Source organism: Lactuca serriola, chromosome 2, assembly GCF_051521515.1.
Source record: "Lactuca serriola cultivar US96UC23 chromosome 2, Lser_US96UC23_V15, whole genome shotgun sequence".
Lineage (NCBI taxonomy): Eukaryota > Viridiplantae > Streptophyta > Magnoliopsida > Asterales > Asteraceae > Lactuca > Lactuca serriola.
In genome coordinates this window covers 60,052,638-60,124,726 of record NC_136409.1, presented here as the reverse complement: position 1 = coordinate 60,124,726, position 72,089 = coordinate 60,052,638, and the positions used below count along the sequence as shown (strand labels likewise).

Below are 72,089 nucleotides of genomic sequence, written 5' to 3'. Positions count from 1 at the left end.
TGCAAAAGACGTAAATGCCCTTCTCATCCTTATTATTGAAAATAACTTCATCTTAACTAGGATTGAGACTAATGTTAGAACAAAACTTCACTTTTTTGTCCCACCCAAAAAGAGGAGGTACAGAGACTTATGTGCAAAAGACGTAAATGCCCTTCTCATCCTTATTATTGAAAATAACTTCATCTTAACTAGGATTGAGACTAATGTTAGAACAAAACTTCACTTTTTTGTCCCACCCAAAAAGGAGGTACAGAGACTTATGTGCAAAAGACGTAAATGCCGTTCTCATCCTCATTTTCGAGAACAACCCTATCTTTTCTTTAATTATTGGTTCATATTCTCACCATTTTACTAATGGAAAATTTTGTTATGTATTTTTTTTTAGCTGAGAATGATCCACACGATGGGAAGAGAAAATGTGAGACACTATGGCCTATTTTCAAAATTGCACACCAAAAGAGTCGTTACATATTTGACCTTTATCATCGAAGGAGAGAAATTTCAAAGGAATTGTTTGAATTTTGCTTGGATCAAGGGTATGCTGATCGTAATATCATTGCCAAGTGGAAAAAGGTGTGCAATTTTACTACTTTGATAACTTTTTTTTAAAAAAAATGTTTTATAAGTGATTGTGATATATTTTGGTTGTGATTTTCATTTTCAGCCAGGATATGAACGACTTTGTTGTTTAAGATGCATTCAACCACGTGATCATAACTTCCAAACAACATGCGTTTGTAGAGTCCCAAAGCATCTGAGAGAGGAAAAGGTTATTGAATGTGTGCATTGTGGCTGCAAAGGGTGTGCAAGTGGAGATTAACAACTTATCTTGCATTAAGTACTATCGATGCTTAGTTGCTCACATATTGTATTATGCTTGAATTTATTTCAACTTTATCACTTGTGGTGGTGGTGTTAACAAGATGATTAACCTTTTGGTATAAAAATGGTTGTTATGTATGCTAATGTGGTTGGAAATTAGTGTACAAACATATGGACAATACAAGACAAAACACCAGTTGTACTGTGTTTGGTGTGAATTGAACTCAGACTAAAATAACTGTTGTCAATAGGACAAATATTGCAATATTTTGTCCCATTTTGTAAGGCGAAAGAAACGAGTGTTTTTACTCTATATTGTCTTTATACATATAATTAGTACAAGGAATAGCATTACTTTTTTTTTTTTTTTATTAATTTGCTTCTTATGAAAACCTACTTTGTTTTTTTTTTCCTATTACAATGTTATACATTAAAAAATCTATTGTTTTTGTTTAGATGCAAAACAATTTTCACTAATATAATTTGGTAGATTTTTCATAGTATAATGTCTCAATAAGAAAAAATATAGGAATAGTAAGAAGTATTGGAAGAATGATATGGTATCATGTTTAAAGTGTGAAATTGTACTTATGGATTTTTATATCCTTACTACTAAGAGAAGCATACATGAACAAAAGTGTCTATAATTGTATAATATGTAGATAAACAAAAATACATTGTGATTAATTTCATTAAATCTTTTATACATATATTTATATGAACTAATAATATCCACCAACACTTCTCCTTCCAACCGCTTTATTTCTACTCCTCGAAATATACGAATCAATTCTTATATTAATTTCTTCATGAAACTCATACATCTCATCTTCATAAATTGTACCCACCAACCCCAACGAGCTATAACTATAACGAACTTCATCGAGGGCAAAAACGTCAAATTCTTCACCTTTTGAAGTACTCGTGATCTTTTCAGATGTTGATCTAAGAAGGACCGATGGGTTACTTGCACAGTTACTATGATTAATGGTCCAATAATTTGAACCAAACGTGGGTGGTGGTGGAACTTGTGGTGGAAAGCCGCTCATGTTTCTAATTGGTCCTACTTTTTCATCAAGAATGACCATTTTTTCGACATATACCGCTTTTGCCCTTCTGAATAATCTTCGTGGTGTACCTATGTATTTTGTTAGATTCATTCTTATGGTTCATTCATATAAGAGTGGTAAAAGGTATGGAAGCTAATGGTATAAATAGTAAGTTGGGTATTTTGGTAATTTTGTTATGGATGGAAAACTCTAAAAGAAGGAATATTGAAGTTTGTTTGTAGGTGTGGGAGTAAGTTAAATATCCTTATCTCTTTGTTTTATAAAGATGCTCGTTCTTGAATTCTTGCTTAGTTTGACTCTTTGTGGTTCAATTTCTTTTTATTATGGGTAAAATTTGCAAATAGTTATGTATTTTTTCATTTTTTTATTTTTTTATTGATTTGGACACTGTATTGTATGTTTACTACAGTAGCAAAATATTTGCAATTTTAATAATGGAACTCAAAACCAACAAATATATCAAGTTTTGACTTTTTAATGTCATGTGTTGTGATATGTAACATTACACGCGTATAAAAAAAATAAGATGAATGTCTAATTATTTTTGCAAAAATAGAGAAATGTCTATGTTTATGAAATGAATATTTATACAAAAACACTAATTGTCCAACATATATTCATATTTGTTCATACATGTTCATAAGTGAATGTCTATAGAAAAACTGAGACATAAATATGTTCATGAATGAACATTTATACAAAAGCCATAAATATGCAACATATATACAAAACCCTAAATGTGCATATGTTTATGTATAAACATTTATACAAGAATCCTTAAATTGTTAATGTTTATACATGTTTAGTAGTGAACATGTATGAATATTCATAAAATATAATCCAATGCATTTTCATCCAAATGAAGCATCCATTGGAGAAGTACCACCAACAATCCACGAATTCAATTTATAGTCTTCTGCCTTTAAAAACTTTCTTTTCAAACACCCTATAGATGAAAATAACACCATGAAAAGTCGGTTTTCAGTAAAACACAAGAAATTCATGTATTATTAAGGAATTTTATTGTGCATAAATCCATAATATCTTATAACCTTTTTATACACATAATTAGAACTTTTATTTGATTACCATTTTGAAAATATATTTTATTCGTGAATGACGTCTCTTTTACTTTAAATTCACACCACTAATAAGGTGTTGAAAGGATAAGCATGAATTGCAGAAAAAAAATTGTTTATACCAAGTTACAATTCCAACGATTGTCGTAAAGCAAAATCACAAATTCAATTCAGAAGTTCTAAGGCATATAGTATATTGTTGTTTATTCTAGCATTTCAAGCCTACAAGATATTTACCCTCCATTATCAAATTGAAAGTTACAGATTCTAAGAGTCATGTGTAGTGTTTCATCGAATCTTAGAACAAAGAAAACTATAAATAATAAATTCATTATTGGATATCATTGCCAAAACATTTGAGATAAACGAAGATCAAATTTCAAAAATTTCATACTGAAAAAATGGAGATGCAAAAAAAAGATGAATAAAAAACAACAAAATTCAATATTTGTAGATAAAGGTAGCTTAAAACTAATAAGTTTAGGGTGCGATTCGTAAATAAAGTTAAATTCTAAGGGTTAAAAATGTAAACTGGAAAAGTAAATGTCTTTTGACCCAAAGTAGAATTAGACTGGTACAGGAGAGTTTTTGTATGCCAGATTTTCATTCTTTCTTCATATCTCGCATACATACACATACATTTCAAAAAACATTTAATTTTTGATCATTCTTTGTTTATTTCTTCTTAATTATGGTTTAATGCTTCTGTGAATTGGTACAACAATATCTATATGTGTTGGTGATTTTAGTGTCACTAAATATTTTGTATAATTGGAACTAATATTTGAGCTAAAGAGCTTATAATTTGTATTTTATATTATATGTTTGGTGAGTGCGGAATGCACACATTTATAAGATCGAATGATAAGCCGGTACAAAAAAATGGCAAAAGTCAAGGGGGCCGCACCCCCTTGCGGGGTCTAAGGGGAAGAGCACATGTCGGTGATTATGGTAAGATTGACAAATCTTTTCAGTTTTGGAAATCATTGATTATGCAATTAAATCCATGATTTACTTAACTAATTTGCAAAACGTAAACCCTAATTGTCAAGTATAAATATGGCTCTTCTCTTGAGCTATGTTATGCCCTTCTTAGTTCTCTTCTCAAAATGATCTCAGAATTCTCTGACAATTTGGTTTACGTTTCTGTACTTAGATTCGTAAGTGTTCTTTTGAATTATCCTAAACTGGATTTCTTTTAACTTAGACATATGATAGAAATGTTAGTTCGGAAAACAACCTTATGCGATCCATTGGGAATCCAAATTTCCACCATAACCCTCCCACAACCTAACAATACAGACAACAAAAAAATAGAGATGCAACAAGAATTAATCTAACGAGTGTTAAGTCGGGTGACATTTTCCACATAAAACACATGTTCAAAATGACCACCAATCCAACTTTTTTAAGGGTTCATAATTTTTTTTTTTTCTGAAAAATACATACTAGATGGATCATTTTTACAATTTTGTCATAAACATTTAACCTATATCATGTCATGAGGTAACCGGTTACAACAGTACACATTTCGGTCCTTGAATGATATGTAAATGCATATTTTGTCTACAAAACTACTTTATTATATAAATCGAAAAAGATGATAGAAGTATTATTACATATTTTATCTTTACTTTATGTCATCCACTCCTTTTGTTCCTCATGCATTTTTTTTTTTTTTTTCCATCTTAAATGTTCTAGTCACAAATAACAAATTCGTTTCTTAGGGATCTCTAATAAAGTTTTGCATTCATCGTGACATGAAAACTTTAACAAATTTATATTAACAATGACGGGTCTATCTTTCTTGCTTCTAGGCTTAATCCGAATGTTTCGAATTGCTATGATTTTGTTATAAATAGTGAAGTTTTCACTTTGCTAACATTTTTATCGAATTTGAATATAAGATCCGCCCCAACATACACCTCATATTCAAATTTGGACAGTATGAGAAAATAATGATCATATGTCGGTTGTAAGAGTGGTTAGAGTCATTTATTGATTAACGAAATAGTTAAGAGACATACTTCATGTCTTTCTTAAATGTACATGGGATCAATATATTATTATTTCCCAACCACATGCTATAGTTATATCAATTACACATGCATATTCTTCCAACTTTTTTTTTATCGAATGAACTAATATTATTAGCTATTTGCCTAGAAGAAAAAGTTTCGATCGGTTTTGGTTTTGATTATATTATGTTGTTAACGACATAAAAGGTGTAGAAAAAAAGGTAAAAAATGAGTCAATTTGGGCGTGTTTGATTGACAAAACTAGCTAGTAGCTAGTAGCGTTTTGTTAAACGCTAGGTGAGATAGCTTTTAGATTTGGAACGTTTTGTTTAAACTAAATGCTAAAAGCTTGTAGTATTAAACGATGTTTTTTGTTCAAAACGGGACATATAAGGGTTTACTAAATGCATTAGTCAATATGTGAGCTTGTGGAACTTCGATTGATGTATATTAAAATGCTTACAACATCCTACCTTGTTTTATTTAAAAATGTTTAGACAATTATTTCACTAAGAGAAAATTATAATTTAATCAATTTTCTTAATGATTTTTATAAGTTTTAGCCAAAACCTAACCAAATATCAAAAATAACCATCAAAATCACATATGATACACATATAATCTCACCCTCCTCCGTGCAACTTCAATATGTGGGCTAGGATTTTGGCTCATTTTCGTCCACATGCCTATAGTATTTAAACCCTAAAATCATAAATCTAACTTCATTTTCACATTTTCAAGTTGAAAAAAAAAAATCTCTCTAATAAAGAACGTTTTTCCTCTAATAATTTTGCAAGTTATCTAATTTTTTCTTGTTTTGTTCGTGTTTTATTAGATATCATGCATTTAGTAAACCCTTATATGTCCTACTTGTAATTTATGCTTGAAAACTTGTACCCTTTGAAACCTTGAGAGGAAATCACAGATGACATTAGCTATATGCAATGTTTTAAGTGATCAATATACAAGATGCTCATGTCACATGTGATATCATAATTCAACTTTTCAAATTCTACAATTTGACTTTGTATACCTACATCCTTATATAAGCCAGATATGAGCCGAAATCGGAGGCCATGGTGTGAAATCATTGATGAGGTTGACGAAATTGATGGTAGTGTGCCTCACCTGCGATTTTGATGACTATTTTCGACATTTGGTTAACTTATAGTTAAACTTTAAAAAGTCATTAAGAAATTTGGCTTTATTTATAATTTTCTATTTCAATAATATAATTTTATAATCATATTTAACATATTACCAATTTTGACCCATAACCCAATTAACACGTTACCAAACATTGATACTCAAAAACTGAATTACTCTTTAAACTTGTTCCTTTTGACCAATACTTTCGTGTTTTGTTTGAATTTTTTTAAAAAGATGATATATATATCAATCTACTCCAAAATTTATTCATCTATCAACAATTGGTTTCTTCTATTTTATTCTACTCTAACTTCCTTTTTACAAGTTAAATCGACCTGTTACCTTTTGTATATATAATATAGAGAAAACTAACTGTTTATTCCCTATTTTACCCTTTTACTTTTCCTATTCCTTTGATTCAGCAGCTCATGCATGCAATGTTGCATTATATATAACCAATTACATGGGATAAGTTTTGTGCGTCTCTCTTTCTCTTAGCTTACAATATCTATATATCATATATCATATACCATCATCCACCATTTAGAACTTCCGGCCACCACCTTGCTCCGGTGGCGGCTGTGGGCTGAGCTGGTGAGAAATCGATGGGTCATGTGGTGGGGATCGGTGGTTTCACAGATGATTCGAGTCAAATTAGTAAGCAACGACATGAGTTGATTGATAGAGTACTGGAGTTTGTAGATGAAGATCATGAAAAGTTTTTAAAAAGAATAAGGGAAAGGATAGATAGGTGAGACTTACAATTGTATCTTTTCCACTTCTTTAATTTTGATATTTTTGATTTGTTGGGTAAAATACAAATAATAATAACGTATAATTAATCGTTTTTTCATTTTATACAACACTTTTCCATTTTATATAAAACAACAACGTGCTTTATAATTTTCATATTATTATTAATATTGTTGTATTTTAACACCAATTAAAATGTTTCTCTTGGCAAAAATAAAGTGACAAAAGTAATTTTGTTATTTTTCATAAAGATGCATTCAGTCTAAAAAATAAATTACGAGTTAAATAAAACAAATGGTGATTTTTATTTTGTTTTGTTTATTATATTATCATCTTTGTTTCATGAATGAGAATGCCAATTTATTATATTTTTATTATATATTATCATATAGTTATTCATAAACAAACTGTAATGTATTTTTTTTATTACATTTTTAGAGTATACCTTATTTTGCATGAATGAGAATGACAATTTAGATTGCTATTGTATATATTTAATGTTTTTGTTGAACGCAATAAATACATTACGGGTTAAATAAAACAATTTTTACGGTATTTTTTTATTTGTTTATTGTATTATCACTTTTTTGTTATTAATTAATTAAATATATCTTAACAATATATAATGTATTAATAAGAACAAGATAAAACTACAAAATATAATACAATCTCTTAATAAAGAGAGTAAATAATAAAACACCTAGAACAGAAGCAAAATGCTACACAATTACACAAATAAAGTACTTGTTGCATTTAGCCCAGATGATTTCAACAACAAAAATTTCAAGATAATATATTTGATGATTGATTGGAATTTTGAATGTTGGGGTTTTGATGTGGTTGTTGCAGGGTTGGAATCGAGACACCAAAGATTGAAGTAAAGTTCGAGAATTTATCAGTGGAAGGAGATGTTTATGTAGGTCGCAGAGCTCTTCCTTCTCTCTTTAACACCACCTTCAACTCAATCGAGGTACGATTTTCTTTTGATTTCTCCCAACTTTTCATCGATAAACTACTAGAAAATTAAAGAGTTGAATCTTATGTTCATGGTGTTTACTTCTTTAGAGCGCACTGGGTTTAATTGGGATCGTCCCTTCCAAGAAGAGAAAAGTCAAAATTCTTCAGTCCATTAGCGGCATTATCAAACCCTCAAGGTATAAATTAATCTTTCTTCTGTTAAGATTTCGATTCCTCTTTTTCTTTTTCATCGTGTTCATGGTAATCGTGATTTGATGCAGGTTGACACTGCTTTTAGGTCCACCAGGTGGAGGAAAAACCACATTGTTGCTCGCGCTAGCAGGGAAACTCGATCATGATCTTAAAGTAAGTCATTTCTTTCGTGTTCTTCATTCAAATCTCAAAAAACTTCAACTCAAATCACTTAGATTTCGTATCTGGTATCTGAAAACAGGTATCTGGGAACGTTTCTTATTGTGGGCACCAACTGTTTGAGTTTATTCCTCAAAGAACTTGTGCTTATATAAGTCCTCATAATCTTCACACTGGGGAGATGACAGTGAGAGAGACATTGGATTTTTCAGGAAGATGTTTAGGAATTGGGGAAAGATCGCGTTTGCTTACAGAGATCTTGAAGAAAGAGAAAGAAGCAGGAATCGAACCAGATCCGGATCTTGATGCTTTCATGAAAGCCACAGCTGTTTCAGGTCAAGAAACCAGTTTGATCACCGATTATATCCTCAAGGTTTGTTTATGAATCTTCGATGTGAAAAGTTTATAAATTTTATGATAATATGATGGATTACTTATTTTTTATAGAGTAAATCACACGAATGGTCCCTATGGTTTGGGTAATTTGTACGTTTGGTCCTTAACTTTTTTTTAATTTGGAAGATCCCTAATGTTTGTTTTTGTTGTGTATTTGGTCAATGTCTTACCTAAAAAACTATTTTGCCATTGATTTTTTACTTTATTTAAATAAACACACCTCCAACTCCACTTTCACCTCACATTATTTTACCTTGTCTACCCTACCTATTTAAATAAATCAAAAAATCAAGGGCAAAATAGTCTTTTTATTTAAGATAGAGACCAACCACACAACAAAAACAAAATGTGGAGATCTTTCGAATTAAAAAAATAAGTTATGAACCAAACATATAAATTACCCCAAACTATAGAGACCATTCGTGTAATTTACTCTTTTTTATATAATAGATTCTTGGGTTGGAAAGTTGTTGTGATGTTATGGTTGGTGATCAAATGAGAAGAGGCATTTCTGGTGGTGAAAAGAAACGTGTTACTACTGGTATGTTTTTCAAGTTTTTGTAATTTTTAATATATGCACTTTTAGTTTATTATTTGTATAATAATATTGTATATATGTAATATTTTCTTACACTTGTTATTTAACATTACAAATTAAATTGATATCAAGTTATTATGTAAATTAATATTATAAAAGCCCTAAATTTTTAACACCTAATTGGAAAAAGCCCTAATATTTTTTTTTTATTATTGTTATGGTCATAACTTTCTTGTAGAATTATCGTCCTAACCCATTTAACAAGTTTCATGGTTAATTTTTTTAATTTTTTTGCAAAATCAGTCCAAAAAAACATGTGGTGTAATTTTTTGCAAACCTTAGGGGCCAAAATTTAACTTTTTAGGACTGATTTTGCAAAAAAATTAATTATGAAATTCGTTAAGTGGGCTAGAGTGATAATTCTGCAAGAATTTATGGCCATAGCAATAATAAAAAAAAATATTAGCGTTTTTTCCAATTACATATTAAAATTTTTGGACATTTATAATATTAGTCCTTCAAACTTATTAAAAAAGTAATTCCCATTGATCGTTAAAAACATAATATATATTTAGATAAAAACATATTTGACATATAAAATTGTTTTTTTTAATAATACAATAATTAATTATATACGAATAATCTATTTTGCCTATAATAGTCTAATAATATACTTCATAAAGTTATTGTAATAGAAAGATCTCGGTAGAATTTGTAATAATTGAAAAAAAATAACTAATAAATGTAAGGATGGTTTTTGAACATCTATGAAAGTTAGAAAAAATAGTTAATCTCATAAAAGATCTTATATTTTGTATTTTTTCTTATTTTTTTGTTTGAAAAAGACCTTGTATTTTTTTTTTCATTTTTTCCGATTCCAAAAAAAAATCGTACAATGTGAGGGTTTAGAAAGCAGTTAGAAAATTGAGTGTTTTTTTCGAAAAAAAAAAGAGTCAATGTAGAGGGTTTTTTTCAGAAAAAATGGAAAAAAATACAAGGTCTTTTTCAGAAGTTTAATCTAGAAAAAATACAAAATATAAATTTTTTAATGACCCTAGAAAAAAAAAAGGAATGTTACCTATAAAATATTCTTTTTGTTAAAACTATGTAATTGGTTGAAGAAGAACTACAATTTGCACCAAACATTACACCATTTCTATCATTTCAATACAAAAAATAATGTAACGGATTAAAGATGAACTAACAAAAGTATACATTTAGGTGATCAAAAAATTATTTCCACGAAAAAAAAGTAATAACGAAATTATGACATTTTAATTTGAAATTTTGAATCCAAAACAGGAGAGATGCTGGTAGGGCCCGCAAGAGTATTTTTCATGGACGAAATATCATCTGGACTGGACAGTTCCACAACTTACCACATCATAAAGTTCTTAAAACAAATGGTTCATATAATGGACTTAACCATGGTTATCTCTCTACTACAACCCGACCCTGAAACCTACAAACTATTCGATGACATCATCCTGATGTCAGAAGGTCAAATAGTCTACCAAGGTCCAAGTCAAAACGTTCTAGAATTTTTCGAGCTAATGGGATTCAAATGTCCCGAAAGAAAAGGGATAGCCGACTTTCTTCAAGAAGTAACTTCAAAAAAAGACCAACAACAATACTTTTTCAACCCGAACCAAATTTACCGATTTACCCCTATCTCCGAATTCTCGCAATCTTTCAAATCCTTCCACATCGGAAACAAACGCGAGATAGAAATCCACACTCCATACGATAAATCGAAATCACACGTGTATGGGTTAGCGAAGGGTAAATTCGGAATATCAAATCTTGAGATTTTGAAGGCGTGTTTTCATAAAGAGTGGTTGTTGACGAAGAGAAACTCGTTGCTTTATATATTCAAGACTTTTCAGTTGACTTTTATGTCGTTAGTGGGAATGAGTGTTTTTTTTAGAAGTGAAATGAAAGTGGGGAATTTGGAAAATGGAGGGAAGTTTTTTGGGTCGCTTTTTTTTGGGCTTTTAATGGTGATGTTTAATGGAATGGCTGAGCTTGTTTTAATAGTTATAAGGCTTCCGGTTTTTTATAAACATCGGGATTCTTTGTTGTATCCTGCATGGGCTTTTGCTATTCCTATTTGGGTACTTAAAATTCCATTATCTTTTATGGAATCTGGAATTTGGGTGGTTTTAACGTATTATACTATTGGATATGCACCCGATGCCACTAGGTAAATCATTAATTTTATTTCGTATATTTTAAATTTTGAGTTAACTTTTATTATGTCACTCATGATACCCTTTTTTATATGTTTTTTAAATTTAAAATAGCCATTGTAGTTTAAAAAAATTATCCGAATTAACAGGACTTGTAATTTTTTTGGGCAAGTTAAGTATTTCATAAAATAAAAACGTTTCTTTCTTTAAAAAAGCATCGTATTTTAAGTTGTTATCGTATTGAGGCATTGTACTTGGAACATACACCTAAAAATATGAAAGAAAGTATTTCACCAAATAAAATTAAGAAATACGCAAAAAAAATTCCATTATTTTGGGAAATTTTTTGATACAATTCTAAAAAAAAAATTGAACAGAAAAAATCAAAAATCTCTATTATTTAATATTATGTCAAAATTAACGAAAAAAATCATTATTTTTATTTTAACAGTAAATAACATATTATTGTGTAAAATTAAATATCATGACTTTTTTACCAAAAAAAGTTAAAACTTTATCAAAACATTTCCTAAAATAATGGTACTTTTATACATATTTCCCAATAAAACTTTATTTTTATTAATAGAGGAATGCATTTTTTTCTTATTAAAGAACTGAATTTAAAAAATGCACCCAATTATAGAATTGTAAATTCATCTTAATATTTTTTTGGTGAAAATATTTCGTTCTTTAAGAAAAACATTGTATTTCACAAAATAAAAGTTTCTTTAAAAAAAAAACATGTCCAATTCCAGCATCATATTTTCATCTTAGGACTAGTATTTTTTTTGCTAAAAAGTTTCTTTCTTTATAAAAACATTTATTTTAATTTTTTTTTTCAGATTCTTTAAACAGTGGTTGACTTTCTTTTCCATACATCAAATGGCTCTTTCCCTTTTTCGGTTAATTGCTGCAGTTGCAAGAACAGATGTTCTTGCAAACACTTTGGGTGCTTTTGTTTTATTGCTGATTTTAGTCCTCGGAGGATTTGTAGTGGCCAAGGGTAAGCTTTCTTTTTTAGTTTTTTTTTTCTTAATATTATGAACATAAAATCTGAAATGTTTTTTTTTTATTTGTTATAATTTCAGATGATACAGAGCCATGGATGTCGTGGGGATTTTATGCTTCTCCTATGATGTATGCACAAACTGCTTTGGTTATAAATGAGTTTCTTGATAAGAGATGGAGTGCTGTAAGTATTTTTTTTCTTTTTTTAATTTTTTTTAAATAATCAAGTAAATTACAAATTAAAATGTATATTTTCATGATTATAGATATTTTTGTTGGAATATAAGACGTCGTTTGGTTCGTAGAATGTTTTTTGAAGGAACAAGAATATAAGACGTCGTTTGGCTCGTAGAATGTTTTTTTGAAGGAACAAAAGCAGTCATAATATATTTTCTTTAGTTTTAATTAAACAGTTTTTATTTAGAGAAAATTGCAAATTTAACCAAATATGTTAATTACTTTTTGTGGAAAATAGCTAAAAGAAACCCAAATTACATTTTTAGTCACTAAAGTTGCAGATGGATTAAGCTCATCTGTGATTTTTCTAAGCCATCTTGTTCGTTGCAGGTGTTTTTTTTTTTTTTAGTTTTTTTATTTTTATTTTTCCGCATAAGTTCATCTACGATTTCCTCTCATTCCACCTACGATTTTGCGGTTTTTTTATTTATTTTTATTTTTTTAACTACGAAATTAATATGGTTCGACTATGAAACAACCTAATTATATATAAAGTTTTGCAAAAAATTATCATTTTAGTTATTATTTCTTCGGAAAATTTGTTTAAAACTTTTCTAATAAAATGAATTCTACCACAAAAAGTTTGAAAATGTTTGAAAAATGAAATCATCCATAGTGGCTCTAGAGAGAAAGTTTTCCAACAAAAAGTTTGAAAAATAAAAGAAAAAAAATTACGTTTTTATACCCCTGAAAAACGGAAAATCACAAATGGACGCAAAATCACAGATGGACCGAGTCCATCTGTGAACGTACAAGTCGTTAAAGCACCGACGTGCTTTAACGACTTGTACGTTCGCAAATAGACAGGTAAAATCGCAGATGGAATTGCGATTTTGATGGTAATTTTTGTAATTTGAGTTTGCTTTGGTTATTTTCCACAAAGTGATTAAGCAATTAAGTGTATTTTTAATTTTCTCTTTCATTTATTGTAAGAAACTAAAGATATATGGTTAAAATTAAGTAAATTACAATTTTGGTCCCTGACTTTAGCACTTTCTTTATTTTGGTTTCAAAAGGTCTCTTTTTGTAATACTAGTCCTTATTACAAGGTTTCATAGTTATACCTAATTACTCAACTGTTAGATTTTCAAAATGACAATATTGTCCTTAGGCAAAAAAAAAAAGAAGTATGTCATAGAGACCAAATTTGTAATTTTCTGTATATTTAAGTAAGGTTGATCATATTTTATATGTGCATATCATTATATAAATTTAAATTATTTTTCCATCTATATCGTAAATCTAATTATTTGTTAATATATTAATATTTTAAATTATTTTTATATTGATATAACTTGCTATTCTATAATATATTTAATAGGGAAGAAAAGAAATGGATTTGAATTCCTTCCAAACTCAAAGGAACGGTGAACTATCATGGATTCCAATTCCGTATGATGGAATGGAATCTTGAATTCCAATTCCGTTTTAGAACAAAACGTCCCTTAAGAAGCTTTTCTATAAATTATTGCAATTTATTCATCTCTCATATTTTTCTTAGTGCAGCCCAATATAGACCCAAGAATTAATGCATCAACCATTGGAGAAGCTCTTCTTAAATCAAGAAGTTTTTTCACCAAAGATTATTGGTTCATTATTTCTATTGGAGTACTCATTGGCTTCTCAATCCTCTTCAACATATTATTTATCATAGCACTAACTTTCTTAAATCGTACGTGTCACCCAACTCTTACATCTTTTTTCTAATTTTTAAAATTGGAATTTAATCTCTAAAATTCATGTTTCTCTTTTCAAAAAATGATTTCAGCTCTTGGTGATATTAAAACTGTTATCAGAGACGAAAGTGATTTCAAGAATTCCAACAGTGAACTCTATGAAGGTTTGGGCCTGTATAATTCTTTTATAAATAAATTGCAATCTAGAATTTTTCATTTTATTTTTTATATTCTTGTGACATGTTAGATGCTGAGATGACATTGAGAAGTACTTCAAGGAAAAATGGGAATCGAATGGAAAGAAGAGGAATGGTTTTACCATTTCGCCCCCTTTCACTTGCTTTCAACCATGTCAACTACACCATTGATATGCCTAATGTGAGTCATTTCCTTTAGAGTAAATTACATGAGTGGTCCCTATGGTTTAGGGTAATTTGTGCGTTTGGTTCCTAACTTATTTTTTTTTTATTCGGAAGGTCCCTACTGTTTGTTTTTGTTACGCGTTTGGTTCCTATCTTATCTAAAGAGACTATTTTGCTATTGATTTTTTAATTTATTTAAATAAAGTACACCCCCAACCCTACTAACGTCACCTTACCTTATCTATCCCACTATTTTTCCTATTTAAATAATAGTCTTTTTAGATAAGACAGGGACCAAACGCGTAACAAAAACAAATAGTAGGGACCAAACGTATAACAAAAACAAATAGTAGGGACCTTCCGAGTTAAAAAAATAAGTTAGGGACCAAACGCGCAAATAGCCCCAAACTATAAGGACCATTCGTGTAATTTACTCTTTCTTTTAATGTTATAATAAGAAAGAGTAAATTACAGTTTTGGTCCCTGAGTTTAACATTTTTGCAGTTTTGGTCCCAAAAGGAAACCGTTTTCAATTTTGGTCCTTATTTTGATGTTTCATAACGATTTTAGTCCCTCAATAATTTAATCTAACTACCAGTAGTAACCATATATTTTAAAAAATGACCATTTTACCCTTGGACCACATTGACTAAACAACTATTTCTTGCATTTATCCCTTAAATATATCAAACGAAGTTTTATAACTTTCTATGTTGTTAGAGGGGTCTTATATCGTTACATTGATTGATTAATCATGTTCAAAAATATAAAGTGAAACCTTTTACAACAGGAAATGAAGGGAAGAGGGGGTGAAAGTGGACGACTTCAATTGTTGAGGGATGTTAGTGGTGCTTTTAGGCCCGGGATATTGACTGCGCTTGTGGGGGTTAGTGGGGCCGGAAAGACAACATTAATGGATGTTTTAGCGGGAAGAAAGACAGGTGGATGTGTTGAAGGAAATATTTTTATTTCAGGGTATCCAAAAAATCAAACAACATTTGCTCGTGTTAGTGGTTATTGTGAACAAAATGATATTCATTCGCCAAATGTTACTGTTTATGAATCCCTTCTATATTCGGCTTGGTTGAGGTTATCTTCAGACGTAAATTTAAACACACGAAAGGTATTTAGTATTTTTTATTATTATTTATTATTACTATTAATCAGTTAATCACAAAAATGAAATTACCAAAAATGGGAAGGAAAATATCACAAAATGACTGTCTATTTTGCGGAAAAAAGGTTCGCTAATTTGTGAGATTGCTTTTTCTGATGTTATAGTTTGAGAATTGTTATGTCTTTTTTTCAAGAAGATGATACCATTTTCAAGAAATTAAAAAAAAATGTGAAATTGGCTAACGTAAGTTGTTTTTTGTTTTTTGTTTTTTTTGTTTTTTTTTTTTTTAAATGTTAACAAAACTAGGTGAAACATTCGGGTTCGAGTCGCTTTGAAGACAACTTTTTAATACATATTTACATAAAAATGAACATGAGAAAATTTTATAGCTAAATTTTGGAAAATAAAATAGTCATCCATGGAACACCTTAACTGATTATGGTGAGCCAAATTTTGCTTACATTCGAAAGAAATACTTATGTTACCCAATTTCGTGTTTTTTTGTTAATTTCCTGAAAATAATATTTTTCACGAAAAGTACAAAAAAAATAAATTTAGTTAAAAATTATGCCATTTTTGCAGAAATAAGTACCCGAAAAAAAAACAAAATTTGCTTTGTTTCGCTAGCCAATTTCTTTAAATTTCACAAAAAATACTCTTTATTATAAAAATTACTAAAAAGGCAAACTTAGGCGAAAAAAATATGGTGCAATTTCTTTAAAAAAGTATTTCACAATGTTTTTTCACGAAATGATAAATTTCCAAAAGGTGGTGATCATTTTGTGATATGACCTTCCTTTTTTTGGTCTTTTTTTGTGATCAATTTACTAATTCGGTACCTATTCTACATTTTTAGTCCCTATTTCAGTCATCTTGACATTTTTAGTCCCTTTATCCTCTAAATTAAACTGTTTATTTCAAACACTAGATGTTTGTAGACGAATTGATCGAACTGATGGAGCTTAATCCAATACGTGATGCAATAGTTGGGCTTCCTGGAGTAGATGGACTCTCAATCGAACAAAGAAAGAGGCTCACGATAGCAGTAGAGCTAGTGGCAAATCCGTCAATAATATTTTTAGATGAACCAACATCTGGTCTTGATGCTAGAGCTGCTGCCATTGTTATGCGCACTGTAAGAAACACAGTCGACACAGGAAGAACAGTCGTATGCACAATTCATCAACCAAGTATAGACATATTCGAATCTTTTGATGAGGTTTGTTATTTGTGTCCAAAAACTTTTAATTAAACCTTTCTTTTCATGAATCACGACATGAATTTAGGTATAATTGATTAATTGTTGGTTCTTTTTGTGTTGCAGTTGATTTTGATGAAGATGGGAGGACAAATTATTTATGCAGGACCTTTAGGGAAAAATTCGCATAAGTTAGTCGAGTATTTTGAAGTGAGTTTTGTTTTTGAATATTGTTTGAGGTGTGAAATAATATTTATTTATTTATTTATATTTGTCTTTTTTTTTTGTATAGTCTATTTCAGGAGTGCCTAAGATTAAGGATGGTTATAATCCTGCCACGTGGGTATTGGAGGTGACCTCTTTGGGAATTGAGAGTCAACTTGATGTTGACTATGCGGAAATATATTTTAATTCCTCTCTTTATCAGTAAGTTAATAGGTTTATATATTTGTTTCATATATGTGTTGGGGGGTATTTTGGTCTTTTAACATGTTACTAGAATATTTATATGTTTTTTGTAGGCGAAATCAAGAACTTATCAAAGAGCTAAGTACACCTTTAAGTGGTTCCAAGGACCTTTTTTTTCACACCGAGTATGCTCAACCTTTTCTTGTACAATGCAAAGCTTGTTTTTGGAAACAACATTTGTCTTATTGGAGAAATCCACAATATAATGTCACTCGATTTGTCACCACTATCTTCATTGCTGCTATATTTGGTGCTGTTTTCTTGAACAAAGGCAAAAAGATGTGAGTTTTTTTTATCTATATCAAAATATTGTTGAATTTGTAGCGTCTTAGAATATTTGTTACAACCTTGTTATGTTTTGGCTTTTGGGTTTTATTTGTAGCGTCTTAGAATATATAACTTGTATTAAAGGAGTTGAATTAATGCATTTAATGTTAATGGTGATTTTAATGGATTTAGGGAAAAGCAACAAGATTTGTTAAACATGTTGGGAGCTTTGTATGCTGCTGTTGTTTTTCTTGGAGCAATAAATCAAAATGCAGTGCAACCAATTGTTGCTGTTGAAAGAACGGTTTTTTATCGTGAAAGGGCTGCAGGGATGTATTCATCTTTACCATATGCTCTTGCTCAGGTAAACATAAGATCAATGAGATTTGTAAAATGTCTAAAATACCCTTTAATACTCATAACTAACGAGATCTTGTGGAACTGATTTGATTCTTTCCAAACTTGTGAAAATGCAAGTACAAGTATGCTAACTAGAATCTTGATATTTTTTTTTCAGGTGGCTATAGAGTCGATCTACATTACAATTCAAACTATAATTTACGTCTTCCTTTTATACCCTTTGATTGGATTCAAGTGGACAACTTCAAAATTTTTATGGTTCTTCTTTTATATGTTGATGAGTGACATATATTTCACCATGTTTGGTATGATGACCATGTCATTGACACCAAGTCCACAAATTTCAGCTGTTTTGATCTACTTCTTCCTTTGCCTTTGGAACTTGTTTTCAGGCTTCATTATTCCTAAACCGGTATATATTAAGCACATTTATGTTTCTTTTTGTTAATCAACCACTTTATATTAATAATATAAACCAAGTAACTAACAAACATGAACAATGACAATGCAGCAAATACCAATATGGAGTAGATGGTGTTATTGGTTAACACCTTTGAGTTGGACAATGTATGGCCTTCTAACAAGCCAAGTTGGTGAACAAAATCATAGTTTTGAGGTTCCTGGTGTTTCCAATATAACCCTAAAGGGTTTCATTAAAGAGGCGTTTGGATATGAGTATGGCTTTCTTCCTGTTGTGGCTGCAGCTCATATTGTTTGGATCCTTTTGTTTTTCTTCATATTTGTTTGTGGCATCAAGTATCTTAATTTTCAACAACGGTGATCTTCAGGACTTGTTTCTGTAGAAATCTCTTCAACTTTTGTAGAAATTAAAGAAGGAAGTTTGTTTGATAGAATCTAAGTAATGCTTCGTTCTATTCGTATGTGAGTATGTGACAAACAAACATGATTTTTTTTTCATTTTATTGTAATCATAAAATGAGAATTGAATGCTTAGTTGTGCTTAGAGAAGACGCCTCCTTTATGCAATAATATGAAGGTGTTTATTGACTTAAATAAGCCGTTTTTGATAGTTTGTTTACTTCTAACTTTGTTTGAAAGTCTTTATTATACTTGGAAACTAATTTATCTTTTTATTATTGTTTTAACCTTAAAAAACATATAGATCATAGAATTTGTTTTCATTTTTCATGACTAGTGACTTACAAACCAATTTACCCTTATTAGTTTATTGCATTCTCATACTACATAAGCTAATCTAACCATTTTTTCCTGAACTTTGTTTGTTATGGTAACCAATAAACTAATAAGCATATATATATATATATATATATATATATATATATATATATATATATATATATATATATATATATATATATATATATATATATATATATTATTAAGGATATTGCCCATTTCTTGAGAATTAAGAGGTACAACATATATAACCTCATGTACAATAATATTAAGCATATAACCAATCTTATACATATTACACTACACGGATCATATATGTATTACACTACATACTACACGGATCTTACCCTAATCTCCTAAACACACCCGCCATCAAACCAATTCTCATCGTCTCCCATCGAAGGTCCACGGCTACCGACTTCCCCCACAAAAGATGCAGTGGTCTCTCTCGCCTCTCTTTCTCTCTCTCTCTCTCTCTATCTATCTCTCTCTCTCTCGATCTTGAACATTGAGCTACTTCCATCACTGCCTTCTGTTTCTTGAATCTCTCTCTCTTTCTCTACATCTCTATTTACTTGAAAGTGGTTTATGTTTAACAATTGATGATTGATTTGGTGCTTTCAGGGTAATTTCTGAATTGATCTCTTTCTCATCCGTCACTCTCCCTCTCTCTACCCTAACTTGTTGTCCATCCCCGGTGTGGCAAGGACGGGCATTATACGAAGGATTGTCGCCAGCCCGCCTCAATTCCGAGTATGAGATTGTGTTATCACTGTGATTAGGTTGGCCACTTGAAGACCAACTGTCCATTACTTACTGTCACAACGACGTTGGCTCTCATGCTAGCTACTCTGAGGATTACCGATGGGAGGCAGGGTAGAGCAGAGCCCCTGAGGGCTCAGGGACGCGCTTTCCAGCTTACAGCCGAGGAGGCCAGGGCAACACCGGATATGTTTGTTGATATGTTTCTATCCTCTATCTCATTTATTATTTATGTTTTATGCTTATCCGTTGTACCTGTGATTAGGTACGTTTTTAGTGAACTCCTTACCTGCATTGGTTTTATTTGACTCGGGGGCGAGTCAGTCATTCGTATCTCAGATATTTAGTAGGGAGTTCAGTGTGCTAGTAGGAGAGCTAGAGTGTCCATTTCGAGTCTCTATCGCCAACGAACACGAGATTTCTGCTTCTTCGGTCTACTGAGGATGTGAGTTGGAGATCTTCGGGGTTTCCTTCCCGATAGACTTGATTCTGATTCCCATGAGGGATGTGTGTGTGATTGTGGGGATGGACTGGCTTAGTCGATTCGTTGACATGATCGATTGCGAGGGTCAGCGGGTATTAGTTCGAACCCCAGGTAGGGGAGAACTGATTGTATATAGCGAGGGCACCAGAGTGGGATCAGGGTTTTGTTCAGCTGCCAGGGCTCGATAGTATATTCAGCATGGGTATGCGAATTATCTAGCGTATGTGGTGGATATGCGGGTCAAGGATCAGACTCCAGTTTTAGAGGTTCTAGTGGTCAGAGAGTTTGCTGACGTGTTCCCAGAGGAGTTACTAGGGATACCTCCGGAGTGACAGGTCAAGTTTCGGATCAACCTAGTGCCAGGAGCGGCCCCTATCGTCAAGGCATCGTACCGATTCGTGCCACCCGAGATGCAGGAGCTATCATCACAGCTGCAGGAACTGCTAGGCAAGCAGTTCATTCGATCGAGCAGTTCCCCATGGGGAGCACCAATTCTCTTCATTGGGAAGAAGGATGGTTTGCATCGAATGTGCATTGATTACAGGGAGTTGAACAAGTTGATGGTGAAGAATCGTTATCCACTCCCGATGATAGATGATCTCTTTGATCAGTTACAGGGTGTCTCTTGGTTTTCCAACATAGACTTGAGATTTGGGTATCATCAGGTCAGGTTCAGAGAGGAGGACATGGAGAAGACCGTATTTCAGACTTGTTATGGACATTACGAGTTCGTGGTGATGCCGTTTGGGCTCACCAACGCGCCAACAGTATTTATAGACCTGATGAATCGGGTTTGCAGACCGATGCTTAACCGCTCGGTCATCATGTTTATAGATGATATCTTAGTATATTCCAAGACCCAAGAACATCATGAGGAGCATCTCAGGGAGTTATTGGGAGTTCCAGTGTGTTGAAAGTTTCTTTTGTAGTTGCTAATCATCAAACGCTTTATATTTTGGGATCATGTAATGTAAACGATGTACCTGATGTAAACAATCCCAATTGTACTATGTAATGTTTGGTGATGAATGTGTTATGTTTCATATATACTCATTGTGATGATATTTCAATTTAATTCACGCGAGCCCTCGGACGTTTCCACCGTCTGGTTTAGGGGTGTGACAAAATTCTAATTTAGCTTTCATGGATTGAACTTTGCTTGTTCTTAATTTTCTACTTTCTGGTAGCACAAGGGCCTACTAGTGCTTCCGTGTTGTTAAGAAGTTCACCTATATTTGTAACATTCTGTTTGAAATTTAATTAAATAAGTAAATAAATAATAAACTCTTAACCCCAAAGTGTAAATCGTATTATTTTATTGTAACCCTAAATCCTTAATATTTAGCAGTGTGTTGGTTTTGGGGAGTTAAATGATATAAATTGGATTTTTGGGGTTCAAAGTGTAAGTTTCGAATTGGTTCTGTAAAGATTTTCAGAAGTCAGGGGGTGTCTGGTAATTATTGGACTTAAATTGAAAGGATTTTGGAATATTGAGGGTTAATGGGTAACTTCTGGGACTTGAATTGTAATGAATTATTAAAGATGGGGGTTATTTGGTAAATAATGGATTTAAGTTAAAAAGAATTTGGAGGGAGGGGCTGGAAGTGTAATTATGAACTAAGATTTAAAGTAATAAACCCTAACCCTAATGGTAACCTCATCTCATCTAAAGTAATAAACCCTAACCCTAATGGTAACCTCATCTCATCCGCCACCTTATGCCTCCATCCCTCCAGCCGCCACCATCGTTGTCGGAGTTGGGAACCACCAGTCGAGTGTCGTTTTTTTGTTGTACGCGAAACCAAGGACGGCGAAGCCGACGTCCATCCGGTGAGCAGTGAAAGATCGAGCTAGCTTGGCCATTTGCAGTTATTTCCGGTGACGGATAACCACCACCTCCCCTCCGTAGTCACTCCTTCTTCCTCTTCTGTCCCGTCATCAGTCGCACCACCGGTGCCGCCAAGCGTTCCCGCCACCGACGTTAGCGCTGTTGTTGCCCGCCATTCCGAGCCGCCACCTTATGCCTCCATCCCTCCAGCCGCCGCCATCGCTATCGGAGTCGGGAACCACCAGTCGAGTGTCGTTGTTTTGTTGTTGGCGAAACCAAGGACGGCAAAGTCGACATCCATCCGGTGGGCAGTGAAAGATCGAGCTAGCTTGGCCATTTGTAGTTATTTCCGGTGACGGATAACCACCACCTCCCCTCCGTAATCACTCCTTCTTCCTCTTCTTTCCCGTCATCAGTCGCACCACCGGTGCCGCCAAGCGTTCCCGCCACCGACGTTAGCGTTGTTGTTGCCCGCCATTCCGAGTCGTTGTCGTCGTCGTATGCCACCAGGTGGGTGATTTGTTCATATTCCGAGCAAGATGTGTGTGTGTGTATGTTTCTGCTACTAATGTGCATGTCGTGGGTGTATTGTGCTTGGGCGAACCTCACAAGAGAAGACATCACCACCTCCGTGAGGTGGTGGCTATCGACTCCGACCACCGCCTGCCGCCATGAGGGTGGTTGTGTGTGTGCGTGTGTCTCATTGTGTGTCTGTTTCTTTTGGATATTATGTTGTATAATCATATTATGTGGTCGAAATAATCAAGGAAACTCATCACCACCACCGTGAGGTGGTGGCTGCCACCTCACGCCGCTATTCTGCCGCCACCTTGGGTGGTTGTGTGCACTTGTGAGTGATTGGACTGTTATTTGGGATGTTTTTGATGTGCTTTGGTCTAGGATCATAACCACCACCACCACCAGGTGGTGGTGGCTGCCGCCATGAGTCGCCGTTGACCATCGCTACCCGAGGTGGTAGTGGGTGGTGCCTAACTTAATTAACATTAATTAACCTAAAATTTTAACCATTGGACTAATTGGCACACGATTGGGATGGAAACCCTAATTAGGGTTTAGAAAGCCCTAATTTTGGATATGTTAGTTTTGGAGTTGTCGGGACCCACGGTTTGGACCATTGGAATGGAATTATGAATTACGCCCGACCACACCGTATGATTGACCTAGTAGAATGATGGATTAATGGATTAAGTCCTTAATGGGTTAAGTGTTTTTAATTAACCCTAATCGTCATTTTATGTGAAAACCCTAATTGTGTTGGGTTTTGAGTTGGGCCTTTCTCTTGGGCTTAGATGTTTGGATTCTTGTTGGGCTATCTAATAACAAGTATATGGACTAGCAAATTTGGATGGGCTTTAGGGTAGGGACCATATCTGGGGTTTGGGCCCAATTTGGAAGATTGGGCCATATGTTGGGCCTTGGTTCATTGTTTGGCTTTTGGGCCTTCGAAGTGTGGGTTTGGCCCTTGGGCTTGAATCAAGCTAGGTTGGGGATAAAGTAGTCTTTTACCCCAAACATGGACTTATGGTTATGTATTGGAACCCAATTATTTATTGGGTGTTGTTTAGATGTTGACAGTTCGAGAATCTGTCATCCAGCAGCTAGAGTTTTATCCGCGGGACTTCAACAATGAGAGGTAAGTTACCTTCCTGTATGAGTGGGTCGAAGGCACCAATGTCGGCCCACTAGTAGTTGTTTATAGTAGAGATGATTGTCTTTGTGATAATTTTCTGGTATGCCACTAACTGTTGAGATTTATGTGCTGTTATGCAATGTTATTATGTGGTAGTAGTAGGGGTGAAATAGTCCCCGTAGACGGTCGAAAAGACCGAAGGGGTAGGCCAGCACCCAGATATGCTAGGCAATATGTGATTTATGTGTTTATATGCTAGGATATTATGTGGTAGTTGTAGGGGTGAAATAGTCCCCGTAACCGGTTGGAAGAGACCGAAGGGTTAGGCCAGCACCCAAATATGCTAGGCGGTTGTCGGTTGAAAGAGACCGAAGGGGTAGGCCAGCACCCATATATGCTAGGCGGTTACCGGTTGAAAGAGACCGAAGGGGTAGGCCAGCACCCTGATATGCTAGGCGGTTACCAGTTGAAAGAGACCGAAGGGGTAGGCCAGCACCCGGATATGCTTGGCAGTATGTTTATTGTATGGTATGTGCTATGATGGGGGAAATCACTAGGCTTTGTGCTTACAATTTTCAGTTTTAGTTTCAGGTACTTCTTCCTTGAAAGGAAAGGAGTCGGCATGATAGCAACGCATCACACTATGATTTTCCGCATTATGAGATCTTTGGGAGTTGTACTCTGATCATATTTTCTATGACAAGTTTTGGTTAATTGACATATTGGTTTTTGATTATGAAAGGAGTTCACAATATTGATGTTTTAGACTACTTGTTTTTATAATTACTTACTTAAAAACAAAATTTTTGGTTATGAATTTTGGGATGTTACAAGTTGGTATCAAAGCCTTGGTTTGTGGGATTCGGACACACCTTCGGGGGTGTCTGGACTCAAATCGAGGGTTTGAGAGATTTTTACAAGAAAAATAATTTTTCAAAAATTAAAATGAAGGGTTTTTAATAAAGAACAAGGAGTGTGATGCGTGCAATCGGTCGGGCTCAAGTAAGTTTTCCCCAAGATACCCATACATGTTATAGTGTGATATGAATTGTGAATATGTGAATTGCATGCTAGATTAGGGCTAAGGATCTAGGAAGGATACCTTGTATGCCTACTGTATGTGCTTACTGAACTGCATGCTAGTACTGATTAGTCAGTGGTAGGATGGCCTGTTTAGGTTATTTCTAATTGTATGAGCCTTAGAATTACATGTTAGTATAGATTCCTGATAAGAGGATAGAATGGCTTGATGGAGTATGTTGGTTAGATTTTCCATTGTCTGAAATGATGCTTGCTTTGTGTTTTGTGGGACTCTTAGCAATGTGAGCTAGCTACTAAGTGAATGTGCTAAGTCACATGTGGCACAGGCTGGATAATCTCAGAGTGATGGACTTGGACCTATTGCGTAGCTCTCATCTGAGTCCAACCGTTCTAGGATTGAGTCTTTTACTTGAAGGATTATTTGATCTTTGTTGCATGTGACTATATTCATGAGGTATCTAGTTGACATTAATGGGAATCCTTGAGCAGCTGAGGACTAGGTGGGTTCGGGAACCTAGGAAAGCCTAGGATATGCTTCAGTGGGTTAGTAGTGCAGTTAGTGAGTTTTGGGTGCATCAGTTTGAAGAAGTGATTTAGAGGATCCGGGAGGATCGCTGAGGAAAGTATGGATATGTGTGGAAGGTAGTATTGGGTCTGTACTATTGGAAGCACAAGATCCATACTCGAATCGGAGAGAGTCTTGGAGAATTTAAGAAGCTTATGGGAACGAGAATTCTTGGTTATGCTTTGACCGTGGGGATAGCTACTTGCCAGATGAGGATAAGCACACATGGGTAAGGACCATTGTTAGTCCCGGTTCCGGTGATGAGCTAGTTAGTGGAAAGATTGTCATGGATTTGAGTTCACGTTGGATTAGGGGGATGGAAAGTGTTTTCTGCACTAGTCTCTACCCATTAGGCATTGAGGTTTGGTTCGCCTTGGATCTCTTGTATTGGGCAGCAAGGATTGATTGTGCGATTTATTATGCTTTCGGGATTAGAGGCTATGTCTTGGGAGGAGTTTGTGACCCGGTTTAGGGCAGATGTTGTTTTAGCTATTGTAGTTCAGGCGTGGACGATTGAGCTGGTGAGTGTATCAGGGTGTGAGACTCTGAATGATATGATTTCTAGAGCCCGAGAGGGGGAGATTGATTTGGAGCACTCAGGAATGGGATCCAAATTCTGGTTCCCGCCTAGGAGCAGGACCTGGGCCAATCGATGCGCCATCACGGGAGTTCATCTCATCGGAGATTACTCGTAGAGTTTTGGAAGGGACCTCGGTGGTCTTTCATTCATCCCAGGGAGGGATTTTAGGAGCTCTTGATAGTCTTCTCGAGGCGTTTCGAGCCGGAATTGTCGCGGGGCAGTTAGGGGCTCATTTGGAGCCAAAAGCATGTGGATTCCTAGAATCCTTCAAGAAGGAGGATTCTACTGTTAATTCCTGTCATTGGGATCGGAAGGGAGTGTTGCACCATGTCCTCAAAATGGTCAAGGTAACTCAGGAGGAGGTAGTCAGGATTCCTTCAGATGTTTGTGGGTATGTCATCTTCTGCCACTTCAAGTGGATATCGGGAATTTGTATCGCTTTGGAATTGTGAGTGAGTTTGAATAAGTTAGATCTCGGGTCGGTTCTCTGCTATTGTCTGAGTTATCAAGGATTGACATATGCCATTCTGCATGCTGAGGAGTCTTTGATGAATCTTCAAATGGACGCATCTTGCGGGGTGGGTCCCGCGTGTACCTTCATTGTTCCGGGTCTTTGTCAGGAATCTGTTTAGGAGTATTGCTTGGAGGATCTTTGGGTAGGAATTAGAGGGATAGTTCTCCCGTGAACGCATGGTTCAGTGGTTCTGTCATCTGTTCGGGTATGATCGACATCTGCCTATGGAAGAACTTTGGAGTTCAAGGAACTATCGTTGCTAGGAAAAGAATGGTAACCTGAAGATGGTGGTGTAAGTTGAGTGAGTTGTTTGATCATTGGATGTGTCCAGGGAATCGTACCTTCGTGTGGACTGAAGTCGGTTAGAGTTCAATGATTCCTTGAGGATAGAAATTAGAGTAGAGATTCGTCAGTACATGGCAAGAGTTATGGTTCTTAGTCGTCGGCATAAGAACTCAAGGAATTGGTATGGTATCATGGGAGGTGATTTGGATTATTAGACTGGTTAAGGTCTCAAGATTACTCTTCTGAATCTCAGGAGTTGGGTAATCGTTGAGATTGGCTAGTGATTGAGCACTAGTTGGTAAGCGCTAGTTGTCATCGGGTTGATCGTTGAAAGGTAAGGGGGATTGGGAATCCTTCAACTTTTTGTGTGTTTTGGGAATTTAACCAATTCAAAGTGGGGGAGAATCATTCAGGTATTTAGGGGAAGGAGCGGTTATGCAACTAGGATGAGTTTCGCATCCTCGTCAAGGAGGAAGGCGGCTTAAGTGGTTGTTTGGTTTGAGGGTTGTGTGAGTTGGGAGTTCGGTAAACCTTCCCAGCATGTGAATTGCATCTTCTTGATTCTTGATAGCAGAATTTGTGGGAAACGGGTTGGGGTTTCAGTTATGAATTGAGTTCAGTTTGGGCGTTCGGTCAAGTGCGTGCCCGATAGGTTATCAACCTCAGTTCGTGTGCTAGTGATAACTAAAAGGTTTATTCTTGATTGACTCCTGAAACTCTTCAAGATCATTAAGACTCCCACTGATTTATTGACATATAAGTTTCTCTCTCAAGGAACATTCCTTGACGAGCCAAAACAAATATTCAAAAGTTAGTGTGGATTCTCAACAAGATACACTTCATGAAATTGGTCTTAGTTTATCCTTTGTTTTAACCAAAAACATCACAACTACCAATTCCAAATGTGATAGAGTAAGAAAACATTATTACTCCACATGGGGTGTTATAAACCTACTTAGTATGAAATAAGTTTCAAGATACGATTCGAAGTAACTAGAGCATGGCTCTAAAACTTGATTGGATACAAAGTATGACTCATCTCTTGATTGAACCATTTCAACAATATTTGATTCCTCTTCTTAGTCAAACAATTGCACTTAGATGTTCTTCTAGAATCAATTAAGACATAGTTCCATAATCATTAAGATGATCACAAAACATAATACTAAAGTACTCTCCTTTCCTTTCAGATTGGAGAAACCTTTATCTTTCTGCCTAACAGATTCTTTTTATTCGTTCTGCTACTCTTTGAAACTTTTTCAAAATGTTAGTATTATGCTTAATCTTATAAACACAACCATATTTACTGAATCATTAATAAATCATGACAAATAGGATTTTCATCCTTTGTGGTGGATTTGATTCATCCATATCAATGGACTAGATTCATTAGTCCTTCTATATGACTCATATAAAGCATGTGATCAATGAATTAGTCATAATCTTCCAAAGCTCAAGATTCTCATACATCACACAATTCGAATTGTATGACTCCAAGTTTCTATCCAATTGGAACTTGGTGGAGAGAATTCTTTATCACTTAGTCAATTATGACATTTACCACAAGTGAAATAATAAGAACCAAATCCACAATTAATATTGCTAATAATAGAAATGTAACCAACACTTTCATAGATGTCATTGCAAGGAAATATAAAGTAGACCAACTATATAAAACAAAAATTCACTTTTATTGATAACTAGGTGTGAGACCCATGTATTACATGGGTTAATTAAAAAAAATATCAAAATGTAAACATTAAGTATTTTTTAAAGTTAAATTTTAAAATAAGGAAGGAAAAAACATATTTATTGCAATTTATGATCATATTTATTACATTTAATACTTTACCTATATAACTAACTAGATTATGACACGCGTTAAACGCGGGCAATGATTAAATACATATAACATTAATAGGTGGCTTTATCTTAGGTTGAATTTTAATAAAAAAGATGTTAGTTAGATTCATTGTTAGAGTTTTTGAAACAAACTTAGTAGATAAAAATATTTAATATTTATATTAGAGCAATTTGGTTTTTTAATACAGGAATTTTTGACATAAATAATCTATGTGATCTTTATTTTATCACAATATAATGCGACTTCTTGATTAAAACATGTTGTGTGGTTGCTTTATGAATTGAGTGTGTTTGGCGTACCAACCCTCGTGGAGGCTGATATGGCTCTTCTCATATCGGCCATGTAAAACCAAAAACAACAATAAGTTGTTACATGTACCGACAACATTAAATTTTGCAAAGAAATTCGACAAACATTACAAATAAAGTGAATTGTCATAACCATAAACATCAAATTCAAACATTGTAACTTGGTCGATTTCAAAGTATTTTTCCTTATAAAAATTAAAATATGATTTTTTAGGCTACACCCAATCACATATACATATCTTCCGATCATATAAATTATTACAAAAAAATGTTATTAACAAAAATATAATATTAGTTTCATAATTTGCTAAAGGTTAACACTAATAAATAATAATGAACTTTCACAAATCTTACATTTTGGTCAGTACATCCAACTAACAAATGAAATTCGGTTTAGATGTTTGATTCAAGAAGTGCATCCATTTAGAATGCTTACCGGTTTTGATTGTTCCACTTGGATGTGAACATTAATATTTTTGTAGAGAAATGGAACTTCAAATGAATTCTACATAGCCAAATCAGCAAACATAACAACACAAAAAGAAGCCTAACTTGGCATATAACCAAATTTCCAGCAAATTTCAAAATTCTATGGTTTTGTTGAACAATTTTTTCAATTTATCAGAATTTTATTTTTTTACAACCTTATAAGAGTAATAAAGAATCTAAATCAAGTGAAAGAAATAATTATTCATTTAAATCCAGTAAAAAATTACAATATTGTGAAATTGAATATTATTTACACGTTTGCTTATTGTCTTGGAGGTACCCGACCACTTGGATATGTACTATTATTTGATTAATTAGTGCATAAATTACATCATAGAATATGAAATTTAACGATTGTTCAAATTCATTTACACTTGACTGAAAAATAAAAAAATAGACAAATTTATAATCATGAAAGTATACTTAATTCAACAAATTTGTTATTAAAATTAATAAAAAACTAAGTTTCTTGAAGAAACATTGATGGATAACGTGTTTGACCAAACATTGGTCAAGATGACGTAAACAATTTGAACTAAGGGTGGAAAAAGTATAAGTGAAATACAATAAAAAAATATTTATTGCTTTAGATGATGAAATAAAGATTCTCTTTTAGACATAGAATTCAATCTTCTATTTTGTATATGTAAATGTCATACACTTGGGTTGCGGTGACTTCGTAAGACATGTGGAAGATATGATGGATAACCTATTGACTCATGTTCAAATCATCGCACTACTCAGCCTTTGTGGTCATAGAGTTTCGCGTGCAGTGACTCCGTGTCATGAGGCATAACCTCATGTTCGCAGCGGGGGATTAGTCGGTGCGTGAAAGCTGGCCCAGAAACCCTCGTTAGGGAAGTTCCATTTCCAAAAAAATGTAAAAGTCTTAGTCTTTGCCTCTCTCTAGCGTCATTGTAATGAGTTTTATTATTTAAATCTGTAAAATTGTGGATATAATTAATATCTAAAAAATAATAATATTTCAATGGTAAATGTTTACTAATAAAATTTTCAATAAATTTATAAGAAATTGTAAATTATTGTTTTAGAACGGTTAAAAGATTTATAAAAGTTTATAATTTCATAAAAAGTTGTAGTTTGCTAATATTTATATTGAAGTTGTAATGAATAACATTGTAACAATGTTAATAAATTCACATTCAAACGGAATAGTAGAGTAAAAAATGATTAAAATTCTAAATTCATATAAGTTTAAACCCAAAAGGCAAATAGATGAATAATTCAGCATGTCATAAAACCCAAAAGGTATTTAGATGATCAAAATTCTAACCCAAAAAACGAATAGTATTAAACAAAGTAATCAAAAAAGTAACCCAAAAACCAAATGGTATGTAAAGATAATATGAAATCAATTGTACTCAAATCACTCAACTACTCATATAAATCATATATTATTTTTCTTTATTTGGAATTAACAGTTTTGGTTTGCATTCTCCATAAGTACGATCTGCGATTGATGTTAATGATCGTTTGGTTGAGGACATTGTCTCCATATTATCAACATCGTAAACACATTCCAAGTTGTGTTTTAATTCTTCATGTCTAGACATTTTTTTAAAGGATGTCCACTTAGTTAGCGGACTTGTTGCAATACTTTTATCAAGATTCGAAGCTGGTGTGACGTTATTACCAGTAAACGAAACTGCATCCTAAATATAGAAAATAAATTCATATGTCAATCTAAAAGTTAATAATATTTTAAAGTATTTAAAATATTAGATTTAGTTATATTATATTTAAAACCTTTAAATTTAATGTGTCTTGACATCCGAATTTCGCCGATAAAACGTTAAACGAATCAGATTACAACGCCTATAATTGTAGTACATAGACATATGTTAGTTGATCAACTAAAATATAAAAAAAAACGAATCTAATAAGTGTAGTGTTTGTAGTATGTTTTGTAAAAGAATGTTACCCGTTCGATGTTAATTTTTTTTTTCCAATTCAAAAGTGATTTTATTATCAACATTGAAGTTTGAGATTACATAACCATCAACATTGTTCTTCAAATTATAATGAGAAATTTGAATTTTGAACGACAACTTTTTATCCAAAAGTAATTTCAAATCAGACGGATAAATCTTCATATTACCCTCCTAAAATGGAAAAACTAACGGTTATAAAAATAGACAGACAAAAAGTAAAAATTAGTTTTATGTAATGAAGTTAATACCGATAACCTCATCAAACTTTTGAAGCAACTCAAGTGTGTTTTTTTTCCAGAAGTTTCTTTGCGTCACGATCAAATAACGTAAGTGACACCACGTCGGTAATGTCTTGTACTATAATGGTGATTTTGAAACTAAAACCATTGATAGAAACAAATTCAATAATATAAAATTTGAAAATTTAATCGAAGATTATAATAATATATATAAAAGAGTTATTGAAAACCTTGGAACAACAGATACGTCTTTGTTCATGCAAGTTGAAGTGTAACAATAAAAAAAATTACTTCTTTATCCTGCTTTTGATCCGTTCCACTAGCTTTGTTCATTTTATATGGGATATAGTTGAAGATAAATTATGAATAATATTGATTTTAATTTTGACTCTTAAATATTTTGCTGATTTAATGGGATTATATTAGATTTTATTGGTTAATAACTTAATTATTGATATTCTTGTTTAATGAGTTTTTTAAAAAATAAATAAATAAAATATAAACGAGTTTGAATTTGGAATCAAAAGTTATACATGAGGGAGTTAAATTAGGAACAATATTAATTAGAGAAACTGATATCATGTATATAAATAGAATGATATGTTTCAATTGATAAAATAATTACTGAATTTAAAGATGCTATAATTATTATAGATTCTATAATTAAATGTAATTTTGTTTGAATTTTATTTGGGGAAGATGATGTCATCGGTTTGATCTAATGGTGGAAAATATAGGATTAAAACACAATCAAGGGACCTGATTGTTTCATTGGTGAATTAAATGTTCTCTTTTAATAATATTTAAAGATGAGTTTTTTTAAAAAGAAAAAACTAAACAAGTTTGAATATTGAAGCCAAAAACTATAAATAAGGGAGTTAAATTATGAACAATGTTAATTAGGGTAAATGATTGCATAGATCTTCAAAAGATGGAGATGCTTGCTTCAGTTTGTAGAGATTTGTGTGAAGCCAAAACACAGGTGTGATAATTGGAGATGCAAGTAAGAGGCAATACACAAATTCTAAGAATACATGAGAAAAAAAGAACCAATTTATGGTGCTACATTCTGTTATGAACACACAAAGCATCAATTGAAGCACAACCATTGACATGAGGACGAAGAGGATTAGGGAATTATGGTTTAAGAGAAAAAAAATAGAGGAGAAAGGTGGGGCGGCTATTCATGTTTTTGACAAGATTTATGGAGAAACCGATACTTAATATATAGATAGAATGATATGCTTCAATTGATAACATAAATGTTGATTTTAAAGATTCTATAATTAAATGTAATTGTGCTCGAATTGTGAAATATATTTTAGAAAGTATGATAGATTCTATAATTAAAGATTTTATAATTAAATATAATTGTGATTGAAATGTAATTTCTAAATTTAAAGATTCTATAATTAAATGTTTGATTTCTATTTGGAGAAAATGATGTCAGCAATTTGATCTAATGGTGGAAATCATATGACTGAAATACAATCAAGGGTCATGATTGCTTTATTGGTGAATTAAGGGTTCTCTTTTAATAATATTTAGATATATATATTATGTAGCTTTAAATTTTAAAAATTAAAAAAACCTAGAAATTGACATGTGGATATTATTTATTTCAAAAATACCACAAAATGACAAGTGTCAAAACTTATGAGAGTTTGACATGTGGCAAAATGGATTTTCATTTATTAGAGTAGAAATAAACAAAAATTTGGAACTTCTCCTTACAATTTATAAAATAAAACTATGTTTCTAGACATTTCCTAAGCAATCTATTAAATTATCATAACTCCTAAGTAGTAGCTTCAAAATTTTGATCATCTAACCATGCAACCGAAATCCATATCTTAGATCAGATTCAGCTCAATCTTCTTAAGCTTCCTTTTTTCTCTTAGATCCTGCAATACCATCAAAATATGATCATCACATAATGTAATAAGACTCTATGAATAGGAACTTATTTAAATAATGGATTTAGATAGTGGATGTACCTGACATAGAGTCACATGACTTGACTTTACCATCTCTAAGATCTTTCAGGTAGTCAGGACAGCTTCACAACCAATGTCCCTTCACTTGACAATAGAAACATATGGACTCTTTAGGATTAGCACATGAAACTATCTCATAACTAGCCTTTCTCTTTACCATATGATCAAATAGTTTGACATTGGCTGATCCCTTTCCACTACGAAGAGAAATCTTTTCTGGACTACCATTGTCACTATTGTCAATGTCTATGGAAATTTTGGACTCAGATCCTTCAAACACTTTTGCTTCACTTGTGCTCTCAAGCATTTTTGCTTCAACAACAATCAACATATGTGTCAGATCGATTAGGGTCACGTTGTGGTCGCTTATATAAAATTTCTTAATGAACTGGCTATATGACTCAGGAAGTGAAAGTAGAACCAAATCAATAGACTGCTCCCTTGGGAAAACGACACCAATTCTATCCAATTTGTCAATGTGCAATTTCATTTCTAGAACATACGCACATATAGAATTTTCATCTCGATGCTTTCATGACAACAGGGCTTGAGTAGTTTCGTATCTTTCAACTTGTGACATGGGGATAATTATTGGAGGAGGAGGAGGAGGAAGAGTTGGAGAAACATGATGTCCATTTCCACCATTGCTTTAAGAAGGGAACATACTTTCACCTTGATCAAAATGTGGAAGATTATCTTCAGATGGTAGAGGAAAACCATTTCCAAAAGAATTAGGAAGACTATTTTTGTCTTGAATTGACATCTATAATAGGAGAAAAGAGAATTCAAGGTAGTTGATTTTAATCCTTAATTATTAACCCATAAATTTAAATTAAGGCTAGGATCCATATTTTGATTCGAACTTTGAAGAGGGATGTTGAAATCAAATTCGAGTCTATTTTAGGTAGGTAATGCTTATACCAATTTCAATCTTATGAAACTCCTAGATCTTTTGAGATACATTGAATCTAATCAATGACATGTTTAATCTCGATTATGTTCTCACTTTTGTGATTGGGATACCGAGGATCACAAACGGGATGTGAATAACCATGCAAATTAGCTTAGTACTCTTAACGTCATTTATCATCTCGTTTGAATGTGTCAGTTAACCATACACACTCCATTAATCAACGATAATTTTTCGAGATACCCATCACCACCCTTTATTAGTCCCCCATTAGTGTGTCGGTTAACCGCACACGCTCCACTAACGACTTATAAAGTGTAATGTGCAACTTCATGGATTAGCAAACAAATTCACATTTTTCTTAAAGTAACTAAGAGTGAGATTTTTAGAAAATAGTTTAGTTACTTTATATCACTATACTTTTAATGATTTTATGTCCTATCAAACCCATTCGGCTAATGACCCTCCACCAATCAAGGAAGCGGTGGGTGAGAGTAGACACCCATTCAACTACCATTTTATAGGCAGTTTCCTTATACTCCCCTTATAGATCGGCTTTGTGAATGAGGCGTAATAGCGATTCGACTTAATTTTCTTATACGTATAATATATATTAAACTTTTAATTATATATATGGTGATCGTACATGACACGTGGCAACGACTACGACACGCGATAGTTTTGTGGAGAGAAACGTGGATACGACGCGGCCACCTGATTACTTCGGCATTATTTCGGTATAGTATATATATGTTTGTTTTGTGTCATTCGAAGAGTTTTGGCACACGCAGTCAGGAGAGAGGCTCGGGAGGTGTTTCCAGAGAATTATTACTGCAAAGTCATACTAGGATACGAGATACGAGGGTTGAGTTACGGGATTAGTTGATGTATCTTTTATCCTATTATTACATACTTACGTTTATGTAATATTTTGTGGTGGGTTGTTAGACCCGAGTATGTATTACGGGAATCTGTGATATGATGCTATTATGAAGTCTATGGTAAGATTAAAAGATAAATCTTACGGTTAAATACATAGTCTGGATAGTAAGGGTTATAAACCCTAATTTACAGGAGTTACCGAATGTGTGAAATTTAGCTAACACTTACAGGGTTAAGCCAACAGTAGTATTATTATGAGGAATAATTAGTTTGGTGACGAATGGTCACCGAGTTTAGCTCGTAGTAAGTGGTTACAAGTTTTAAGGAACTTGTTAAATTATTGATCAGGTGTTGGTATGTAGCAAGTTGAAAGGTGGCGGAGGCTAGGGACCAATGCTTGTAACATCTCAATATTAAGTTACTTTCATTTTAAACCCTATGTATGAGAATTCATTTCATTTTAGACCTTGGAAGTGAATTGATTGTAAAATTGGGTCGAAATAGCATTTTTGTAATTTTGGGAGTTGGATACGTACGCTGAGCGTAGGTGGCCAGAGTGCAAACCCTAATTTTTAGGGTTTGGACCCTATTTAAGCAACATTATATCCCAAGGTTCTCTCATTTCCCAGCCTTCATTGCCCTTTTAGCCTTATTTCGAAACCCTAGTTCATCTTGAGAGATTTGACTTCTTTGTGTGTGTTTAGTGAACCTTGAAGAAGAAGAAACTTGGAGAAGGAGCCTTGATCAAGGGGAAGCTTGTAGATCCATCTTCCAGATCTAATTCGAAAAAGAGTAATTGAAATACAAATCTATCACCTTCAACCTTCGACCCTCGCAAATCCATCTATTAGATCAGTTGCGAAAAAATAAAGCAAAAAAACATTGGGATAAGAAATAAGAGGAAACTAATCACTAGGGAGGAGAAGAAATCATCTCTAGCTTCCATTTCTTCCAACAGGTTAATGAGGGAAGGAGAAACACCCAAGCACACATGATGAAATCCCCTAGAAGCCCTTAATCCCTTTGTAGCTTCAATTGATTCCGGCGAAACCAATGGATTAGGAGAAACAACAAAGACAAAAATGATGGTGGTGGTGTCGTTTGCTTTCATTCACTGGAGGGACGGAGGGAGTCTGGCACGTCGGCGACAGTGGGAGCGGCGGTGGAAGCGAGAAGGGTGGAATTGTGAGTCGGTGGTGGTGAAGCTTTCATTATGTTTGTAGCACCACCGGAAACCATGATTTGGGTGTAGCACCATTGGCGATTTAGCTGTAGCACCACTAGAACCTCAAAATTGGGTGAGTTCGTTGCTGGAAAACGGAGAAGATGAACAGGTGACCGAAGAAGAAGTAGGTGAGTGGTGGGGATGGAGGTTTGTTTTGGGTCTATTCTTGATTTTTTGGGGACAAGCAAACACATGGAGAGAGAGAGAGAGAGAGAGAGAGAGAGATATGGGGGGAGGGGGGGGGGGGCTCGTATTTGTTAATTATTTAAACAAATAAATATATATTAGATTTTAAAAAAAAATGGAAAATAAATACCCAAGGGTATTATACACATTTCAATATTCGAAGGGACCGTATACACAACGAAACTAGATTAAAAAGACTCAATCCAAAAAAATCGAAGTTTTAACTAAAACCCAGAAAAAATACGTACCACATGACCATTTTTGTAATTTTGTCAACTTTTTAATATATGGTTTATGGGTGAATATACCTTTACAACTTCAAGTATTAAGTTAGGGAATTTCTTTGTACACACTAATCTATTTCATCCCTACTACACACCATTCTATGTTGACCTATGACTTTCTTTTTGTTTATCAATTTCCGTTTCTAAAAGCTGTCAAGTTTATTTTTTTTAAATAGGAAATAAAATTAAAAGAAAAGAAAAAGTTGGAGTCACGCTCTATCCAACCAATGGAGTTTAAATTTCCAAAAAATCTTCTCTTTATTAATTTTTTTAGATTATATCAAAATCTCTTTTATTTGAAAAAAAAATGTTGTACACACCATATTATGGCTTCCACAAAAACTTTAATACATCATTTCTTTTAATTTATAAAAAATACCAACACACGTCATAAGTTTTTTTTTTGAACACGACTAATAAATATATATGTTTACATAAAGTAGAATATAAAATTCAATCTTATTATATTTTAGTTCTTTATATTTTATCTTGTGGTGAAATTATCTTCGTTTGGTATAAAAAACATAAAGTAAAATACAAAATTATGTTTTAATTTTTAATTGTATAATATATTATTTAACAAATACATTTTCATGTATAAAAAACTGATTGTAATAACAAATTTATCAAAATAATATTGTTTTTATTTATCAAAAAATATACACCTAAGAAAAAATATGTAACTTTTAAAATATAAAAAGTAAAAATAACCGTACCCAAGTATAATTTTTTAAACATTGTAAAAAATATATGTAACTTTTTTTACAACTCATAAACAATTTTTAATAAAGTTTTTTTTTCGTGAAAAAAATGTAAAAAAAATGTTCAATGTGAAAAGAATAAATACATAGTTTCAAACATTCTAAAAAGTTTACACCGCATAGAGTTTTAATAGATTAAAATATCATAAAACATTTAAAGTAAATTTGAAATATGTGTAAGTAACAAAAAAATTTAAAAAACATGAAAAATGTTAACAAAAAAGCTGTAAATTAATTTAAAAAGTATGATGTTTTGTTTAAAAAAAAGACTTATAATAAATAGTAAATAATATATATATATATATATATATATATATATATATATATATATATATATATATATATATCAAAACAAACTTTAGAAATAATTTTTTTTTTGAATTCAGGTATGTGAGACACATAAGTTAAAAAAACAAAAAAAATATATTGTAAAAAAAAAAAAGATGACAACGTAGATAAGATTTTTAAAAAAAATGTGATTGTTAATATTTTTTTATAAAGTATCATTTAAAATAAAAAGTTAATAAAAATAATTAGTTGGAATAATAAATAATAATTATATAGTTATATAATAAACAGATAATAAATTAAAAATAAAAAGTCAAAAAATACATAATCATATATATATATATATATATATATATATATATATATATATATATATATATATAAAAGAAATAGAAAGAAAGAAAATTACTTTTTTTTTAAAAAACAATGCAATGATTAGTATTAATGTCAATATAATAATTATATCATAATAATTAGCATCATTCACCTAAAAAGTAACCTAATAATATAGGTTGGTGTTGTAGATTGGTGTGTCTAAAGTAGGACCCTTAAGTTAACATACCCCAAAATACAAGATTCCTTGAATACTAGGCTTTATATCTACTTCAAACCTTTTAATTGGCTAAATACAAAACACTTTTAACATGAATAAATGCTTTCATGCTTTTCATGGTACAACCACACAACGTACTTTCTTATGAATAGTGCTTAGGCTTTTAATGTGCTAAACAAAACGTTTTTGCCATTCTTTCCATGCAACTACTACTATGTCTTTCCAATGTGTCCTAGGCACAGCTTTCAAATGTGATTTATGATTCATCTCCCATTTTTATATCGACATCGCTTTTTATCAAATATTAAAAAACTTAAGCGAAGTTAAATTTTGTAATAAAAATGTTTAATTACCCAAAAAATAGATGTGGGCATGGATCATGCTCATCACAAAAAAAAAAACTCGATCAAAGTAGGTCAAAAAGTTTTAGTCCGATGTAATCCGGTCTTAACATATGAATACCTTTGAAGAAGAACCAAAGCTGTTTTGTGGCAAGTAACAAGTTAGTGGCTAAAATGCTAGAAAATATCAAAACTACCAATCCGATTTTAAGAGAAATAGCATTGTTAAAATAAAAAAATAATAAAGACTGAAGAAATCAAAAATCATTTATATATAAACATAAAAGCTAATGTCATAACTCATAACTCATAAATTAGTAACTAACCATCTATTATTTTTTTAAATATTAGTGTTCTAAATAAATGCTTTGACGTATGGAGGTTAGGTGAAAAAAACAAATAGTTTTTTTTAATCTATTTATGGTATTGTTTTAATTAGGGATGAACATATGGACCGGGGAACCGGCCGGAACCGGTCCCAGAACAAGAACCGGAACCCGTCGGGCCGGAACCGATACTATAATTTCGTCAATTTTTGGAACCGGGACCCGGTAAGAACCGGTAGTTGGAATCGGCCCAAAACCGGGAACCGGACCGGATAACTCACTCAAATTTTGAAAGTTGCATAACTCACTCAATTTAACTTTTTTTTGACATGAATCTTTTTCCTACATGTAGCTTATGATTTGTAGTTAAGTTTAAACTATAAAAATGTTTGATTTGGTTAAAATTTGAATGAGTTACAAGCCCCGCAAGGAAGGATGTCAAATCAGAATATTTTTTTTATGTTTCAGCAATTAAATTTAATCTGACTTTGTTGTTCAAATGTGCATAACTCACTCAATTTAACTTGTTGTGACCTAAATCTAATTCCTACATCTATATTAGGATTTGTAGTTAAGTTTAGACTATAAAAACGTCTGATTTGGTTAAAAATTGAATGAGTTACAAGCCCCGCAAGGAATGGTGTCAAATCATAAATTTTTTATGTTTCAGCAATTAAATGTAATCTGACTTTGTTGTTCAAATGTGCATCTCACTCAATTTAACTTGTTTTGACCCGAATCTTTTTCCTACATGTAGATTAAGATTTGTAGTTAAGTTTAGACTATAAAAACACTTGATTTTGTTATAAATTGAATGAGTTACAAGTCCCACAAAGAAATGTGTCAAATCAGAATTTTTTATGTTACAACATTTAAACATAATCTAACTTTGTTGTTTAAATATGCATAACTCACTCAATTTAAGTTTTTTTTACCTGAATTTTTTTTCTACACCTAGTTTAGATTTTATAGTTAAGTTTAGACTATAAAAACGCTTGATTTGGTTAAAAATTAAATGAGTTACAAGCCTCACAAAGAAACGTGTCAAATCAGACCGGTTCCAAAATCGAAAACCCGGCAAAAACCGAAACCGATTAGGGATGGCAAAAAAAACCCAAACCCGATGGGGAAACCCGAAACCCGATTATTTCGGGTCAGGTAACGGGTCGTTATCAGGTTTTTTATCGGTTTCGGGGCAGGGAGTGGGTTATCCTCGCCCCGACCCGACCCGCCCTGATTATATATATATATATATATATATATATATATATATATATATATGTTAATTGCACGCATTCAAAGATAAAATAGTTACTATGGACACTCTTTTTAGTTATTAACAATCCGGTGTGAATGATATTTTTTATGTTTTGACGTATTACACTAAAATTAAATCAAATAATTATTAATATAACATCGAGTTAATTTTATTAAAGTGATTCATTATATTTTTAATTGAAAAGGGAGGCTAGAACACATAATTTTTTATAAGACATCGGGGTACCCTAAAACGGAATAAAAATCGTTATGAATTGTTGTAAACCCGATAAGATACCCGAAACCCGACGGGAAAACCCGAACCCAACGGGGTGCCCCAATAAGATACCCGAAAGATATCGGGGCGGGTTTGGGAAACCATGCCCCGCCCCGAACCCACCCCATTGCCATTCCTAGAACCGGTAGAACCGTCGGGCCGGTTCGGCTCTTGATTTTAGCCGAAGCCGGTTCCCGGGTTGTTCCCGGGTCGGGCCGGTTCCAGCCGGTTCGATCTGTTTGCTCATGCCTAGTTTTAGTCCATGTTTTGAAAACCGGACCGGACCGACTGGTTCGATCGGGAATCGGTCCCGGACCTGATTCTTTAAGGCAAAAAAACCGGTATTCGTGTGAACCGGTGAAAACCGGTCCGGTTGAACCGGTCAAAACCGGAAATCTTAAAAAATATTTATTTTTTTCATTTTTTGTATTTTTATATAATTAAATATAATTATGACATCATCCAGTTTTTCTGGTTTTTGAGACCGGTTGGACCACTTGAACCATCGAACCAGTAAGACGACCGGTTCGGTCTCCGGTCCGGTTTTCAAAACTTTGGTTTTAGTTTTAATAGTGTTTCTAAAAATACAACCCATTGGACCGGTGATTGGTTCATTTCTAACCCGGTTCGGACTTCGGACCACATCTCCTTGAAATTGCAGAAGTTCAAGAACTTGATCAAAACAGAGTTGGATTTTTTTTGGAAAATTTTAACGAAAAAATCTTGAAAAAACGACAAACCTTTTTCTTAATTCGTTTCATTCCTGATTCCACCATTCATTTCCCACCCAGAAACACACACACACTCGAAATCATGTCAATCGCACCTCCAACAACCACCAAACCAAAGGTCGTGATTTGCATCGGCGACATCCATGGATACATAACCAAGCTCCAAAATCTCTGGTCCAATCTCCAAACCCTAATCCCACCTTCCGATTTCCACTACGCCCGCATCATCTTCCTCGGCGATTACTGTGACCGAGGCCCCCATACTCGCGAAGTTCTAGATTTCCTAATCGCACTTCCTTCCAAATACCCAAATCAATCCCACGTCTTCCTCGCCGGCAACCATGATTTCGCGTTCGCAGCGTTTCTAGGAGCCATCCCACCGCCGCCAGACGGATCGGCGTTTTCCGATACGTGGGAGGAGTTTAAGCCGAGCGAAGAAAGAGAAGGGTGGTATAAAGATGATGGGTATGAGAAGATGCATTTGCAAGGGAGAAGATGGGCTGGGAAGATTACTGTTAAGTTTAATACTGCTAAAGGAACAGAGTATAAGGGTTCGATTTATGATGCTGGAACCACATTCGAATCTTATGGTGTTCCTCATGGATCTTCTGGTATGTATTTCACTTTAAATGTTGTGATTAAATTAATTCCATGATTAAGTTGTGAATGGATTGTATAGATTTGATGAAAGCAGTTCCTGATAACCACAAAAAGTTTCTTTCTAATTTGGTTTGGATCTATGAAGAGGTTAGAATTTTAACTTGTTTTTGTTCTTAAAATACCCTCTATATTCTTGGATTGTATCTTATGATCATTTTATTTAGGAGAATGTGTCCATAGAGACAGAAAATGGACTTCAATCTTGTAAATTAATCGCTGTTCATGGGGGTTTGGAAAAAGGGAAAGATGTGAAAGAACAAATTAAATATTTAAAAGAAAAAGACACGAGAATTCCAAAGGTGGAGCCACTTAGTGGAAGAAAGAGTGTGTGGGACATCCCCGAGGTAAATCTAAAATCTTAAAATGTTAAATGCAAGAAATAACAATGTATTTTTATTTATTTGTGTATCATAGCATCTTACTTTCGTTTTATTATTATATAACATTATACTTTTAAGTTTTTCTTGTTAAGGTGTTGTACTTTGAAAAATCTACCTAGTCTAGTATTATATGTTCGAGAGTAGAGTATAATTTTGGTCCCTGAGTATAGCTGATTTTTTCAATTTTGGTCCCAGACAGGTCCTTTTTGAGGTTGTTGTAAAGTTTTGGTCATTGTTTAAAGTAAAATGACTGTATTTTTTAACCAAAATCGCAAAAATCGTTTATACTCAGGTGACCAAAAATAGTCATTTTACTTGGAACAGTAAGCAAAAACATTACAAAAACTTCAAATAAGGACCAAAATAGCAAGATAACTTTTTGGACTAAAATTGGAAAAATTAACTATACTAAGGGACCAAAAATGTGATTTGTTCTTTTGGTTTTTTTTCCTTATTAGGACATTACATTTTAAAAAAGTTACATTATAGCAGATTAGCAGTGAAATTTGTTTTGTATTTGGATGGCATTGCTATAATTGTGTAAAATTTTCAAATAAAATATTGTGATAGGAAGAAATGAAAGTATGATACGATTCCATTCTCCCCCACATGTACATGTATTACCCGTAATAGCGATTTTCTTTTATTTCTTCACTTATAATGGCAATGTAGATTGTTTTTTTATACATAATGATATTTCTAATTAATATTTGATATGAATTAGGAATTGAGCAAAAGCGCAACAATTGTGGTAAGTGGTCACCATGGGAAGCTTCATGTAGATGGTCTTAGACTGATTATTGATGAAGGCGGTGGAATGGAACAAAATCCGGTGGCGGCGATTGTGCTCCCTTCAAAAACTATTGTCCGAGACACCGATAAATTATAAGAAATATTAGAATCATAAGTAAAAAAATGGTGATATTTTTTTGTAGAGTCGGATGTTATGATTCTTATTAATAATTGCAAGAAATATTAGCTTCATACATAAAAAAAATGGTGATATTTTTTTGTAGAGGCAGATGTTGTGATTCTTATTAATAATTACAAGAAATATTAGCTTCATAAATAAAAAAATGGTGATATTTTTTTATAGAGTCAAATGTTGTGATTCTTATTAATAATTACAAGAAATATTAGCTTCATAAGTAAAACAAAATGGTGATATTTTTTTTGTAGAGCATGTTGTGATTCTTATTAATAATTACAAGAAATATTAGCTTCATAAGTAAAAAAAAATAAAAAAATAATAGTGTTATTTTTTTTAAAGTTAGATGTTGTAATTTTTATTAATAATTACAAGAAATATTAGCTTCATAAGTAAAAAAAATGATGATATTTTTTTTTTGTTGAGTCTGATTTTTATTAATAATTATAAGAAATATTAGCTTCATAAGTAAAAGAAATTATGATTTTTTTGTAGAGTGAAATGTTATGATTCTTATTAATAATTTTGATATGGCATGAACAAAGATCATGATTGAGGTGTATAATCTCACTAGTGGCATGGTTTTGGAAGAATAAGATTCTAGTGGTAAGATTCAAATACATTTCTTTGGAACAAGACCAAAATTGATAGAAATTTTTTGCTGCCAAAATTGCAAAAATAAGAAACACTCAAGACCAAAAATGTAGTTTGCTCTTTTAATTTTAAAGTAAGGACCAAAAAAAATGTTACAAAAACTTTAAATAAAGACGAAAATTTGTCATATAAATCTTTTTAGGACCAAAATTACAATAATAAGATGAGTAAAAAAAATGTAATTTACTCTAATTTTCATTCTCATAACCATGGTTCTAAAAGGCGTGTCTTATTATTACACGAGTTTTTTTCAAAAGCGTGAGTTTTTTTTGTTTTTGGTTTTCCTTTTTTTTAGCAGGCTTAAAACAATTGAGTTTTGTTAACTTTTTTTTATATATAAATTAAATGATAATATAACACTTCTAACAACTCGATATATTTGATATAATTTTATAATTATATGATTTATTTTTTTTTAATATATATAAAATTGTCCTGTCTTAAAAAACGTATGGCTCGTCATGTCTTACGCTTGATGTTGCTGTTAAGCTCACGCCTCATTCCATTTAGAACCTTACTAATAACTACTTATGTAACTTTCTTTAATTACGAAATTGCCCTTAAACTTTATAAAATTAAATTCCATACACCAATTTGATAATAAAGATCAAGTATGGCAAAAATACACGAACTCGACGTGAGAAATCAAACCTGGGATTTTTGATACAGGTAAATGGTTATGGGACAGATATGAGCTTTTTTCTAAAACATTTCACCGGTTTGTGATGGTTATAAGGGTTATACTAGTCCAATTATTTAATAACATTTACCTAACCTCAAACGATTTATATTTTTATACTACTTATAATTTTATTATTAATATATATAATTTAAAATTTATATGTTAGTATTATATGTAATAATTAAAACAGAAAGTTTGTTATGTAATTATTGATTAAACATCGACACCAACAACTGTTAGATTTTAAAATTCCTGACCTTAGAAATTTAAATTATTAAAATTCATATAGTTTTTTTTTGGAGGATATTGTTATCATATTTTAGGTATTGAAAACCCAATGGGCAATGGTTACATATTAGTCGGGTACCCGACAGAACCAAGTTCGGGATATGGTTTTATAAAGAGTTACGGGACTAGAATCACACAATACCCAATTCATACTCACCCATTGTTATCCCTAAGGCTATAATAATGGTCACAAGCAATCCACTAGAAAAATATTATCATTTATAGGCCATGTTATATCCACTACATGTTTACTACCAAATCACTAGCCCTTCGAAATAGTTATCACTTCACTGTATTTTTTATTTTATTTTATTTTATTTTCTTTTGACAATAGATTAAATAAAAAAACTAATTAATAAACATAAATAAATATTTTACATTACTTAAAACCTCATTACATAAATTTAAAACCTAAATTATTAAAAAAAAAACATAAAAAACGTAAAACTTTAAAACCTAAATTATTAAAAAAAAACATAGAAATTTAAACCTAAATTACTAAAAAAACGGTCAGAACCGTTCAAAACCGGTTTGAAACCGGATCGGATTTACAAGGAAACTGGTTTGATGTCATCAAACTGGATCGGATTGGAGCTTTGTGCATCTCTACAAATGATCAATATGCATATATTAATTACATGCAATTGTTAACATCCTCAACCCAACAACAACCTCTATTCACTAATCTTGCATCTAAATGTGCAAATGTCGTAGCAGGAAGAAATCGGCAACGCGCAATCGGGTCAGTTTTTGGAATCGTATTTTAGACCACTTTCACACACTCTTAGAAATGGAAATGGACTGAACGTATGATGCGGCCAATGCAAAATGACGTGACCTACGAGCAGCTTGCACCAAATTTAATGGCATATCTGACAATCTTAAAAATATGGACAAAAACGGTAGCAACGATTTTATCAACCGCATTATACAATACAAAGTTACTAACAATAGTAAACCTATCCGGCAACCAAAAGGTGTGAGAAGTTTGTCGTAACGGTGCAAATGGGTCATTTATCCGGATACAACGCATTCGGGCTCTACTACCGTTTAGCCTAATAAAGATGTCAAACTAGATATTATTCTTATTTCGACACAAAAACAAGATATCATAATAAACAATTGAAATAAACCATAATATCTATTCTAATAAATAAATATCTGTTTTGCAACATATCATATTCTCATTTATTTGTAGTTATTTTAAATTAGTTTTTTTCAGAAGTCATTTTATAGTTTTTTTCATTTTATTAAATTTCATATAATATTTAAATATAATATTTACAATAAAGATATAAATAAATGCATATGAATTTCTAAAATTGATTTTCTTTCTAATTTCAAAATTTCTAAACTAAAACCTTTTTAGTTTTCTTTATTTATTTAATCTAATTCTAAATTATTTGTTTAAATTTAAAAGAGAAAAAAAAAACATTTTAATTTTAATAATTTAATATTTTTCTTATAAATTCAAACTCTCCAGTTTAGAATTTGACATTTAATTTTTTTTAAATAAACTCATATAATAAATAGTGGTAATCATATAAATCAAATTACATAGAGATTAATATCATGACTTTTTAACGGTAAACTATATAAACTCCAATACATTGGTCTAAAATGATATTCATATAATAAACAACGAATAGTTTTTAAAATTGCAATATGTAAGCAACTAGACCTAATTTGTTTTCTTTTTTCAAACATCAATCTAAATCAAAATCCAATACAACAAAAGATGATTAACAAATATATAAATAACGAAAGTTATTTCCCTAGATAATATATGACTAAGCAAACACCAAAACTCTAAAAATGTATGGATTCTACTTTAAAGTCATTAATTATTATGAAATGTTCTAAACAAATTTTGAAAATTCAGTCCAAAGTCATAACTTACAAACCAAAGTATATATTAAAAAGAAAAAAAAGAAAACTATCTTCTAATTCTCTTTCTTATCCTCATCATTATCATTATCCTCATCATCATCATTCACATCATCATCATCATCCACAACCTCATGTTCCACATCCTCTTCATCTTCACTATACTCACTCTCATCATCATCATACAACTCATCCTCCTCCACTTCCTCCTCCTCACCACCATCCTCCACACCCTCCTCCACCACCGCCACCCCGCCTCTCATCCCCGCCCTACTCCTCTTCAACACCTTCAACTTCAAACTCATTTTCGTATCACACCCCAACCACGAATCACTCAAACAAAACAAAGTCAAATTATAAGTCCCTTCCTCCGGCGCCAAGAACCGCCCAATCACCAACCTCGACCCGTTCCTCACCTTCTCCACCGCCTCCTTCACCGCCAAATTCAACTCCTTCGGGGTGGCCCCCGCCCATTCCTTCGACTCCCGGATGACTTTCGGGGCGGCGATTAGGGCGGCGGATTCGTCCATGAAGCTCACTTTTTGGGAGATCCATACGCTGTTGGATGTGGGGTCCGCTAAAAGGAGCCAAAAGTTTTCTTCTTTGTGGAAAGGGTAGTTTGGGCAATGTGGGAGGGAACGGATTTTGTGGTTGGAGCGGTTGAGTGTGACCCAACCACGCATAGTTACGATATCGCCCTCCTGGATTGCTTCTTCGCCTTCGGTTTCACATTTGATATCGAAGGTTATTGATGGTAATGTCTCGAGCACGGTTTCGATGTCTTGGGATTGGAGTGGGGAGAAGCCCGCGGTTTTTGTTAGGAGGTCGAAACGGTCTTGTTGGGTTAGGTCGCGGAAGTCCTCGAAAGTACGGATTTTCTGTTTCAGGGGTAAAATGGTCATTTACTGTTTAATCTGACTAAGATAGTTATCATGTAATCATATATACGATAATGAGATGGTCATGTAAAGGGTAAAATGGTCATTTAATGTTTTAAAGAAATATCATGTTTAATCTAAGATAGTGATGATGTGGTAGTTAAGTAGTGGAAGTCCTCAAAAGTAGAGATTTTCTGTGAAGGGCAAAATGGTCATTTACTGTTTGATGGAAATATTGTGTTTAAGCGAAGAAAGTAAGGATGGAGTAGTAAGTTATTAAATGATATGTTTATGTAAAGGGTGAAATGGTCATTTACTGTTTAATCTAAAGATGGTAATGATATATGTTCATGTAAAGGGTAAAATGGTCATTTTGCAAGAATAGAAAAGTGCTTGGATAAATAATGCTATTCTTTGGAAATCAAAGGAAAAGGTTTAGGATTTAGTTTTGTAAAAAATTGGAACATAATTCCATAGTAAAGTGCTTAATGTACAAAGACTTTCTTTCTTGAAGTAAAATGTCCAGATTAAAAAAAAAAAAAAAAAAAAAAAAAAGTTGAAAGTATGTTGCTATTTTTACATACCTTTCTGGCAAGCTTTTTAAGAACAGCCTCACTGAAATGTGGGAGTTGCAAAAAAGGGGCAATTCCTTCAACAGACCCTCCAACTGGCTTCCGTGCACTCAATGGAACTCCCTACATGTCAAATTTTTATAATAATAATATTATTAGTAATCATTAATTATAATGATTATATATAAAAAAAAAAAAAAAAAAAGCACCTGTATTATACACTGTGAGAGCTCAACCACCCCAATTGCAGGTCTCAGCCACCCGTGTCCATGTGGGGGCCGCTGTAGAACCGCCATCTACAACAAGAAAAAATATACCTTTTTTTAGATAAAAAATTACCATGTTGATTCATAAGTAACGAGGGTATTTTGGTCATTTAATAAAAAAGGAAGAAAGAAACTAATGACTAATCTCCTTCCATTCCAGCCTCCCGTAAGAAGGATGAAATCCATCAAACATGGAATTCAAAGATTTCAACCAAACTAAATTCCCTCCATTTGGCACTATGGAATGGAATCTTGGATTCCAATTCCGGTTGTGAAGCAAAAAAAAGAATTTCCCTTTATAACAAGTAAAGACAAAGTATAGAGATACCTTCATTAACTCTTCAAGAAGGCGAGGAGCAACTTCAAGTATACGTCTAAAATCACGTTGTAAAGAGGGAGTCAAACATCCTGACTCACGAGTTAATTGAGCTTGAACTAATAACTCAGTCTGCAATTTTTTTTAAAAAAAATATATTAATAGAAAAAGAAAAAAAAAGATTATTAAAAAATTTAAAGGAAGATTAAAAAAACCTTGACTAGAGCGGGATGTTGCTTCCAAAATTTAGCTTGTTCTTGTTTAATATTTTTAAGGTCAAGATTTAATTCACTTCTGACAAGAACAAAAAGTCTCTGAAGAGGCTCTCCATCACTTCTACGCACTGGAATCTCCATGTATTCAGCAGCTTTTATGAACACATCCATCACCTTACTGTAATTAATTTTTCAAATAGTTAAATTAATTATTTTGGTCATATTTTTATACTTAACTTGAAACTTTCTAAAACATTGGTTATAACACCACTTATAACACTACTTTATTTTGGTCAAAGTTTTTTTTATGAATTCAGTCTTCTAATTTTTTTAGTAGTGCATTTTTTAAATGATTTTTTGTTTTTTATGTAACTTGTAAGTAACTGATTATGAAAGTTGTTACAATTGGTTTATATAATAGTGGGTTTGCTTTACATGTTACCTAACTTTTGTTTTTACAGTTTCCACCCAAGTTTTAAAATTTGTTACGAATTTGGTCTCAACTTTTTTTTTTATGAATTTGCAACTTTGGTTTTACGTGTTTTTTATTTAAATTAGTTTGTTTTTGGTGTTTAGTTTTTATTATGAATTCGTCTTCTGATTTTTTTAGTAGTGCATTTTTTAAAGGATTTTTTGTTTTTTATAGATTTAAAAAAAAAAATTGGATTTAAATTTTTTGTATGTTCGTTTTTATGCATTTAAAGATTGTAAAAAAAATGCTTTTTACATGTTTGTTTTTACAAATTTGAAAAAAATGGTAAAAAGCACGTAAGGGTTGTAAAAAATTTAAAACAAAAAAAAAACGCACTAATTTGTTTTTACAAAAACGAATTTGTAAAAGAAAAAACATTCATAATAGAAACTTGTAAATAAACATGTAAAGGTTGTAAAAAATCTTCAAAAACATGCATAAAAACAGATATGCAAAAAAATTAGAAAGAAAAAACTAAATTGTAAAAGAAACTAAGTTTCAAAAAACATATAGAAACAAATTTGCCAAAAAAAAAAAAAGTTGGGACCAAATCTGTAACAAATCCATTAAAATAAATAGATTTGTAGCTAAAATCAATATAATAGCAAAACCACATTGTGTTTTTCTTCATTTTGCAATGAAAAATTGGTATTTCTTTAATGGTGAGAAAAGTATATAATGGCTTAATCACTAGAGAAAATAGTAAAGTTGCTAAATTGATAAAATGGTGAAAGTAAAAATGTTGAATTATAGTTTTAAAAAAAAAAGTACCTTGGAGCCAAAGAGGGTTTCATAAGATAGAAATATGCAGATAAAGTATGCTTCAAGACATAGTTTCCAGTATATTTAGATGATCTTGATAAGTACATAACAGCCATCACCAAGGGCATAATAATGCAAATCCCAACAATTCCAAGTAAATTCACTGCCCCTGATGTCCCATCAATATTCAATAGAAACTGAGGGAGAGCAATTCCCATTTGTAGCCCCTGTTTTTTTCACAAATCAATTCAACAAATTAATAATAGACTTTGATTTGTGTAATCAATGTTTTCAAGGAACTGTAAAAATTGAATAACTTTTAGCTTTTCACTTATAAGTTACAAGGGTAATTTGGTCTTTTAAGAAGATTATGGTGTACCTGTCTGCCATCAGGATGACCATATTTTTCAAAATTCTCACGTGATATTGGATCTGTTAGAGCTTGATAAGCCTTGGATATATATTCCACAAAATAATTATGTGCCTCTGAAAAAGAAAATAAAAAGTTATCACTAATAGACTTAGGCTATGTTACGCATACTAGCTGATAGCTGAAAAGCTAACTGTTATATGAAAAGCTAGCTGATAAAAAATGACGTTTAGGTTATGTTTGGCGCGCCACAGCTAGCTGATAAGCTAGCTTATTTTTCGAGCTTTTTTATGTTGTCGTGTTTGGTAAGCCAAAAAGTAGCTTATAAGCTAGCTTATTAAAAAGCTACTTAGACTAGCTTTTTGAGAGCTTTTTAAAAATTTTCCAAAAATACCCCCTAATTCATTATAGAAACACATTCATTTAAAATGTCCTTTTATGTCATTTTATACATTTCAGCTAGCTTTTCAGCTAGTTTTACCAAACATCATTTTTTATCAGCTAGCTTTTTATTTAACAGCTAGCTTTTCAGCTATCCGCTAGCTTTTCAGCTAGTACGCCAAACATAGCCTTAGTAAAAGTAGTTGATAAGCTAATTGAAAGATATAAAAAGACATAAATAGGCATTTAGAACAATATGCTTTTTAAAAAGCTAGCTTATAAGCTACTTTGTGGATTGCTAAACATGACAACTTAAAAAAGCTCAAAAAATAAGCTAGTTGTAGCACCTCAAACACAACCTTAAAGGGTTAGAAATTTAGAATATAAATTAAAACAGTTGGTGAAAAACTTAAAATAATTATCCACCTGGATCTGGATTTTTATCAGGGTGATATTGGATGGAAAGTCTCCTATATGCTTTCTTGATTTCTGAATCTGTAGCTCCATGTTCTAATCCAAGAATACTAAACGGTTCAAAGATTTCCACTTCATGACTACTACTCTTTATGTGATATGCCAACAACACCATGATCACCCATAGCATAAGAAGAGTCAAGTTGCTATAGGTTGAAAAGTTTGATATCTGTTTATTAAATAAAACCAAAAAAAGAATTCAGAAATGTGTTAGATTACATTATATATAAAACTGAAATAAAAGATTATGAATCATTATACTCACACGTCTAAATATAGACTTGTGGTACTTTCCAGATTGTAAGCAGACTGAACATTGACACTTGGCGATTTTGGCCTTCTTTGTAGCTAAATGGTATAACTGGAATATTGTGTAAGGTACTAAAGGAAGAGCCAATATGGAGAAGATAAAGATTGGAAAAAGAGTATTGCTATCTTCTGATGCAGCCATGTTGATTGTTGAATTTGGAAAGTTATTCTTCTTGGATATGATACGCCTTTGCCAGGTGGCAAACCTGGATTGGAGGTTATACTGAGAAGGGAAGTATGTAACATTAGGTAAGAAAAAGAGAAGCTTGATTTGTTATCATATGAATGACTGACTTAAGTCATTGGTTAAAATACATGATCAGCAATGATTATAGAAACTAATAATCAAAATAAGAAGATAGGGATACTTATGAATTATGATATAAACACATGCATACAATCAATTTTATTCTACTTCGAACGACTAATGCGTAAATCTTTTTCCAATTATAAACAAGTAAAAGGACAAATAAGGTTTACAGAGACTAATGTAAATATGTAATCATCTCAAAATTCTGTTTTAAAACCCTCTATCAAAGGGTTATTTTTAGTTTTAGAATCAAAACAAGCAGCTTTTTTCCCCTTAGTCAAGCCTTTATTAGCAACTACCAAAAACTCAATTTCAATGAATAGGGGTCGCCTCTATGTATAGAATAGCATTTAGTTTTATACAAAAAACCTTAACTAGCTTTCTCCCAAAAGTAAACAAATACAGCCTCGATATGTTTAAGAGATGATCAACATTCAACAATTGTCAACATGATAACATCAATAAGCCTCGAGATACCTAGAGTCCTAGACTCTTGAGAATTGAGATCAACCTAGTTAGCTAATCATCAGTTTTAACCATGTAGATGCAGAAAGATTTGATGTAGTGATTGTTTATTTTTCTTAAAACAGCAACACTTGTCGAATTTGTAACCTAAATGGTTTTTCATCGAACCTTTATAAGTGAATTCGACAACCATGTAAAAGAAAAAAAAAACTTTACCTAATTACTTATGTAGAAACAATGGAGCACAATTTAACTACAAACAGAACTAAACAATCGATTCATACATATAAATATGTATGTATACAAACGCAATTACGAACATACACCGAAATGGAAGATGAAAAGACTAAGATAATTCTGATAAAGTCGAGTAACACGAATCGGCAACCATAAGAAGCATAAACATTTGATAAGGATTTTGAAACTGTTAAGTGATTGGTTTACCTTGTGGGGGTTTCAGTTTATAAGATTTGTTGATCGGAAGTCGACCGGAGAAAGTCGGAACCTGACCTGGTTTAGGACTTTGCTATACGCAAATGGAGCCCTAGTTATTTAGATCTTACGTAACTAAACGTACTTTCGTATTTATGACTCATCGGGTACGCCAAGGTTTTCCTTTTTCTTAAACTTTTCCTTTTTTACCTTTTTTTTATTAAAAATGATAAATATCTTTTACGATAATTATACAAATTGTGCATGGTTTGGGATGATTTGTTATACGGGTTTCGCTGGTCAAATTTGGGTTCGTGAGTCAAATTCAGATTCACGGTTTGACGGGTCGGCAGATTAACCAAAATATTATTTGAGTAATACTGAGAATCAATTTTATTTAGAGCACGCAACATGTATATGCTGATAGAAACAGTTGCATAACTTGGATCTAATATATTATACGGTAAATTTTTCCAAATGAAGGTCATTGGTTCAAATCTTCTCAGACTGCAGGAGGGCATTATGCATAATCGCTTGCAAATGCAAGACAAGATGTCTATGTGTTTTCATCAAATGGTGAAATACCTTCGGCGTCCCTACTTTAAAACAGTAATATATATATATATATATATATATATATATATATATATATATATATATATATATGTGTGTGTGTGTGGGTTGACCTGTGAACTCAAATACTAACTTGAACACGATCCATTTATTTGACAGTTAATGGGTTAGAATCAAAACTCGTTTATTTTCGTGTCGAGATTCTGTCATCCCTAATAACTATTTTTTAACTCGCGTAGTCTTTAGGGGAAATGACCTATTAGGGTATTTAACTATTGCCTTTGTACTTAATTGGACACTTTCCTTTTTTTTTGTATCTCATTTACCATTGAACTTGTTGTATGTGTTCACAGAAACCATTGAAACCGGCTATTGAAGGTTTCCGAGAAATTCTTATCTTCGGCGACTCTCCGGTCGTCTTCTCCGGCGAGCCTCCGATAAAAATGAGTTTTTTCCGGCGGACTTTTCTCGACTACCATCCAAGCGGCATCCACCATCGATGTTGCTGCTTAGCTTTCTCCACCCTCCCCTCTCTCCCTTCTGTCGATATGATGCCAGAAAAAGGTAGAAGGGACGCAGGCAGCAAGCCACCTGCCACCTCCTCTTGCCATCACCGGAACCCACCTGCCACCTCCCTTTTGCCGTCGGTAAACCACCATTACCACCTCATGCTGCTTGCTGCTGCTATAAGTCATCAAGACGAGACCCAAGGATCCGTCGAAAATCTCATTTTTGTCAAAGGCTCGTCGGAGAAGACGACCGGAGAGTCACCGGAGATAAGAAATTGTCGGAAATCTTCGATAGCCGATTTCAATGATTTCTGTGAACATCTACAACAAGGTCAATGGTAAATGAGATACAAAAAAAAAAAATGAAAGTGACCAATTGAGTACAAAGGCAACAGTTAATTACCCTAATAAGTTATTTCCCCCAGTCTTTATGGTGTGTTTTATAGCGTCTTTGGTCCATGTCACATTTGAAATAACTATTTTGCCCTTAGCAATTTATTTTTAATTTATTTAGGGTAAATTACACGAATGGTCCTTTTGGTTTGGAGTGGTCTGCGTGCTTAGTTCCTAACTCTTTTTTTTAACCAGGAGCATCTATATACTTTGTTTTTGTTTCAAGTGTTGTCCCTATCAGACCTGAAATGACATTTATACCCATTCTTATTTTTTTAATATTATTATCTTTATAGAAAAAAAAAATAATAAAAAAGTTCATATGGGTCTCAGCTCCACCCTACACCCACCGTCCCTTAACCCTTGCCCTATCATCTCCATGCAGTTACATTTCCTCTTTCCTTGTTTTCTCTATACGAATCATATAGAGAGAAAACAAAGTCATCTAAATGTATCTACGTCGATGACTTCCCATTTCATATTTACACTCTATAATTAAACGACAATTCGTTATTCTCCTTCAGGTCCAGTGACCAACACCGAAGAGTTACATTGTCGTCTCTGACAGCCCGTTATTTTCGTTATTGTAAAAGTCAACTAAGTCAAACTTATGGTTTTGATTTACTTATTTAAGGTTAGTTTGATAACTTATATGTGTTTAAAACTTTTTATTAGAAGTGTTGCTTAATTTAGAAGTGAAGTTCATAAATTCAAGAAATCTCGCAATCACTAGCCTCGGACCGAAAACGAGATTTCGGTCAGGGCCACAAACCCTCGCATCTGACCATTTCCTTCGGACCACAAACGGTTCGTAGCCGAGAACACTCTTCGGACCGTAAGCCCTCTATTCACGGCCAAAAACTCCTTTGGACCGCAAACTTCGGTCTTATCCCTTCGGTGTGAGAACCAACGCATGTGTCCCATCACGATTTTTATAACGCCTGGGTTTCAGGGCTAAGCATTTTTGTCAATGTAATAGTCTAGGTCAACTATTGTAACTCTTTTTGAAGTAATAAAGATGAAATATTTGAGTATTATGTGAATTATGTGTGTTTATGTGCTTACTATTTAATTATAAATGTATAATTAATTAAGAATAAAATAGTGTGAGATAATCCCGATATCTCTACATAAAGTTGTAGAATATGTCTCAAGGTTTCCATACATATAACGAATGCCGAAATCCGAGTTATAACGAAGAAGTTATGACCCGTCGAAGTTTCGCGACAGAACCGGCACGATACCGGAAAGCGTAAATAGTGAATTTATGATAGAGAGAGATTTAGCCTTAGCGATCTAAACGAAAGTCGTAGAATGTGTTAAACTAAGAACATCGATAAAAAGAACGCCCAATTCTGACTTCGTATGAAGAAGTTATGATTTTTCGAAGTTTCGAGTTAGCAGTGTACAGCCCGAAATTCGAATATTAGATCGAGTGGTTTTTAGCCGACACGACCTAAACGAGAATCGAATATCTCGTTAAAAGTAGCATAACGAGAAAAAGATGGGCGAAAACGGATGTCAGATGAAGAAGTTATGAGGATTTAACGGACCAATCTTGTCCCGGCTCGTTAATAATATAAAATTTAAAATCGAGCCAAAATTAGCCGACGGATTCTAAATGAAAGTTGTAGAGTACGTTCCCACCTTCGCGTGGATATAAAGAACGTCGAAAACGGAGGTCGTACGCGAAAGTTATGAATTTTTAAAGTTGAAGTATGAAAATGCGAAACATGGTGCGAGACTGATGACGTGGCACGTTGTGGGCCGTCCGATGATGGTCTCAAATCTCGCTTCGGATCATACCACGAAGCCTCGCCCTACGCCCCGCGTACGAGATCCGGAACGCCCCGCATAACCTCGGTCTTATCCCTTCCGAATGCGAGACAGCTGGAGTCGATCTGGCAGCCTTATCCGAGCCCTTACGCCCAGCGTAGGTCCGAGGTACGCCCAGCGTACTGAGGCCTCGCAGGCTATAAAAGGCAGCGAAGGCAGCCCTCATTTTCACACCTTTTTCACTTCTCTCTCTAACTTCTTTCTCTCTCTACAACCCCAAACCACCCCTAAGCCCTAGATAAAACCCCTAGCACCCTAGGGAAGCCCCGAGGCTCCCGGAGTCCCGAGAAAAAGGAGTTTTTCGGTTTCGAAACCCAGCTCCAATTAAGTCCCGGTTTTCGATAAAATTCGCTGTAAGTGTGCTACGCTTATGCAATTTTTAATATAGCTTTCAAATAATCATATGAATGTTATTAGGTCCTTAAAATAATTATTTGGGCTATTATTATGAGTTATATTGAGTGTTATTAACGCTTATATAATAATAATAATAATAGTCAGACAATTAATTTGTCGCGGTTATCGTTAGACTAAACCCTAGTGGTATCGATACTAGGTTTTATCGAAGGAAAATCGTTTTGAGAGTATCGAAGCGCTGTCCGAGTGCTGAGTCACCACCTTTCAGGTGAGTGCATAGTTACTTTCAGCTTACACATAGATATGAAGTATTTTATATAAATTACATGCTATGTGTGCATATTATCTGAATACTTGCTATCTATGCTGGATGAACATTGTTATACATGTTTCCAATGATTTAAACTGTATATGTATTTTATATCTACGAAAATGTTGGGGTAAAACATGGGTAGATGTAATAGGTGATGTGTGATAAAATGATGAGAGGCCTCGATGTTGATGTTGTTGATTATGTCATCTAGCGGAGTATGGATGACGACCACAGACTCTTCTAGATAGTCCAGTGGAACACTAGCAGGCTTGCAACCTGTAGGTGTTTGTGAACGACGTGTTCACCGGTGTACTCCATCCCCCACATGGTTGCCTTTAGGACATTTATTGCCGAGGAATCCCCTTAGCAGTAGTGTCCGTCCCGATAATGATCCTTAGGCTAGGTCCCTTATGATAGGTGTTTAGGGACGTAAAGTGAGGATAACGGGAACGGGTAATCGGGTTATTGTTGATTGATGAAATTAATAAACTTATTTATTGTGGGTTGAAAACCCTATGTGCTCACCAGGCTCCCAAGCCTGACCCACTCAGTTTTATGTATTACAGGTAGTGGCGCCTGAGCATAGATATGATGTTTGGACGAGGGATTACAGATATAGGCCTGTAGATATGAAATAATGTAGTAAGGCTTATATTGTACTATTTATGCTTTTGATCTGTACGAACATGACATCCCAAGTCTTTTAATGAAATACATTTCTATGGAAATGCTTTTGATAAATCTTTATCATATTTTGTTTTGGGACAAATTCCGCAACACTTTTATTTAAAATGTTACTTTGATTTTTAAACAAAGCATAAAAAAACCGGTCTTTTCTGGCCGTGATTTTGGGGATGTCACAGTTGGTATCAGAGCCTTAGTTTAAGCGAACTAGGAATTTGTAGGATTTCTAGACTTAAACTTAGAATGCTAAGCGATGATTGTTGTAACACCCAAAGTTTTGAAGGCCAAGAAAGGAAAGAAAACCCTAAGTTTAGGGTCGACTCGGCGAGTCCAAGGAGGGACTCGACGAGTCCGAGCGGGATCTGAGTCGAGGAGTAAGTGACCGACTCGGCAAGTCGGCCAAGTGGACTCGGCGAGTCTGGTCTGTGCGTGGAAAACCCTAAATTCGGGACTTGGAGTCTATATAAACGTCTTAATCTTCTTCCTAGGGCTCCTTACTGCCTCTTAAGCCCTGGATATCAAACCCTAGCCGCCATATCCTCTATTTGAACCATTTATTGCCTTCAAGAGTGCATTTAGCTTGGAGGAAGAAGAAGAATATTGAGAGTGCAAGAAGGGGGCTGTAGATCCGGGATTGGGAAGACATTTCTGAGCTTTTGGAGGTATAAACTAGTTCCTGGACCCTTTTTGCATCTAGATTTATGTGTGGTTGTTGGGGCTCTTTAGCCATAATGATATTATTTTGAGTTAGGAGCCGGATCTGGAGTTGCTACTTCAGATCCAAGTGTGTTATGGACTGGAGAAGCATAAAGTATCAGCCCTTGAGTCGATTTTGAAGCCCCTTGGCCTTAAACCCTAGTTTATGGTGCTTGTTGCCTAGATCTCCCTCTCTACACGTAAAGTTTGCAACTTTACGTGGGGGATAGGCTTGGGAAGGGTAGATCTACAGTTTGGAGTCCATGCATGACTCAAAAGTCCTCTGCATATATGTAGATCTGAATGGACTCGGCGAGTCCTTCGAGTGGACTCGGCGAGTAGCTTGAAGATGAGGAGGAACTCGACGAGTGGGATGAACAGCTCGTCGAGTCGGTTGAAGATGGGCATGAACTCGACGAGTTGGATGAACAACTCGGCGAGTTGGATGAAGATTGCCTTGTGCTCGGCGAGTCTGCCCTTGGACTCGACGAGTCAGGTCGCGTAGCCCCAAACCCTTCGAGTTGAGATTCGAATCAGTGAGTCGGGTGGAGACTCAGCGAGTTGGTCAGGTCAGGATTCAGGAATCTATAGACTCGGCGAGTCAGGGGCTGACTCGGCGAGTCAAGTCGCGATTGGAAGGACTTTGAGCATAAGAACTCGGCGAGTCAGTAAGTGGACTCGGCGAGTAGGGTTGACCTGGAAGGTTGACTTTGACCAGGACTTTGACTCTGACTCTGGAGTCGTACAAATTGATGATTGGATGAGAAAGTTTATTTCAGCAGAAATTATGCGCAACATCATTGATCAGAATCCTGTGATTTTCGATTCGGTTAAGGAGGCTATTGTGGAGCTTTTGGATAGCCGCCTCGGGGCCTTCCGGGCCGAGATTGTAGCAGAGCAGGTGGGGGCTCATCCGGAGCCCGAAGCTTGTGGGTCTCTGGGATCCTTCTGGAAGGAGGATCCTACCATTAGCTTTTGTAGATTGGGGTCAAAAGTGAATGGTGCATCATGTTTTCAGGAGGGTCATTTACAAGATTGGATTGCTTCAGAGGTTTCGCGTGCTCTCCAGGAAGAGTTACCAAACACCATTGGGCGTATCACCGATAGAGTGGTCATCGGGATTGAAAGGCGGACCTCAGCTATCCAGGAAATGGGTGAAATGGTCACAATGACCCGCGAACGGGAGATTGGATCAGATGGTCAGCTAAGGAAGAGGAAGCGGTCTTCCGGTCTAGTTCGACAGGATGGGCAGATGGAAACCGTCATAGTTGGTGTCAGGGGCCCGCAGAGTCGAGATGGTTGCACGAGGAAGAAGGGAGCACGGGCTGGCGTGCGCAGCAAGTCTAAGTGCGGCAGATGCGGATGGAAGGGTCATAGACGCCAAGAATGCACAATAGGAGTAGAGTTATGCCATCGTTGTCATCAGCCTGGTCATGTTAGGGCAAATTGCCCCGCTCAGCGGGAGGAGCAGCCTCAATATCATCGGAGGCCTCGGAAGGAAGGAGGATTTGGGGGTTCTTTAGAGCAGGATGTGCGTATGAATCTTCCTCTTTCTGTCAGCTTATGTTATGATTTTATTGTTATGGTTCTGCATCATTATCGGTATGAGTATATTATATATTTTTTTTGCGCGGTTGATTGTGATCGAGTTATATGCCATCTACATACCTTGGATATCTGAATGGTAGTGAGGGGATGTGCCCTATTAGAGAAGGTTTCATAGGATGTAGTAACTGTAGCATGGTTGGGAGAGACTTGGTATGTCTCGCTAGATCGGAGTTGTATAGTGTTAGAGATGGATTGGTTAGATCCCTAGCTATGGTAAGCTTGGATTCCTCAGTAGATGGGTTATGGAATGGTAGCAAAGATCGGGATCTCTTTTGAGTATTGAGCAGCAAGGGGTAAGCAGGATCAAAGTGGGGGAGAATCCTCTGGGTGTGCCCAGAGAGGAGCACGCAGACCCAGAATGAGTACGTGACCTCCGAGAAGGAAGAGAAGTAGTTCAGCGTTTCATGGATTGAGGATTTCGGGGTTGGGAGTTTGAGAAACTCCCCATCAGCTAGTGCGTGTGATGGTAATGGTTAGTTTATGGTTGAGAATTCAGGTTGTGGATCGCCTGTAGGACTCGAGGGAGTCGGAATGAGGATCTTGAGAGCTAATGGCACATGGGTGCCTTCGTACTAGCAGTCAGCAATGGATGGTGATGTAAGACTATGGGTAAGCCGTAGCATTCCTTAGTAGTTTTGTTAGCGGAGTTGGGGCGAGGCCCTTATCTCCTAGTGATCAGATAAGGATCAGGAATGGGTAGTGGATGAGAATGATATGGAGTTTACCTGTATAGCCCTAGAGAGGTGAGACCTTGGGAGAGGCCGCTCCAGGATATAGTTGGGTGAGACCCGTGGGCGAGGCTCGTATGAGATTAGCAGTGTAGATGAGACCTGGGAGCAGGGTTGCTCAGTAGTATGGTTGGGTGAGACCCGTGGGCGAGGCCCGAGTGAGAGTGATTAGACTAGTGGGAATAGAAGGATAGACGCGGGTGGGACCCGTGGGCGAGGCCCGTGAGTTTTAGCAGCACAGGTGGGACCTGGTAGGGACCTTAGTGTCAAGTTAGGGGATCGAGAATCCCAGGTTTGTAGTTCCTGAATGGCAGAGTAGATTGGTAGGGACCAGGGTGGTCTCAGTTCATCCGAAAGTCAGAAAAGGAACAGCAGAATTGTCAGGCAGTGGCAGTGCGAGCATGCATCACATGGTGGAATTCAGTTTGTTGATCGTGGGGTGCTCTGCACCAAACCATAGTAGAAAGAAATGCCCAGTGGATACTGGCGATAATGACCCGTACTGGTAAGCGGGGGTGATGGAGTTGGTGAAGGATAGGGCCTTCACAGTGATAGAAGGAATAGTTTGTTATGGAGCATTGCCTTGGGGAGGCAAGGAAATCGCACAAGGAAGGAAGTGGAGAACCCCTATGGGTTCAGTGTAGTACTCGGTGAGTACCAGAAGGAATGTCGGTTGAGTAAGTTCTGTTTCTAAGTTGTTCAGGTCAGGTTTGACCCGAGGGTTAACCGCGAGGTTTATGTTAGTCAGAATGACCAGGTGGAAGACCAGCGCAGGTAGGCGGTGGGCCATGGCAAACTTTGAGGACGAAGTTTAATTTAAGTGGGGGAGAGTTGTAACACCCAAAGTTTTGAAGGCCAAGAAAGGAAAGAAAACCCTAAGTTTAGGGGTCGACTTGGCGAGTCCAAGGAGGGACTCGGCGAGTCCGAGCGGGATCCGAGTCGAGTAGTAAGTGACCGACTCGGCGAGTCGGCCAAGTGGACTCGGCGAGTCTGGTCTGTGCGTGGAAAACCCTAAATTTGGGACTTGGAGCCTATATAAACGTCTTAATCTTCTTCCTAGGGCTCCTTACTGCCTCTTAAGCCCTGGATATCAAACCCTAGCCGCCATATCCTCTATTTGAACCATTTATTGCCTTCAAGAGTGCATTTAGCTTGGAGAAAGAAGAAGAATCTTGAGAGTGCAAGAAGGGGGCTGTAGATCCGGGATTGGGAAGACATTTCTGAGCTTTTGGAGGTATAAACTAGTTCCTGGACCCTTTTTGCATCTAGATTTATGTGTGGTTGTTGGGGCTCTTTAGCCATAATGATATTATTTTGAGTTAGGAGTCGGATCTGGAGTTGCTACTTCAGATCCAAGTGTGTTATGGACTGGAGAAGCATAAAGTATCAGCCCTTGAGTCGATTTTGAAGCCCCTTGGCCTTAAACCCTAGTTTATGGTGCTTTTTGCCTAGATCTCCCTCTCTACACGTAAAGTTTGCAACTTTACGTGGGGGATAGGCTTGGGAAGGATAGATCTACAGTTTGGAGTCCATGCATGACTCAAAAGTCCTCTGCATGTATGTAGATCTGAATGGACTCGGCGAGTCCTTCGAGTGGACTCGGCGAGTAGCTTGAAGATGAGGAGGAACTCGACGAGTGGGATGAACAGCTCGTCGAGTCGGTTGAAGATGGGCATGAACTCGACGAGTTGGATGAACAACTCGGCGAGTTGGATGAAGATTGCCTTGTGCTCGGCGAGTCTGCTCTTGGACTCGACGAGTCAGGTCGCGTAGCCCCAAACCCTTCGAGTTGAGATTCGAATCAGTGAGTCGGGTGGAGACTCAGCGAGTTGGTCAGGTCAGGATTCAGGAATCTGTAGACTCGGCGAGTCAGGGGCTGACTCGGCGAGTCAAGTCGCGATTGGAAGGACTTTGAGCATAAGAACTCGACGAGTCAGTAAGTGGACTCGGCGAGTAGGGTTGACCTGGAAGGTTGACTTTGACCAGGACTTTGACTCTGACAAGAGTTGACTTAGTTGACCTTTGAAGGTCAGTTAGACTAAGTGTTATGTTGATATTGGTAGCTCGGGGAGCTAGTGGAGCAGCAGTTCGGAGTCAATGGCCAGGTAGCGGTCAAAGGGATTAGCAGCAGCAGTTCAGCAATATCAGGTGAGTTTTCCATTGTATGAATGGGTCTACGGCCACAATTCCGGCCCATGTAGTTATGAGTAGAAGACCCGGGGGTTAGCCCTAGGCACAGTATGCTAGTATGATACTCGGGACGAGGTCCAATGATAGAGGGCGGGTACCCAAGGAATGGTTTATGTGATAGTTTATACTTGTTGTCTGTGTGATACTTGTATGTTCCTGGTAGGGAGGTGAGTGTGGGCGAGGTCCCGTATCTCACCAATAGCAGAGTGTGGATAGTGTTCCACATCTCAGTAGCAGCAGAGCAGGGGCGAGGCCCAAGTCAGGAAAGGAGTGAGTGTGGGCTGGGCCCGTATCTCACTACCAGTAGGAGCATGGATGGGGTTCCGTGACTCATCAGTAGCAGGTCAGGGGCGGGGCCCAGAGATAGGCGAGGCCTTAGGACAAGATCCGTTAGTATGTGTTTAGCTTATGTGAGATGTTTATGTGCTATTATATGTTAGTGGGCGAGGCCCTGTGAAAGGCGAGGCCTACGTGAAACAGATCTGTATCCGAGCGGGGCTCGAAGCCAGGCGGGGCCTGGAGCGGCGGGGCCGTTGTAGCGGGAGAGGCCCAGGATAACAGGCGTGGCCCAGTATGTGCAGTATGTGGTTATGCATGGTATGTGGTAGGGTGGGGAACTCACTAAGCTTCGTGCTTACGGTTTTCAGTTTTGGTTTCAGGTACTTCAGGTAGTGGATGATGGAGCTCGGGATGATCGCATGGAACACACCATAGCTTAGACAGCCTGGGAATGTTTACTCTGATAACGAATATGTATTTTGGAAACTAATACTTTGTTTATGTTTGAAAACGATGAATTTGCTTAACGTAATGTTTTATTAATAGAAATTTTTAGTCTTGAATTTTGGGACGTTACAATTGTGAGGTGTGAGCACTAGCTTATTTTAGGAATTGTGCCTAAAATGCTTTTATGTGCTAAATGATTTGTACATAATATGCTATTAATTGTTCGGATCTATTGTCTGTTGCCGACCGGATCTAAAAACCTTATGTGTTTAGGATTCTAAACGTACGACTACGATATTAGAACTAGCATGTAAACGTTTTGGAGTGATAAGGATGACTTAAACGTCTATCCTAAATAAAGATCTAAATTCACCTTATTCGGTGTATAGATCAAGATGGCAAGGACTCGTAGCGGAAACGTGAACGCAAATGGAGATAGGAACCAACCCCCAGTGGTTCAGCAAATACCTGTTGTTGAAGAAGTTGCACCTGAGCCAGTCACCATGGCTGGAGTTCAAGCCATGATTCAGGATATGCTAGCTGAACAAAGGGAAGAAATGAGACGGATGCTCCACGAAAATAGGGACGAACCTACCATACATGTTGAACCAACGGAGCCAGTTCCCGAGCCATCTGAGGAAGGGAACTATAGCCGCCAAGTGAGTCAACTAGGGACTCAAGGTGAGCAAAGGGATGGCCTAGAAGAGAGAAACAACAAGGATTGGCGGATGTACAAAAATTTCTTAGGTGCGAAACCACCAAGTCTCTCAGGATGCCCAAAGCCTGTTAAGATTATGGACTGGATCTCCGAGATGGAGATGGTGTTTGAAAGCTGCGACTGCAGCGAGAAGCAGAAGACTGCCTTCGCTGTGAGACAATTGAAAACTGGAGTCTTGATCTGGTGGAAGCTATTGGCAGATACAATGCCACGAGGAGAAGCTCTGAAAATATCATGGGATGAGTTCTTGGAACAACTGAAGGCGCGATACTGTTCAGAGATAGACCTGATTGATCTGAACAATGAGTTCCAAAATTTGAAGAAGGGGAGAATGAGCATCGATGACTATGCTGCTGCATTTACGGAAAAGATGAAGTTGTTTCCATACCTAGTGCCAACCGAACTTTCCAAAATTGAAATTCGCAAACGGACTGCCGGCTGACTTTGGCCCAACAGTCAAGATGGCAACCACTCTGAAATCAGCTGTTCGAGCAGCTAAGAACGTGGAGACCCAACAAAAGGAAAGAGGTCTGGAAAGGGCTGAGGTTGGTGAGAAACGAAAGTTCGATGGATCCTCGAAGTCCAACAAGAAGAGTAGATTCTCGAAGTCTGGTTCAAGAGGAGGAGGATCAGAAGCGAAGTGGTGTGACAAGTGTAGGAAAAAGCACTCTGGGAAGTGTGACGGAGGGGTCACTTGTTTCAAATGCGGAAAGCCTGGGCACTATGCCAATGAATGCACCCTCAACCAGAAGGCCTGTTATGGGTGTAATGAAGAAGGGCACATTTTGAAGGACTGCCCGAAGAAGAAAGAGGCAGGAAGACCCAACATACCACCAAAGCCGAAGGCGAGAGCCTTCCAGATGACGCTCGAGGCTGCAAAGGAGGCAGCAGTCGTCGCTTCAGGTACCTTTCTTGTAAATGGTTTTCCTGCAAATATACTATTTGATTCCGGAGCCAACTACTCCTTTGTGTCGCATAAATTCGGTGGGAAATTAGCATTACCTGTAGAAAAACTAGATAATGCCCTAATTGTAGAAATTGCCAGTGGCAAATTCGTACCTATTAGTAATCGTATTAGGAACATCGTCATCGATCTAAACGGAAACGAATTCCATGAAGAGCTATTACCCATAGAGTTAAACGGTTTCGACATCATTTTGGGTATGGATTGGCTTAGCGCCAACGATGCTGAGATTCAATGTTGAAAGAAGATAGTAAGGGTGAACCCACCCGGAAAGGAATCATTTATGGTGTACAGGGATAAACACAGAGTGAATTCTGGAATCATCTCCCTGATGAAAGCCAGGAAATGTTTGTCCAAAGGATGTGCATCGTACTTGGCATTCGTAATCGATGCTAAGAAAGAAAAGAAAGAGGTGCATAATATACCGGTTGTGTGTGATTATCCGGAAGTCTTTCCCGAAGATCTTCCCGGATTACCACCTGATAGACAAGTGGAGTTTCGTATAGACTTGTTACCAGGTACAACACCAATAGCAAAAGCACCTTATCGATTAGCACCAACGGAGATGAAGGAGCTTATGACGCAACTTCAGGAGCTGTTGGACAACGGTTTCATTCGACCTAGTTCATCACCTTGGGGAGCTCCGGTGTTATTCGTAAAGAAGAAGGACGAAAGTATGAGAATGTGTATAGACTACCGAGAGCTGAATAAGGCAACGGTGAAGAACAAGTATCCATTGCCGAGGATTGACGACCTATTCGATCAGCTGCAAGGTTTGAGCTACTTCTCAAAGATCGATCCTAGGTCAGGATATCATCAGCTGAAGGTGAGAGAGCAGGATATTGAGAAGACTGCATTCAGAACAAGATATGGACACTATGAGTTCTTGGTTATGTCATTTGGACTAACCAATGCTCTTACAACATTCATGGATTTGATGAATAGGGTTTGTAAACCATTCCTCGATAAATCCATGATAGTGTTCATCGACGACATTCTCATCTACTCAAAAAGCCAAGAGGAGAATGGCAAGCATCTACGGGAAGTATTAGAAGTGTTGAAGAAGGAGAAGCTTTTTGCAAAGTTCTCCAAATGCGACTTTTGGATACGGGAAGTCCAATTCTTGGGTCATGTTGTTAACCAGGAGAGAATAATGGTTGACCCCGAAAAGATCGAGGCTGTAATCAAGTGGGAACGTCCAAAGAGTCCCACGGAGATTCGAAGCTTTCTAGGATTAGCCGGATATTATCGACGATTTATCTAAGGCTTTTCTTCGATAGCTGCTCCATTAACAGCTTTGACTCATAAAGGAGCTACGTATACGTGGAGTGAGAAGCACGATGAGGCATTCGAGAAGCTAAAGAAGAAGTTATGTGAAGCACCGATACTTTCTCTACCCGATGGAGTTGAAGACTTTGCGGTTTATAGTGATGCATCTGGAGTCGGGTTGGGTTGTGTTCTGACCCAAAGAGAAAAGGTGATAGCATACGCATCTCGACAATTGAAAGAGCACGAAAAGAACTACCCCACTCATGATCTGGAGTTGGCAGCGGTAGTATTTGCCTTAAAAATATTGAGGCATTACCTTTACGGCACGAAGTGCAAACTCTTCACTGATCATAAGAGTCTCCAGTATCTCTTTAATCAGAAGGAGTTGAACATGAGGCAACGACGCTGGCTAGAACTACTCAAGGACTACGACTGTGAGATACTTTACCACCCAGGTAAAGCAAATATTGTTGCTGATGCTCTCAGTCGGAAAGTCAACCTTGAAAGGAAAAGGCCAAAAGCGTTAAGAATTGAAGTCGTCTCAACGATTGTGGAAAGTATCAGGAAAGCTCAAGAAGAAGCTTTAGAGAAGAATGACCGAAAGGAAGAACGTTTGGGAAGAACGTTAGTGTTCGGTACAAACAATCTAGGACTGAAGGTATTCCAAGATCGAATTTGGGTACCTAAGACGGGAGGAATAAGAGACCTTCTGATGGAAGAAGCACATAAGACCATGTACTCAATTCATCCCGGTAGCACTAAAATGTATAGGGACCTAAAACCCTACTACTGGTGGCCGACGATGAAGCTCGATGTTGCGAAGTATGTGGCTGAGTGCGTGACATGTGCGAGAGTTAAGGCACAACATCAGAAACCGTATGGGAGTTTAGAACCTTTACCTGTACCCATGGGTAAATGGGAAGACATCACCATGGATTTTGTGACTAAACTGCCCATAACGAAGAACGGACACGACATGATTTGGGTAGTCGTGGATCGTTTCACCAAGAGTGCACACTTCATAGCAGCCAACGAGAAGTGGTCTATGGATAAGCTCGCAAATGCTTACGTGAAGGAAATTGTAAGACTTCACGGTGTCCCTCTTTCGATTGTATCAGATCGTGATAGTCGTTTCACGTCGAGGTTTTGGAGGAGTCTACAAGAGGAGTTGGGTACAAAGTTGTGTTTAAGTACTGCTTACCATCCGCAAATCGATGGTCAGAGCGAAAGAACGATTCAGACACTGGAAGATATGCTGAGAGCATGTACCCTCGAATTCCAAGGAAATTGGGATGAGCACTTACCTCTGGTAGAATTTTCTTACAACAATAGTTTTCACTCGAGCATCAAGATGACACCTTATCAAGCCTTGTATGGACAGAAGTGTCGTACGCTGTCTTGTTGGCTTGAAGCCGGAGAGAAGCAGTTTATGGGCCCCGAGATAGTCCGTGAGACTGCTGAGAAGTTGAAAGTGATTAGGGAAAGGATGTTAGCAGCTCAGGATCGTCAGAAGAGCTATGCTGACAAGAAAAGACGACCGATAACCTTCGAAGTTGGGGATTCCGTTTTGCTTAAAGTCTCGCCGTGGAAGGGACTTATACGATTTGGGAAACGAGGAAAGTTGAGTCCAAGGTTTATTGGACCGTTCAAAGTTCTTCAGAAGATTGGGAACCAAGCTTACAAGCTGGAATTACCCGAAGAACTCGATGGTATTCATAACACCTTCCATGTGTGTTATTTGAGGAAATTCATGGGAGATGTTCCCGACATAATTCCAATCTCAGAGTTAAAGATGGATGAGAATAAAAGGTTGATCGAAGAGCCTGAGGCAATTGTTGACCGTAAGACTAAGAAGTTACGACGCAAGATGGTCGACTTAGTGCTAGCCCGATGGAAACATTCGAATGGGCCGAATCTCACTTGGGAAACAGAGGATGACATGATGAGTCGCTATCCACATCTGTTTGCAGATGCATGATTCCGGGACGGAATCATCCTAAGGGGGAGAGAATTGTAACGCCCGAGTTTCAGGGCTAAGCATTTTTGTCAATGTAATAGTCTAGGTCAACTATTGTAACTCTTTTTGAAGTAATAAAGATGAAATATTTGAGTATTATGTGAATTATGTGTGTTTATGTGCTTACTATTTAATTATAAATGTATAATTAATAAAGAATAAAAAATAAGCGTCAAAATTAAAGTCTGAGATAATCCCGATATCTCTACATAAAGTTATAGAATATGTCTCAAGGTTTCCGTACATATAACGAATGCCGAAATCCGAGTTATAACAAAGAAGTTATGACCCGTCGAAGTTTCGCGACAAAACCGGCACGATACCGGAAAGCGTAAATAGTGAATTTACGATAGAGAGAGATTTAGCCTTAGCGATCTAAACGAAAATCATAGAATGTGTTAAACTAAGAACATCGATAAAAAGAACGCCCAAATCTGACTTCGTATGAAGAAGTTATGATTTTTCGAAGTTTCGAGTTAGCAGTGTACAACCCGAAATTCGAATATTAGATCGAGTGGTTTTTAGCCGACACGACCTAAACGAGAATCGAATATCTCGTTAAAAGTAGGATAACGAGAAAAAGATGGGCGAAAACGGATGTCAGATGAAGAAGTTATGAGGATTTAACGGACCAATCTTGTCCCGGCTCGTTAATAATATAAAATTTAAAATCGAGCCAAAATTAGCCGACGGATTCTAAATGAAAGTTGTAGAGTACGTTCCCACCTTCGCGTGGATATAAAGAACGTCGAAAACGGAGGTCGTACGCGAAAGTTATGAATTTTTAAAGTTGAAGTATGAAAATGCGAAACATGGTGCGAGACTGATGACGTGGCACGTTGTGGGCCGTCCGATGATGGTCTCAAATCTCGCTTCGGATCATGCCACGAAGCCTCGCCCTACGCCCCGCGTACGAGATCCGGAACGCCCCGCATAACCTCGGTCTTATCCCTTCCGAATGCGAGACAGCTGGAGTCGATCTGGCAGCCTTATCCGAGCCCTTACGCCCAGCGTAGGTCCGAGGTACGCCCAGCGTACCGAGGCCTCGCAGGCTATAAAAGGCAGCGAAGGCAGCCCTCATTTTCACACCTTTTTCACTTCTCTCTCTAACTTCTTTCTCTCTCTACAACCCCAAACCACCCCTAAGCCCTAGATAAAACCCCTAGCACCCTAGGGAAGCCCCGAGGCTCCCGGAGTCCCGAGAAAAAGGAGTTTTTCGGTTTCGAAACCCAGCTCCAATTAAGTCCCGGTTTTCGATAAAATTCGCTGTAAGTGTGCTACGCTTATGCAATTTTTAATATAGCTTTCAAATAATCATATGAATGTTATTAGGTCCTTAAAATAATTATTTAGGCTATTATTATGAGTTATATTGAGTGTTATTAACGCTTATATAATAATAATAATAATAGTCAGACAATTAATTTGTCGCGGTTATCGTTAGACTAAACCCTAGTGGTATCGATACTAGGTTTTATCGAAGGAAAATCGTTTTGAGAGTATCGAAGCGCTGTCCGAGTGCTGAGTCACCACCTTTCAGGTGAGTGCATAATTACTTTCAGCTTACACATAGATATGAAGTATTTTATATAAATTACATGCTATGTGTGCATATTATCTGAATACTTGCTATCTATGCTGGATGAACATTGTTATACATGTTTCCAATGATTTAAACTGTATATGTATTTTATATCTACGAAAATGTTGGGGTAAAACATGGGTAGATGTAATAGGTGATGTGTGATAAAATGATGAGAGGCCTCGATGTTGATGTTGTTGATTATGTCATCTAGCGGAGTATGGATGACGACCACAGACTCTTCTAGATAGTCCAGTGGAACACTAGCAGGCTTGCAACCTGTAGGTGTTTGTGAACGACGTGTTCACCGGTGTACTCCATCCCCCACATGGTTGCCTTTAGGACATTTATTGCCGAGGAATCCCCTTAGCAGTAGTGTCCGTCCCGATAATGATCCTTAGGCTAGGTCCCTTATGATAGGTGTTTAGGGACGTAAAGTGAGGATAACGGGAACGGGTAATCGGGTTATTGTTGATTGATGAAATTAATAAACTTATTTATTGTGGGTTGAAAACCCTATGTGCTCACCAGGCTCCCAAGCCTGACCCACTCAGTTTTATGTATTACAGGTAGTGGCGCCTGAGCATAGATATGATGTTTGGACGAGGGATTACAGATATAGGCCTGTAGATATGAAATAATGTAGTAAGGCTTATATTGTACTATTTATGCTTTTGATCTGTACGAACATGACATCCCAAGTCTTTTAATGAAATACATTTCTATGGAAATGCTTTTGATAAATCTTTATCATATTTTGTTTTGGGACAAATTCCGCAACACTTTTATTTAAAATGTTACTTTGATTTTTAAACAAAGCATAAAAAAAATCGGTCTTTTCTGGCCGTGATTTTGGGGATGTCACAATTTTGACCCTATTCATATGGGGGGACTGAAAACAATTCATCACTTCTACCATTCCAGCCAAAAAAACCCTTTTACTCTCAAGAACACCAACCGAAAACCCCTAATTCTCTCTCAACTTTCATCGAGAATCCTTTGAATATCCTTCGGATCTTGCCAAGAACATCAAGTGTTCTTCATTCATCAAGATCCTCAGCCGAAAACCCTTGAATCTCCTTGGCTTCACCAAGAACACCAAGATCCACATTGGGCCGAAAACCCATTGCAGCCACACTAAATCCATTGCAACCACACTAAATCGCTTCTAATGCTCTTATTTGTAAGTGAAACTTACAAATTAGTCAATTTCCTTAACGTGCTTATGATTCTATTCACTAATTGTATACATATATATTACGTGAAATGCATTTTAGGACTTGTTTTGCCTCGGCATCTAACTTGTGGAAACAATCATCCTATATCGAACCTTCCAAAGAATTACTCACATAAGGTGAGTTCATGCCCCTACAATTTACCTTTTCAATGTTTTTAAGAGGGGGAATACAAGTAGAACACAATTTAATTGTGTTATCTCTTACATGTGAAAA

At 35.3% G+C, this 72,089-nt stretch overlaps 4 protein-coding genes across 5 annotated transcripts in view; 3 read left to right on the top strand and 1 right to left on the bottom strand.

The window, feature by feature from the left end:
* The window catches only part of LOC145086290 (protein BUD31 homolog 2), a 2,680-nt gene extending 1,714 nt beyond the window's left edge, over positions 1-966 (top strand). For both annotated transcript variants that reach the window (XM_079024040.1, XM_079024041.1), the window contains exons 3-4: positions 386-573; positions 665-966. In XM_079024040.1, the coding sequence (XP_078880166.1) occupies positions 386-573; positions 665-820 (344 nt within the window). In that variant the 3' untranslated portion in view covers positions 821-966. The remainder of the gene's footprint in view (positions 1-385; positions 574-664) is intronic.
* Positions 967-6,605: 5,639 nt separating this feature from the next.
* Positions 6,606-19,053, top strand: LOC145086289 (ABC transporter G family member 39-like). The gene is made up of 20 exons (XM_079024039.1): positions 6,606-6,889; positions 7,741-7,861; positions 7,957-8,045; positions 8,130-8,214; positions 8,303-8,593; positions 9,067-9,157; positions 10,457-11,357; positions 12,186-12,346; positions 12,432-12,535; positions 14,095-14,260; positions 14,357-14,428; positions 14,512-14,642; positions 15,417-15,749; positions 16,672-16,962; positions 17,068-17,151; positions 17,234-17,367; positions 17,463-17,690; positions 17,869-18,040; positions 18,194-18,448; positions 18,548-19,053. The coding sequence occupies exons 1-20, from the start codon at positions 6,744-6,746 to the stop codon at positions 18,815-18,817; spliced, it is 4,125 nt and encodes a 1,374-aa protein (XP_078880165.1). The 5' UTR covers positions 6,606-6,743; the 3' UTR covers positions 18,818-19,053.
* A 22,646-nt stretch (positions 19,054-41,699) lies between these two features.
* On the top strand, positions 41,700-43,907 carry LOC145086287 (tyrosine-protein phosphatase RLPH2-like). Its single transcript, XM_079024038.1, has 4 exons — positions 41,700-42,385; positions 42,454-42,521; positions 42,599-42,778; positions 43,539-43,907. The coding sequence occupies exons 1-4, from the start codon at positions 41,857-41,859 to the stop codon at positions 43,701-43,703; spliced, it is 942 nt and encodes a 313-aa protein (XP_078880164.1). The 5' UTR covers positions 41,700-41,856; the 3' UTR covers positions 43,704-43,907.
* A 3,267-nt stretch (positions 43,908-47,174) lies between these two features.
* On the bottom strand, positions 47,175-53,625 carry LOC145086286 (dnaJ protein ERDJ2-like). The gene is made up of 10 exons (XM_079024037.1): positions 53,488-53,625; positions 52,225-52,491; positions 51,912-52,128; positions 51,114-51,220; positions 50,744-50,961; positions 49,501-49,678; positions 49,298-49,417; positions 48,913-48,999; positions 48,716-48,826; positions 47,175-48,131 (listed from the first exon to the last, which is right to left on the bottom strand). Exons 2-10 carry the CDS (start codon positions 52,408-52,410, stop codon positions 47,310-47,312), a joined length of 2,046 nt encoding a protein of 681 aa, XP_078880163.1. The 5' UTR covers positions 52,411-52,491; positions 53,488-53,625; the 3' UTR covers positions 47,175-47,309.
* Between the last annotated feature and the right edge of the window lie 18,464 nt (positions 53,626-72,089).

Excerpts from the sequence above, each read along its gene's own strand:
- LOC145086286 (XM_079024037.1), bottom strand. The coding sequence starts at position 52,410 with ATGGCTGCATCAGAAGATAGCAATACTCTTTTTCCAATCTTTATCTTC. Across the intron at positions 49,679-50,743 it reads AAACCCTCTTTGGCTCCAAG|TAAGGTGATGGATGTGTTCA; the intron begins GTACTTTTTTTT and ends AATTAATTACAG. Across the intron at positions 48,132-48,715 it reads TTAAAAAGCTTGCCAGAAAG|AAAATCCGTACTTTCGAGGA; the intron begins GTATGTAAAAAT and ends CCCCTGAAACAG.
- LOC145086287 (XM_079024038.1), top strand. The coding sequence starts at position 41,857 with ATGTCAATCGCACCTCCAACAACCACCAAACCAAAGGTCGTGATTTGC. Across the intron at positions 42,386-42,453 it reads TGTTCCTCATGGATCTTCTG|ATTTGATGAAAGCAGTTCCT; the intron begins GTATGTATTTCA and ends TGGATTGTATAG. Across the intron at positions 42,522-42,598 it reads TGGTTTGGATCTATGAAGAG|GAGAATGTGTCCATAGAGAC; the intron begins GTTAGAATTTTA and ends CATTTTATTTAG.
- LOC145086289 (XM_079024039.1), top strand. The coding sequence starts at position 6,744 with ATGGGTCATGTGGTGGGGATCGGTGGTTTCACAGATGATTCGAGTCAA. Across the intron at positions 15,750-16,671 it reads TAAATTTAAACACACGAAAG|ATGTTTGTAGACGAATTGAT; the intron begins GTATTTAGTATT and ends TTCAAACACTAG. Across the intron at positions 17,368-17,462 it reads TTTAATTCCTCTCTTTATCA|GCGAAATCAAGAACTTATCA; the intron begins GTAAGTTAATAG and ends TGTTTTTTGTAG.